The sequence below is a fragment of the Notolepis coatsorum genome (assembly GCF_963971535.1).
Source record: "Notolepis coatsorum genome assembly, chromosome: 7".
Classification (NCBI taxonomy): Eukaryota; Metazoa; Chordata; class Actinopteri; order Aulopiformes; family Paralepididae; genus Notolepis; species Notolepis coatsorum.
In genome coordinates, this window is record NC_140171.1 from 178786336 (window position 1) to 178858424 (window position 72089).

At 48.2% G+C, this 72089-nt stretch overlaps 2 protein-coding genes across 2 annotated transcripts in view; both read right to left on the bottom strand.

Annotated features, from left to right (window-relative positions):
- Nucleotides 1-39568: 39568 nt before the first annotated feature.
- On the bottom strand, nucleotides 39569-51632 carry r3hdm4 (R3H domain containing 4). The gene is made up of 8 exons (XM_084318683.1): nucleotides 51527-51632; nucleotides 48906-49063; nucleotides 48209-48330; nucleotides 46867-46981; nucleotides 43657-43742; nucleotides 41548-41633; nucleotides 40633-40688; nucleotides 39569-40507 (listed from the first exon to the last, which is right to left on the bottom strand). Exons 1-8 carry the CDS (start codon nucleotides 51568-51570, stop codon nucleotides 40404-40406), a joined length of 771 nt encoding a protein of 256 aa, XP_084174809.1. The 5' UTR covers nucleotides 51571-51632; the 3' UTR covers nucleotides 39569-40403.
- A 12907-nt stretch (nucleotides 51633-64539) lies between these two features.
- Nucleotides 64540-72089, bottom strand: part of abca7 (ATP-binding cassette, sub-family A (ABC1), member 7) — a gene marked incomplete at its 3' end in the record, with an annotated part of 264520 nt that continues 256970 nt past the window's right edge. Inside the window, 2 exon segments of the mRNA XM_084318477.1 lie at nucleotides 64540-64606; nucleotides 64823-64912. Of these exon segments, the coding sequence (XP_084174603.1) occupies nucleotides 64540-64606; nucleotides 64823-64912 (157 nt within the window).

Consider the following 72089-nt stretch of genomic DNA (forward strand, 5'->3'; position numbering starts at 1 on the left):
GAGTGAGTGTGTGAGTGAGTGGTGTGAGTGTGTGGTGTGGTGGTGAGTGTGTGAGTGAGTGAGTGAGTGAGTGGTGTGTGAGTGTGTGAGTGAGTGTGTGTGAGTGAGTGAGTGTGTGAGTGAGTGTGTGAGTGTGTGTGTGGTGAGTGTGTGTGTGTGTGTGTGTGTTGAGTGACGAGTGATGAGAGAAAGTGAGAGAGAATTAGAGTGGACCATCTGTTTCATGGCATTTGATTTTGTCACAGTAGGATGTTAATATTACAATTAGTTTCATAATGTAGAAATAGAAAGATAAGATAAATTACTATCTCAGTTCGAATAGCGAGTAGAGAGAAAGATCGGGGAGTAGCTCTGGCAATGTGCTAGTCTGTCAGTAGGGAAGCTAACGGGAAGCTAACGATCTGGCCACGTTAGTTATGTATTATTGAGTTAGAGATGATAAATAGGGAGCTAACGGGAAGCTAACGCTCTGCGCCACGTGCACTGTCTGTCAGTGGAAGTAAAAGGAGCTAAGGGAGCTAACGTTGCGCACGTGCACTTAGTCAGTGGGAAGCTAAGGAGCTAAGGAGCTAAGCTCTGCGCCCACGTGCACTCGTCTGTCAGTGGGAAGCTAACAGGGAGCTAACGGGAAGAACGCTCTGCGCCCACGTGCACTCGTCTGTCAGTGGAAGCTAACAGGGAAGCTAACGGGAAGCTAACGCTCTGCGCCCGCCACGTGCACTCGTCTGTCAGTGGAGTACAAGCTAACAGGGAGCTAACGGGAAGCTAACGCTCTGCGCCCACGTGCACTCGTCTGTCAGTGGGAAGCTAACAGGGAGCTAACGGGAAGCTAACGCTCTGCGCCCACGTGCACTCGTCTGTCAGTGGGAAGCTAACGGAGAAAGCTAACGCCACGTGCACTCGTCTGTCAGTGGAAGCTAACAGGGAGCTAACGGGAAGCTAACGCTCTGCGCCCACAGTGCACTCGTCTGTCAGTGGGAAGCTAACAGGGAGCTAACGGGAAGCTAACGCTCTGCGCCCACGTGCACTCGTCTGTCAGTGGGAAGCTAACAGGGAGCTAACGGGAAGCTAACGCTCTGCGCCCACGTGCACTCGTCTGTCAGTGGGAAGCTAACAGGAAGCTAAAATGGGCAAAAAGGAATCCTAAAAAGGGAAAGTAGGATTAAGAGTCGGCTACAGCACGATCAATGACGAGTTACATGTGTCTGCTTAAACCTTTCACTACCGCACAACCAAATGGTTAACCCTTTCACTACCAAATGGTTAACCCTTTCACTACCGCACTACCAAAATGGTTAACCCTTTCACTACCGCACTACCAAATGGTTAACCCTTTCACTACAGCACTACCAAATGGTTAACCCTTTCACTGTGACAATACAGAAGGTTAACCCTTTCACTGCCACACGACAAAGGGTTAAGAAGATGAAATAACTGAAAAATGTCAAACAGAACCGAACCGTCCCTTCAGATCACTGTTTCCTGAGTTGTTGTGTTGTAGGAGTGTCACACATCCCACTGAATGGACTTATGTTTATCTCCTGATTACCGTGTATTGACTAATATACAGTAAACCTGAAGTTCCCTCTCTCTCTCCTCCCTCTGTGTGTGTGTCTCCCCCCTCTCTCTCTCCCTCTGTGTGTGTGTGTGTGTCTCCCCTCTCTCTCTCTCCCTCTGTGTGTGTGTCTCCCCCCTCTCTCTCTCTCCCTCTGTGTGTGTGTGTGTGTCTCCCCTCTCTCTCTCTCCCTCTGTGTGTGTGTCTCCCCCCTCTCTCCTCCCTCTGTGTGTGTGTGTCTCCCCTCTCTCTCTCTCTCTCCCTCTGTGTGTCTCCCCCCTCTCTCTCTCCCTCTGTGTGTGTGTCTCCCCTCTCTCTCTCCCTCTGTGTGTGTGTGTCTCCCCCCTCTCTCTCCCTCTGTGTGTGTGTCTCCCCTCTCTCTCTCCCTCTGTGTGTGTGTGTGTCTCCCCTCTCTCTCTCTCCCTCTGTGTGTGTGTCTCCCCCCCTCTCTCTCCCTATGTGTGTGTGTCTCCCCTCTCTCTCTCCCTCTGTGTGTGTGTGTGTCTCCCCTCTCTCTCTCTCCCTCTGTGTGTGTGTCTCCCCCCTCTCTCTCTCTCTCCCTCTGTGTGTGTGTGTCTCCCCTCTCTCTCTCTCTCTCCCTCTGTGTGTGTGTCTCCCCCCTCTCTCTCTCTCTCCCTCTGTGTGTGTGTGTCTCCCCTCTCTCTCTCTCTCTCCCTCTGTGTGTGTGTCTCCCCCCCCTCTCTCTCCCTCTGTGTGTGTGTGTCTCTCCTCTCTCTCTCTCCCTCTCTGTGTGTGTCTCCCCCCTCTCTCTCCCTCTGTGTGTGTGTGTCTCCCCTCTCTCTCTCTCTCCCTCTGTGTGTGTCTCCCCTCTCTCTCTCTCTCTCCCTCTGTGTGTGTGTCTCCCCCCTCTCTCTCTCTCCCTCTGTGTGTGTGTGTCTCCCCTCTCTCTCTCTCCCTCTGTGTGTGTGTCTCCCCCCTCTCTCTCTCCCTCTGTGTGTGTGTCTCCCCCCTCTCTCTCTCCCTCTGTGTGTGTGTGTGTGTGTGTCTCCCTCTCTCTCTCTCCCTCTGTGTGTGTGTGTCTCCCCTCTCTCTCTCTCCCTCTGTGTGTGTGTGTGTGTCTCCCCCCTCTCTCTGTCTCTCCCTCCCTCTGTGTGTGTGTGTCTCCCCCCTCTCTCTCTCTCCCTCTGTGTGTGTGTCTCCCCTCTCTCTCTCCCTCTGTGTGTGTGTGTCTCCCCTCTCTCTCTGCCTCTGTGTGTGTCTCCCCTCTCTCTCTCTCCCTCTCTGTGTGTGTCTCCCCTCTCTCTATCTCCCTCTCTGTGTGTGTCTCCTCTCTCTCTCTCCCTCTGTGTGTGTGTGTCTCCTCTCTCTCTCTGCCTCTGTGTGTGTCTCCCCTCTCTCTCTCTCCCTCTCTGTGTGTGTCTCCTCTCTCTCTCTCCCTCTGTGTGTGTGTGTCTCCTCTCTCTCTCTCCCTCTGTGTGTGTCTCCTCTCTCTCTCTGCCTCTGTGTGTGTGTCTCCCCCCTCTCTCTCTCTCTCCCTCTGTGTGTGTGTCTCCCCTCTCTCTCTCTCTCCCCCTGTGTGTGTGTGTCTCTCTCTCTCTCCCTCTGTGTGTGTGTGTCTCCCCCCTCTCTCTGTCTCTCCCCTCTCTGTGTGTGTGTCTCCCCTCTCTCTCTCTCCCTCTGTGTGTGTCTCCCCCCTCTCTCTGTCTCTCCCTCTCTGTGTGTGTGTGTCTCCCCCCTCTCTCTGTCTCTCCCTCTCTCTGTGTGTGTGTCTCCCCTCTCTCTCTCTCCCTCTGTGTGTGTCTCCCCCCTCTCTCTCTCTCTCCATCTCTGTGTGTGTGTGTCTCCCCTCTCTCCTCTGTGTGTGTCTCCCCCCTCTCTCTCTCCCTCTGTGTGTGTCTCCCCTCTCTCTGTCTCTCCCTCTCTGTGTGTGTGTGTGTGTGTCTCCCCTCTCTCTCTCTCTCCCTCTGTGTGTGTCTCCCCTCTCTCTGTCTCTCCCTCTCTGTGTGTGTGTGTCTCCCCTCTCTCTCTCTCCCTCTGTGTGTGTCTCCCCTCTCTCTCTCTCTCCCTCTGTGTGTGTGTGTCTCCCCTCTCTCTCTCCCTCTGTGTGTGTCTCCCCTCTCTCTCTCCCTCTGTGTGTGTCTCCCCCCCTCTCTCTGTCTCTCCCTCTGTGTGTGTGTGTCTCCCCCCCCCCTCTCTCTCTCTCTCTCTCTCTCTCTCTCTCTCTCTCTCTCTCTCTCTCTCTCTCTCTCTCTCTCTCTCTCTCTCTCTCTCTCTCTCTCTCAATTTCAATTCAATTAAATTCAAATGGCTTTATTGGCATGACGTACTTCTACATGTTGCCAAAGCAATATTAAACATAAACATGGATTACAAACAGATATAAGTACATACAAAATATCATCGTAAAATAAAACATCAAGTATTACGGCGTAAACATGTCAGGTGACTGTCACTCACTGTCCCTCAGTCTATGGCAGGCAGCAACATAGGCTGCTGCTAGCTCACAGCTTGTTGAGTCCTCCCCTAGTAGGACTGGTAGTTTTTCTGTATCTGGTAGTGCAAGAAAACCTTTTGTTATTAGTTCAATTTTTTTTAAATGCGTTTCTCTAATATATTTATATTTTTCACATTTGGTGAGGAAGTGCAACTCAGTTTCAGGCTCACTGAGGATGCAATGACTGCATAGCCTTTGCTCTGCAGGGAGCCAGGTTTTTCCTGTGCCTCCCCTTTTCAACAGTGAGGCTGTGCTCACTCAGTCTGTATTTTGTCAAGGTTCTTTTTAGTTGTTGATCAGTCACCATGCTCAAGTAATCTGCTATGGTGTACTGTCGATTTAGAGCCAGATAGCACTGCATTTTGCTCTGTGCTTTTGTTTGTGTTTTCCAATAGGTGATGTAGTTTTGTTTTAGCTGTGTAGTAATTTGAATGATTCTGATTGGTGACGTGTTCTGTTCCTGAGGTGTGTTAAGAGAGCAGGTTTGTGGACTCAGCCTCAGGACCAGCTGGGTAAGGGGGTTCCTGATGCTCCTCAGCTCTTGGCACTGCAGGGCTTGATAATGGTACGAGAGGGGGTCACTTCGTTTTAGGTGTGTCCAAAAGTTAATTGCTCTTTTTTGTATTTTTAGTATTAGTGGGTAACGGCCTAATTCTGCCCTGCATGCATTGTTTGTAGTTTTCCTCTGGACATGTAGGATAATCTTACAGAACTCTGCATGCAGGGTCTCAATGGGGTGTTTGTCCCATTGGGTAAAGTCTTGTTTTGTAAGTGGACCCCACACCTCACTGCCATAGAGTGCAATTGGTTCAATAACACATTCAATTAATTTTAACCAGATTCGAATTGGTATTTCTGTTTGGATATTTCTTTTTATGGCATAGAAAGCCCGGCGTGCTTTCCCTCTCAGCTCATTGACTGCTTCCTTAAAATGTCCAGTTGAACTTAGTTTTAGGCCTAAATAGGTGTAATGTGTGCAGTACTCTACATGTTTTGTACCAATTGAGAACTTTGGTAGGACGTCCTGAGATCTGGATCTTTTTTGGAATATCATTATTTTGGTCTTTTTGGGGTTTACTGCCAGGGCCCAGGTCTGACAGTAATGCTCTAGCAGGTCCAGGCTCTGCTGTAGGCCGTCTGCTGTGGGAGACAACACAACCAGGTCATCTGCAAAGAGCAGGCATTTCACTTCCCGATTGTGGAGACTTACACTGGGGGCAGAGGACTTTTCTAGTATATTAGCCAATTCATTAATATAGATATTGAAGAGTGCCGGGCTGAGGTTGCAGCCCTGACGAACGCCTCGCCCTTGGGTAAAGAATTCTGTTCTTTTTTTGCCAATTTTTACGCTGCACATATTACCAGAGTACATTGATTTCATTGATCTCTCTCTCTCTCTCTGTGTGTGTGTGTGTCTCCTCTCTCTCTCTGTGTGTGTGTGTGTCTCCCCCCTCTCTCTGTCTCTCCCTCTGTGTGTGTGTCTCCCCCCTCTCTCTCTCTCTCTCTCTCTCTGTGTGTGTGTGTGTGTCTCCCCCCTCTCTCTGTCTCTCCCTCTGTGTGTGTGTCTCCCCCCTCTCTCTCTCTCTCTCTTTCTCTCTCTCTGTGTGTGTGTGTGTGTCTCCCCCCTCTCTCTGTCTCTCCCTCTGTGTGTGTGTCTCCCCCCTCTCTCTCTCTCTCTCTCTCTCTCTCCCTCTGTGTGTGTGTGTCTCCCCTCTCTCTCTCCCTCCCTCTGTGTGTGTGTCTCCCCCCCTCTCTGTCTCTCCCTCTGTGTGTGTGTGTCTCCCCTCTCTCTCTCCCTCCCTCTGTGTGTGTGTGTCTCCCCCCTCTCTGTCTCTCCCTCTCTGTGTGTGTGTCTCCCCTCTCGCTCTCTCCCTCTGTGTGTGTGTGTGTCTCCCCTCTCGCTCTCTCCCTCTGTGTGTGTGTCTCCCCCCTCTCTGTCTCTCCCTCTGTGTGTGTGTGTCTCCCCTCTCTCTGTCTCTCCCTCTGTGTGTGTGTGTCTCCCCTCTCTCTCTCCCTCTGTGTGTGTGTGTCTCCCCTCTCTCTCTCTCTCTCTCCCTCTGTGTGTGTGTCTCCCCTCTCTCTGTCTCTCCCTCTGTGTGTGTGTGTCTCCCCTCTCTCTCTCCCTCTGTGTGTGTGTGTCTCCCCTCTCTCTCTGTCTCTCCCTCTCTGTGTGTGTGTCTCCCCCCTCTCTCTCTGTCTCTCCCTCTGTGTGTGTGTCTCCCCTCTCTCTCTCTCTCTCTCTCTCTCTCTCTCCTCTCTCTCTCTCTCTCTCTCTCTCTCTCTCCCTCCTCTATGTGTGTGTGTGCCTCCCCCCTCTCTCTCTCCCTCCCTCCCTCTATGTGTGTGTGCGCCTCGCCTCTCTCCCCCTCCTCCCTCTACCTGGTGAAGAGAGCATCTAGAAAGCTGCAGTTATGGACTGTGTAGCCTCTCTACTACATTATTATATTTCTATCATTATTATATTTCTATATTGGACTTTGTGCTAATGGGCCACTGCAGGGTCACTCTGGGCATTTGAATTGCAGGGGGAAACCATTATTTACAATAATTATACACCGCTTGTGATTTTGCCATGTGTATTAATAGTTCAGGTTGCCATGGTAATGGTGGTAGCCTACTGGTACAGCACACAGTCATGCTTTTTAGAGGTTGGAAAACACCTATTTGTAGCGTGGTGCTGATTTGGTTGAAGATCATGGTGTGTACTCTTTAAAAAATATATTTTTGTGTGACCACTGCCACAGAGTATGGTGATATTAAGGGCTCCTTCAGGGAAGTCGGTAGGCCATGTTACTAAATGCAGCTCATCTTTGAATGTCCTGTAACCTACTCTTATTCATACTTGTTTTTTTTATCATTCATTTTGCCATTGTAGCTTCACATTGTAGCTTCACGTTAGCTCCATTGTAACTTCACATTGTAGCTTCACGTTAGCTCCATTGTAACTTCACATTGTAGCTTCACGTTAGCTCCATTGTAACTTCACATTGTAGCTTCACGTTAGCTCCATTGTAGCTTCACGTTAGCTCCATTGTAGCTTCACATTGTAGCTTCACGTTAGCTCCATTGTAGCTTCACATTGTAGCTTCACGTTAGCTCCATTGTAGCTTCACGTTAGCTCCATTGTAGCTTCACATTGTAGCTTCACGTTAGCTCCATTGTAGCTTCACATTGTAGCTTCACGTTAGCTCCATTGTAGCTTCACATTGTAGCTTCACGTTAGCTCCATTGTAGCTTCACGTTAGCTCCATTGTAGCTTCACATTGTAGCTTCACGTTAGCTCCATTGTAGCTTCACGTTAGCTCCATTGTAGCTTCACGTTAGCTCCATTGTAGCTTCACATTGTAGCTTCACGTTAGCTCCATTGTAGCTTCACGTTAGCTCCATTGTAGCTTCACATTGTAGCTTCACGTTAGCTCCATTGTAGCTTCACGTTAGCTCCATTGTAGCTTCACGTTAGCTCCATTGTAGCTTCACATTGTAGCTTCACGTTAGCTCCATTGTAGCTTCACATTAGCTCCATTGTAGCTTCACGTTAGCTCCATTGTAGCTTCACATTGTAGCTTCACGTTAGCTCCATTGTAGCTTCACGTTAGCTCCATTGTAGCTTCACATTGTAGCTTCACGTTAGCTCCATTGTAGCTTCACATTGTAGCTTCACGTTAGCTCCATTGTAGCTTCACATTGTAGCTTCACGTTAGCTCCATTGTAGCTTCACGTTAGCTCCATTGTAGCTTCACGTTAGCTCCATTGTAGCTTCACATTGTAGCTTCACGTTAGCTCCATTGTAGCTTCACGTTAGCTCCATTGTAGCTTCACGTTAGCTCCATTGTAGCTTCACGTTAGCTCTTCGCTAACACAACACGGGTGCAGAGTGCAAGCTGCTACAGTGTTGGCTGAGTCCGAGTACCAGCGCTCCAGAGTATCCATCCATTATGCTTCTAAGTGGTGGCATTATAGTCTAGTGAGCTTGTGCCTCAAAGGGGCGGTGGAGGAGGAATATCTAGTGAGCTTGTGCCTCAAAGGGGCTGGGTGGAGGAGGAATATCTAGTGAGCTTGTGCCTCAAAGGGGCTGGGTGGAGGAGGAATATAGTCTAGTGAGCTTGTGCCTCAAAGGGGCTGGTGGAGGAGGAATATCTAGTGAGCTTGTGCCTCAAAGGGGCTGGGTGGAGGAGGAATATCTAGTGAGCTTGTGCCTCAAAGGGGCTGGGTGGAGGAGGAATATCAAAGGGGCTGGGTGGAGGAGGAATATCTAGTGAGCTTGTGCCTCAAAGGGGCGGTGGAGGAGGAATATCTAGTGAGCTTGTGCCTCAAAGGGGCTGGGTGGAGGAGGAATATCAAAGGGGCTGGTGGAGGAGGAATATCAAAGGGGCTGGTGGAGGAGGAATATAAAGGGGCTGGTGGAGGAGGAATATAAAGGGGCTGGTGGAGGAGGAATATAAAGGGGCTGGTGGAGGAGGAATATCAAAGGGGCTGGTGGAGGAGGAATATCAAAGGGGCTGGTGGAGGAGGAATATCAAAGGGGCTGGTGGAGGAGGAATATAAAGGGGCTGGTGGAGGAGGAATATCAAAGGGGCTGGTGGAGGAGGAATATCAAAGGGGCTGGTGGAGGAGGAATATAAAGGGGCTGGTGGAGGAGGAATATCAAAGGGGCTGGTGGAGGAGGAATATCTAGTGAGCTTGTGCCTCAAAGGGGCTGGTGGAGGAGGAATATAAAGGGGCTGGTGGAGGAGGAATATAAAGGGGCTGGTGGAGGAGGAATATAAAGGGGCTGGTGGAGGAGGAATATAAAGGGGCTGGTGGAGGAGGAATATAAAGGGGCTGGTGGAGGAGGAATATCTAGTGAGCTTGTGCCTCAAAGGGGCTGGTGGAGGAGGAATATAAAGGGGCTGGTGGAGGAGGAATATCTAGTGAGCTTGTGCCTCAAAGGGGCTGGTGGAGGAGGAATATAAAGGGGCTGGTGGAGGAGGAATATAAAGGGGGCTGGGTGGAGGAGGAATATCAAAGGGGCTGGTGGAGGAGGAATATAAAGGGGCTGGGTGGAGGAGGAATATCAAAGGGGCTGGTGGAGGAGGAATATCAAAGGGGCTGGGTGGAGGAGGGCTGGGTGGAGGAGGAATATAAAGGGGCTGGTGGTGCCGTTCTGGGTCAGAAAGTCCAGGGCTATTATTATTTTTTGTCCCAGTCCATTCCTGGGAATGGGCCTCAAGCCAGTAAACATAAATGAGTCAGCATAAATAAACACACTTAACAACTGTGAAAGGATTACTCTTTGAAAATAATAAAAGCCAAACTGTCCTCAACCCGTTTGTCTTGTCTGTGTGTCGATCTGACATTCATTCATTCACAAGTAACCAGTTCAATGGCCGAGTCCATGTGCTGCTCAATCAACCAGTTGAGTTTGGCAAACTCATCAAGCTTATTCAAATGTTACACACACTGCTTAAAAATACATTCTGCAAATATCCTAGGGTTGGGATTAGGTGGCCACGATGATAGGAAGACGGGTGATTCGACACGGCGCTCATAAACGCTTTTTAAAAAGACTGCTCTGACGGGGGATTTCATTTTCCACTCGGTGAAATAAACACGACCATGAAGTACAAAGTACATCAACAAATACATACAAGCATGAAATAGCAACAGATAAACTGAAGTACATATACAAACATCAACAAGCAACAGATGAACTGAAGTACATATACAACCATCAACAAGCAACAGATGAACTGAAGTACATATACAACCATCAACAAGCAACAGATGAACTGAAGTACATATACAAACATCAACAAGCAACAGATGAACTGAAGTACATATACAAACATCAACAAGCAACAGATGAACTGAAGTACATAATATACAAACATCAACAAGCAACAGATGAACTGAAGTACATATACAAACATCAACAAGCAACAGATGAACTGAAGTACATAATATACAAACATCAACAAGCAACAGATGAACTGAAGTACATATACAAACATCAACAAGCAACAGATGAACTGAAGTACATATACAAACATCAACAAGCAACAGATAAACTGAAGTACATATACAAACATCAACAAGCAACAGATGAACTGAAGTACATATACAAACATCAACAAGCAACAGATGAACTGAAGTACATAATATACAAACATCAACAAGCAACAGATGAACTGAAGTACATATACAAACATCAACAAGCAACAGATGAACTGAAGTACATATACAAACATCAACAAGCAACAGATGAACTGAAGTACATATACAAACATCAACAAGCAACAGATAAACTGAAGTACATATACAAACATCAACAAGCAACAGATGAACTGAAGTACATATACAAACCTTAACAAGCAACAGGTAAACTGCACGAGGCCATGGCTCAATGTTTGAGCTTGTCTCATTTTCAAACAAGAAACTATGGAGCAAGCTTTTTCTTGCCACAACAGGATGACAGTGTCATGAGATTAAGAATAAACAAAACATACACAAAAGGGTACGTACAGGACATTCAAGACCAAATGCACTGCACTGTTCTGTAGGAAACTATTTGTTTAACCGTTTCAAACCAAAACACTAAAATAAGGGAACAGAAAGAGGAATTTCTCCCCAATTATGTAAAAATTAAAAGAGAGCAAAAGAGAGAAAAAAAAACTCATGGTGACTGATGATGAATATGACCGGAAACTCCGCTACAAAACGAATCACAGGAAAACGCCGGAATACGTTGGTACAACAGGTTCCTCTTCAAAAGTGGTTCTCTCTTTGATGGGAATACAAAAAGGTGTTTCCTTTAGCGAACCCTGGACACATGACAAGCATCGATCCATAAAGTTGAGGGATAACAACCTTCCCAAAGAGGCAAAAAACAGGCTTCATAACAAGGCATGCTATTCATCAGGCCGCGATCATTATGCAAAGACATGGGAGAGGCCTTTAGGAGCTGAACCTGATCGCCTGCCATACGTTTCTAATCCACAGAGAGGGCAAATCACAGAGTAACCCCCACCCCACCCCCACTTCTAAGGGCTCAACGCAGCAGCCACTACCTGTCCATTTCAACTGGGACGTCTAAGCAGAGAGAGAGACACAGACTGAACTACAGTTTGCCAGCACTGTCCAGAGAGCATACCATATGCCACACACTGTCCAAAGAGATTAGCGTAGCAATTTCTAGGCAAGCCACTAAGTTGATTTGGGGGCGGGGGGGGGGGGGGGGGTGGGGGGGGGGGCAGACAGGGACTGAAGAGCTGTCTCAAGCATTGCAATGCCTGATAATCACATTTGTATATCGGAAAAGCCGAATGCTATTTGACCGTCGCAAATTCACCGTCACACCCGTCTAAATAAATCACAAAGTTGAGCGACCAATTTTTATTTTAACATACTTTACACGGCAGATTATTTAAGCCACTTAGTGAACGAACAGAATATGGGTAATTACATGCACTTTCACGTGTGTTAGTATATAAATATATACTTTTCTTTCAGAGGAACTATGATACAACTTGTGCACAAGAAGTATCATGGTGGTTACATCATCTCACACGACCACGGCTGTGTCTCTGTCACGACTCACTCCCTGCTTCCTGCTTCCTGCTCCACACCTCTGTGTCTCTGTCACGACTCACTCCCTGCTTCCTGCTCCACACCTCTGTGTCTCTGTCACGACTCACTCACCTGCTTCCTGCTTCCTGCTCCACACCTCTGTGTCTCTGTCACGACTCACTCCCTGCTTCCTGCTTCCTGCTCCACACCTCTGTGTCTCTGTCACGACTCACTCCCTGCTTCCTGCTCCACACCTCTGTGTCTCTGTCACGACTCACTCCCTGCTTCCTGCTCCACACCTCTGTGTCTCTGTCACGACTCACTCCCTGCTTCCTGCTCCACACCTCTGTGTCTCTGTCACGACTCACTCCCTGCTTCCTGCTTCCTGCTCCACACCTCTGTGTCTCTGTCACGACTCACTCCCTGCTTCCTGCTCCACACCTCTGTGTCTCTGTCACGACTCACTCCCTGCTTCCTGCTCCACACCTCTGTGTCTCTGTCACGACTCACTCCCTGCTTCCTGCTCCACACCTCTGTGTCTCTGTCACGACTCACTCCCTGCTTCCTGCTCCACACCTCTGTGTCTCTGTCACGACTCACTCCCTGCTTCCTGCTCCACACCTCTGTGTCTCTGTCACGACTCACTCCCTGCTTCCTGCTCCACACCTCTGTGTCTCTGTCACGACTCACTCCCTGCTTCCTGCTCCACACCTCTGTGTCTCTGTCACGACTCACTCCCTGCTTCCTGCTTCCTGCTCCACACCTCTGTGTCTCTGTCACGACTCACTCCCTGCTTCCTGCTCCACACCTCTGTGTCTCTGTCACGACTCACTCCCTGCTTCCTGCTTCCTGCTCCACACCTCTGTGTCTCTGTCACGACTCACTCCCTGCTTCCTGCTTCCTGCTCCACACCTCTGTGTCTCTGTCACGACTCACTCCCTGCTTCCTGCTCCACACCTCTGTGTCTCTGTCACGACTCACTCCCTGCTTCCTGCTTCCTGCTCCACACCTCTGTGTCTCTGTCACGACTCACTCCCTGCTTCCTGCTCCACACCTCTGTGTCTCTGTCACGACTCACTCCCTGCTTCCTGCTCCACACCTCTGTGTCTCTGTCACGACTCACTCCCTGCTTCCTGCTCCACACCTCTGTGTCTCTGTCACGACTCACTCCCTGCTTCCTGCTCCACACCTCTGTGTCTCTGTCACGACTCACTCCCTGCTTCCTGCTCCACACCTCTGTGTCTCTGTCACGACTCACTCCCTGCTTCCTGCTCCACACCTCTGTGTCTCTGTCACGACTCACTCCCTGCTTCCTGCTTCCTGCTCCACACCTCTGTGTCTCTGTCACGACTCACTCCCTGCTTCCTGCTTCCTGCTCCACACCTCTGTGTCTCTGTCACGACTCACTCCCTGCTTCCTGCTCCACACCTCTGTGTCTCTGTCACGACTCACTCCCTGCTTCCTGCTCCACACCTCTGTGTCTCTGTCACGACTCACTCCCTGCTTCCTGCTTCCTGCTCCACACCTCTGTGTCTCTGTCACGACTCACTCCCTGCTTCCTGCTCCACACCTCTGTGTCTCTGTCACGACTCACTCCCTGCTTCCTGCTTCCTGCTCCACACCTCTGTGTCTCTGTCACGACTCACTCCCTGCTTCCTGCTCCACACCTCTGTGTCTCTGTCACGACTCACTCCCTGCTTCCTGCTCCACACCTCTGTGTCTCTGTCACGACTCACTCCCTGCTTCCTGCTTCCTGCTCCACACCTCTGTGTCTCTGTCACGACTCACTCCCTGCTTCCTGCTTCCTGCTCCACACCTCTGTGTCTCTGTCACGACTCACTCCCTGCTTCCTGCTCCACACCTCTGTGTCTCTGTCACGACTCACTCCCTGCTTCCTGCTTCCTGCTCCACACCTCTGTGTCTCTGTCACGACTCACTCCCTGCTTCCTGCTCCACACCTCTGTGTCTCTGTCACGACTCACTCCCTGCTTCCTGCTCCACACCTCTGTGTCTCTGTCACGACTCACTCCCTGCTTCCTGCTCCACACCTCTGTGTCTCTGTCACGACTCACTCCCTGCTTCCTGCTTCCTGCTCCACACCTCTGTGTCTCTGTCACGACTCACTCCCTGCTTCCTGCTTCCTGCTCCACACCTCTGTGTCTCTGTCACGACTCACTCCCTGCTTCCTGCTTCCTGCTCCACACCTCTGTGTCTCTGTCACGACTCACTCCCTGCTTCCTGCTTCCTGCTCCACACCTCTGTGTCTCTGTCACGACTCACTCCCTGCTTCCTGCTCCACACCTCTGTGTCTCTGTCACGACTCACTCCCTGCTTCCTGCTTCCTGCTCCACACCTCTGTGTCTCTGTCACGACTCACTCCCTGCTTCCTGCTCCACACCTCTGTGTCTCTGTCACGACTCACTCCCTGCTTCCTGCTTCCTGCTCCACACCTCTGTGTCTCTGTCACGACTCACTCCCTGCTTCCTGCTCCACACCTCTGTGTCTCTGTCACGACTCACTCCCTGCTTCCTGCTCCACACCTCTGTGTCTCTGTCACGACTCACTCCCTGCTTCCTGCTTCCTGCTCCACACCTCTGTGTCTCTGTCACGACTCACTCCCTGCTTCCTGCTCCACACCTCTGTGTCTCTGTCACGACTCACTCCCTGCTTCCTGCTCCACACCTCTGTGTCTCTGTCACGACTCACTTCCTGCTTCCTGCTCCACACCTCTGTGTCTCTGTCACGACTCACTCCCTGCTTCCTGCTCCACACCTCTGTGTCTCTGTCACGACTCACTCCCTGCTTCCTGCTCCACACCTCTGTGTCTCTGTCACGACTCACTCCCTGCTTCCTGCTTCCTGCTCCACACCTCTGTGTCTCTGTCACGACTCACTCCCTGCTTCCTGCTCCACACCTCTGTGTCTCTGTCACGACTCACTTCCTGCTTCCTGCTCCACACCTCTGTGTCTCTGTCACGACTCACTTCCTGCTTCCTGCTCCACACCTCTGTGTCTCTGTCACGACTCACTCCCTGCTTCCTGCTTCCTGCTCCACACCTCTGTGTCTCTGTCACGACTCACTCCCTGCTTCCTGCTCCACACGTCACACCGCCCCCCCCCCCCCCCCCCCCCCCCCCCCCCCCCTCTGTGCATCAGTTCCTCTTCGATGTGTGACACTGCACTGCACCCTCTCGTCGACTGAACCAAATCCTGAAGCTAAAATGACAGAGCGTTTCGTGAGGCTATTATGTGCTGCTGCTTCTATCTGAATGTTGTTTTTATTGGATTCTATTATATGTTGTACCCACTGTATTGCACATCGTCGCGGGCAAGACCCCCCGCATTTCATTGTATATTGTATGCCGTGACAAATAAAACTCTTGACTTGACTTGACACTGAACCAAGTCTGGTTCAATGCAGATATATGTGGCCTTGATGGCACTCACAGATACTTAGAGGTCTAATACACACCATGCAGCGCTCTGTGTCTCTCACAGATACTTAGAGGTCTAATACACACCATGCAGCGCTCTGTGTCTCTCACAGATACTTAGAGGTCTAATACACACCATGCAGCGCTCTGTGTCTCTCACAGATACTTAGAGGTCTAATACACACCATGCAGCGCTCTGTGTCTCTCACAGATACTTAGAGGTCTAATACACACCATGCAGCGCTCTGTGTCTCTACAGATACTTAGAGGTCTAATACACACCATGCAGCGCTCTGTGTCTCTACAGATACTTAGAGGTCTAATACACACCATGCAGCGCTCTGTGTCTCTACAGATACTTAGAGGTCTAATACACACCATGCAGCGCTCTGTGTCTCTCACAGATACTTAGAGGTCTAATACACACCATGCAGCGCTCTGTGTCTCTACAGATACTTAGAGGTCTAATACACACCATGCAGCGCTCTGTGTCTCTACAGATACTTAGAGGTCTAATACACACCATGCAGCGCTCTGTGTCTCTACAGATACTTAGAGGTCTAATACACACCATGCAGCGCTCTGTGTCTCTACAGATACTTAGAGGTCTAATACACACCATGCAGCGCTCTGTGTCTCTCACAGATACTTAGAGGTCTAATACACACCATGCAGCGCTCTGTGTCTCTCACAGATACTTAGAGGTCTAATACACACCATGCAGCGCTCTGTGTCTCTACAGATACTTAGAGGTCTAATACACACCATGCAGCGCTCTGTGTCTCTACAGATACTTAGAGGTCTAATACACACCATGCAGCGCTCTGTGTCTCTACAGATACTTAGAGGTCTAATACACACCATGCAGCGCTCTGTGTCTCTACAGATACTTAGAGGTCTAATACACACCATGCAGCGCTCTGTGTCTCTCACAGATACTTAGAGGTCTAATACACACCATGCAGCGCTCTGTGTCTCTCACAGATACTTAGAGGTCTAATACACACCATGCAGCGCTCTGTGTCTCTCACAGATACTTAGAGGTCTAATACACACCATGCAGCGCTCTGTGTCTCTCACAGATACTTAGAGGTCTAATACACACCATGCAGCGCTCTGTGTCTCTACAGATACTTAGAGGTCTAATACACACCATGCAGCGCTCTGTGTCTCTCACAGATACTTAGAGGTCTAATACACACCATGCAGCGCTCTGTGTCTCTACAGATACTTAGAGGTCTAATACACACCATGCAGCGCTCTGTGTCTCTCACAGATACTTAGAGGTCTAATACACACCATGCAGCGCTCTGTGTCTCTACAGATACTTAGAGGTCTAATACACACCATGCAGCGCTCTGTGTCTCTACAGATACTTAGAGGTCTAATACACACCATGCAGCGCTCTGTGTCTCTACAGATACTTAGAGGTCTAATACACACCATGCAGCGCTCTGTGTCTCTACAGATACTTAGAGGTCTAATACACACCATGCAGCGCTCTGTGTCTCTACAGATACTTAGAGGTCTAATACACACCATGCAGCGCTCTGTGTCTCTACAGATACTTAGAGGTCTAATACACACCATGCAGCGCTCTGTGTCTCTACAGATACTTAGAGGTCTAATACACACCATGCAGCGCTCTGTGTCTCTCACAGATACTTAGAGGTCTAATACACACCATGCAGCGCTCTGTGTCTCTCACAGATACTTAGAGGTCTAATACACACCATGCAGCGCTCTGTGTCTCTACAGATACTTAGAGGTCTAATACACACCATGCAGCGCTCTGTGTCTCTACAGATACTTAGAGGTCTAATACACACCATGCAGCGCTCTGTGTCTCTACAGATACTTAGAGGTCTAATACACACCATGCAGCGCTCTGTGTCTCTCACAGATACTTAGAGGTCTAATACACACCATGCAGCGCTCTGTGTCTCTACAGATACTTAGAGGTCTAATACACACCATGCAGCGCTCTGTGTCTCTACAGATACTTAGAGGTCTAATACACACCATGCAGCGCTCTGTGTCTCTACAGATACTTAGAGGTCTAATACACACCATGCAGCGCTCTGTGTCTCTCACAGATACTTAGAGGTCTAATACACACCATGCAGCGCTCTGTGTCTCTCACAGATACTTAGAGGTCTAATACACACCATGCAGCGCTCTGTGTCTCTCAATGTGGAACATCAATGTGGAACATCACTGTGGAACATCAATGTGGCTGGGGCCAGTGAGGAACATCAATGTGGAACATCAATGTGGAACATCAATGTGGAACATCACTGTGGAACATCACTGTGGCCGGGGCCAATGAGGGGAGAGAGTATCCGCTTGTTGCAAATCACATTTATCCAAAAACCCATCTATATCTCACGTCAAATGCTTCCAGTCACTGCCTTGTTTTGTTTTCGACTCCTTATTGACAGTTTGGCTGAGAAACTAAATGAATGAAGAAGAATGAATGAGGAAGGCATATGTCTAGATACTAGGCCTACACTGTAGGCTACAGTAACATTATTCTAGACATGATCTACTAACACTGAGAGCAACACATTAAATTATGTTACATGGCCATTTGACAATAGTCTCTATACTACAGAAACGGCCGGCTCAAATTGAAACCACTCACTATCATAATCAACATCAATACATGCTATTATAATTTAATAATAAAAAGAAAAAAATCTATTTCAATGTAATTAAGGACAAATATAGATAGACAGGGAAATAACTACAGTACTTGATTCAGCCTAATTATTGACAATATAGCAACAACTTGAAAGTCCAAATACACATAGTATTTATTACTTTTTACTGTTTTTATTTTTTTACATAAATAAATCAAGAGATGTCTACGATCAGCCTACAAACAGGCTTAGCTAAAGCAATATCGCTGAGAGTTATGGATGTAGACGACCTGTCTGCTGTTCTCTCCCATCACATCACAGGCCCCGCTGATAAACAGCTATTATGGGATATAATAACCCCCAGTGCAGTTATTAATGTGAAGGCAAACATCCAGAGAGTGGCTACTGTAGTATTTATCCAACCCGAGCACAATATACAGTAGGAGGCAAATAGACGTGAAGGCGAAAGTAAATAAGGCAGCAGCTGAGAATTACATGATTAATAATACAGTACATCGCATTCAACATTCATTAAATGCCGTTGATCATCGGGACACATGGCAGCAGTGATACTACAGTACAGGGCTGTATGACGACACGACGACACACATTTATTCATCTTCAAATTAAGTTAGGAGCGGAAACGCCACGACGAGAGAAAATAAATAAAAAAAACTAATCTCGATTTTAATTTACAGTGAATAAAATGTCAAGAGTAATAATTGAAAATAAAACTTACCAAATAAGCTTCCGTTTTGTTTTTTGCTCTCTTGAGAACCGGAAGAAACATCCCCGATCCCCCTTTCTGCGTCCGAACGGGTTGTGTTGTTCATCAACAGAAATAATTATAATAATAATAGTAATAAAGTGGTATCCTGTGTGATGATACGGTTCGTGTTCATCAACAGAAATAATAAATACTATCAACAGAAATAATAATACAAATAAAGTGGTATCCTGTGTAACTGTATAATATCAACAGAAATAATAATAATAAAGTGGCAGCATCCGGTGTGGTTGTATAATGTTCTCCACGCGGTCGCGTGCGTCTGGTTCCATGTCAGAGCGGGGCTTGATTGGCAGCTTCAGATGTTACATTGTATCTCCTCTGAGGAGCTCGCGCGCGCTTGTATCTAAAGGCGTGCGCTCGCGCTCACAGTCTGATCATTGGTTGAAACAAACAGCGATCAGATGCAGATTCCTAACCGCTGAATCAGAAGGGGGCGGGGCCAGCCCCCCCACCCCGATAAAAACCAACAGGGCACGATAGCGACTTTAACCCTTTCACTGCCACACAGGACAGCCGGTCAACCCTTTCACTGTCTGCCACACACGACAGCCGGTTAACCCTTTCACTACAGTACTACTACAGTACTACTACAGTACAGCGGGTGGGTGGTGCTATACTACAGTACTACAGTACCACTACAGTACTACTACAGTACTACTACAGTACTACTACAGTGCTACTACAGTGCTACTACAGTACTACTACAGTACTACTACAGTACTACTACAGTACCACTACAGTACTACTACAACTACAGTACTACTACAGTGCTACTACAGTGCTACTACAGTACTACTACAGTACTACTACAGTACTACTACAGTACTACAACAGTACTACTACAGTACTACTACAGTACTACTACAGTACTACAGTACTACTACAGTACTACTACAGTACTACTACAGTACTACTACATTACCACTACAGTACTACTACAGTACTACTACAGTACTACTACAGTACTACTACAGTGCTACTACAGTACTACTACAGTACTACTACATTACCACTACAGTACTACTACAGTACTACTACAGTACTACTACAGTACTACTACAGTACTACAACAGTACTACTACAGTACTACTACAGTACTACTACAGTGCTACTACAGTACTACTACAGTACTACTACATTACTACTACAGTACTACTACAGTACTACTACAGTACTACTACATTACCACTACAGTACCACTACAGTACTACTACAGTACTACTACAGTACTACTACAGTACTACTACATTACCACTACAGTACTACTACAGTACTACTACAGTACTACTACAGTACTACTACATTACCACTACAGTACTACTACAGTACTACTACAGTACTACTACAGTACTACTACAGTACTACTACATTACCACTACAGTACTACTACAGTACTACTACAGTACTACTACATTACCACTACAGTACTACTACAGTACTACTACAGTACTACTACAGTACTACAACAGTACTACTACAGTACTACTACAGTACTACTACAGTACTACTACATTACCACTACAGTACTACTACAGTACTACTACAGTACTACTACATTACCACTACAGTACTACTACAGTACTACTACAGTACTACTACAGTACTACTACAGTACTACTACAGTACTACAACAGTACTACTACAGTACTACTACAGTACCACTACAGTACTACTACAGTACTACTACAGTACTACAGTACTACTACAGTACTACTACAGTACTACTACAGTACTACTACAGTACTACAGTACCACTACAGTACTACTACAGTACTACTACAGTACTACTACAGTACAGCGGGTGGGTGGTGCTAGTACTACAGTACTACTACAGTACTACTACAGTACTACTACAGTACTACTACATTACTACTACAGTACTACTACAGTACTACTACAGTACTACTACAGTACTACTACAGTACTACTACAGTACCACTACAGTACTACTACAGTACTACTACAGTACTACTACAGTACAGCGGGTGGGTGGTGCTAGTACTACAGTACTACTACAGTACCACTACTACAGTACTACTACTACAGTACTACTACAGTACCACTACAGTACTACTACAGTACTACTACAGTACTACTACAGTACTACTACAGTACTACAACAGTACTACTACAGTACTACTACAGTACTACTACAGTACTACAACAGTACTACTACAGTACTACTACAGTACCACTACAGTACTACTACAGTACTACTACAGTACTACTACAGTACTACTACAGTACTACTACAGTACCACTACAGTACTACTACAGTACTACTACAGTACTACTACAGTACAGTGGGTGGGTGGTGCTAGTACTACAGTACTACTACAGTACTACTACAGTACTACTACAGTACTACTACATTACTACTACAGTACTACTACAGTACTACTACAGTACTACTACAGTACTACTACAGTACAGCGGGTGGGTGGTGCTAGTACTACAGTACTACTACAGTACCACTACTACAGTACTACTACTACAGTACTACTACAGTACCACTACAGTACTACTACAGTACTACTACAGTACTACTACATTACTACTACAGTACTACTACAGTACTACTACAGTACTACTACAGTACTACTACAGTACTACAACAGTACTACTACAGTACTACTACAGTACTACAGTACTACTACAGTACTACTACATTACTACTACAGTACTACTACAGTACCACTACAGTACTACTACAGTACTACTACAGTACTACTACAGTACTACTACAGTACTACTACAGTACTACTACAGTACCACTACATTACTACTACAGTACTACTACAGTACCACTACAGTACTACTACAGTACCACTACAGTACTACTACAGTACCACTACAGTACTACTACAGTACCACTACAGTACTACTACAGTACTACTACAGTACCACTACAGTACTACTACAGTACCACTACATTACTACTACAGTACTACTACATTACCACTACAGTACTACTACAGTACTACTACAGTACTACTACAGTACTACAGTACTACTACAGTACTACTACAGTACCACTACAGTACTACTACAGTACTACTACAGTACTACTACAGTACTACTACAGTACTACAGTACTACTACATTACTACTACAGTACCACTACAGTACTACTACAGTACTACTACAGTACTACAGTACTACTACAGTACTACTACAGTACTACAGTACTACTACAGTACTACTACAGTACTACTACAGTACCACTACAGTACTACTACAGTACTACTACTACAGTACTACTACAGTACTACTACAGTACTACTACAGTACTACTACAGTACTACAGTACTACTACAGTACTACTACAGTACCACTACAGTACTACTACAGTACTACTACAGTACTACTACAGTACTACTACAGTACTACTACAGTACGCATGTTTAGCCTGAAGTGACTAAAGCAGGCAGCAGACAGATGAGAGACTAGAGAGGAACCCATGAGCACAGGTTTCAGGTTTTATTTATGATTTAATATAGACAGCGACTTTAAGGTTTGCCTCTGATGATGATTTTTGTAATTATGTAATTTGTAATTATGAACAAAAACAATCCCATAACATAGACATAAATGGCATAATAACGTATAAATATAATAACAAAAAGTTACCCAGCACAAAAATTACTAGCATGAATAAAATTACTAGATTAATTAAACATTTTAAGTAACTTTATATTTGTATCCTACTATGTTTTAGAGCAAATGGAGCACATCCAGTTACTGTAGAACATAGTTATGATCATCTAACACTTTTTTTCTTTTCTTTTTTATGTGGCTTCATTTTAAGATTGTTGGCTTAATGATCTTGCCAATAAATGAACCACAGACTATATAGGGATTAATTCATTGAGGATGGAACAGAGTGAAGTACAATGTCAAATACTTTCACATCAGTAGACGTTTCACTGTTCGCCTCGTACTATTGTGGAATTTATACTTTGATTTAATCAACTGTATTCCACCACCATTGCATAATGATTTTGATATAATTCGATATGATGAACATAAATTCATGTTTATAATCCCCAAGTGATCAAGGGGACCGTGCTTCTTTAAAATGAAAATGTCATGATTTTTAAAATGAAGGAGGTCAAATCCTATATCCAATAAAAATAAAATTATTTGTTTTAATAAAAAACAATGTATTCAGTTGCAAATTATGTCCTTTATTAATTATCCTGGCCAATGTATGGATTTAACATATTGCTGATTAAAAAAAAGGTGCTTTTTGTGTCGAGGATAACTTGGAAAATACAATATCACACAGGAGAGCTGGGGTTTGCTCACTCGTGTCCTGTATTTCTCAAGGTAAGAGCGCCACCTGGTGGGGGAATCATAAAATGACCCATTATTGATTGATTGATTGATTGATTGATTGAAAACTATATAAACAGATTGCAGAATGGGTACAATACAGTACAGCTCAATACACACAAGTGTTAAGGGGATGCAGACCTGAGAAAGACTTTCGTCTTGTTTACATCAGGGTCCCCCATTTTCAATTCATCAAGACATTTATGACATACAGATAGACAGTACTGCTACATCAAGACATTTATGACATACCAGATTTGCAAATACAGTACTGTTTGTGATACTAAAAGGGTCCAGAAAAAGAGTGTATATACATTTGACATAGAAACTGTACATTGGAGGAGGTTGGGTAGGTGGGGTGGGGGGGGGGATGGGGGGGGTGGGGCTGTACATTGGAGGTGGGGGTGGGGCACTGTACATTGGAATACTGACAAAGCCATACTTGGTCTTTACTGTACAACTGGGTTAGGACATTTGTAGGGGCCAGTTTCGAATTGCAGTCTCCCGTAGGTGTTCTTTAAGAGTGTTTTTGAAAGTGGGTAGTGATTCACATTCCTTTACAGCTTTGGGTAGGGCGTTCCACATTGATGTGGCATAATTGCGAAACGTGTTTAGTCCCTTGTTTGAGCCGAATCTGGGTTTAACATGATTTGTGGAGCTCCCTCTGGTGTTGTGATCGTGGTATTCACTGACCTTTGGGAAGTATTTTGACATGTACATGGGTACCTTGGTCGTGTAGTGTATCTTGTAGACCAGGCCCATTGCAAGTTGCTGTACTCTGTCGTCTACTCTAAGCCATCCTAGGTTGGCAAAGTGGGCAGGGGTGAGGTGGGTTCTAGGAGTCAGGTCAAGCAGTAGTCTGACTAGTTTGTTTTGAGATGTTTGTAATTTGGTTTTTAGCGCCTTTGAGGTGCTTTGGTACCATGAGGTGCAAGCATAGTCGTAGTGTCGGAAATTAACGTCAGACTTTAGGCTCATATCATATATAAATATATTAGTTAATTAGGAACATTGATTAAGTTAAAAGTCATTGATAAATAGGATTACAGTACAATCAGTATCATAAACATTTGAGGACACTATGTTTCCCTTTACATTTAGAGGCTTTTTGGCCAAGGTTAGAGGGGCCCCCTTTATCTCCAGAAAGGTGGCTGGTCAGTGCGGGGTGAACGCCTGTGCATTTTCCTGTTACATAACTATGCATCCTCGAGGACCTGGTCCGAGCTGGATCATATGGGAAAGGACACAGGTGTCTCACACTTGATTGGTCAGCCAGCAAAGACACCCTAGGTCGGACAGTATATCAGACCATCTAGAATAGAGGGAAGGAGAGCTCCTTGGCCACTCTGCTATACTGCATTGCTGTCAAAAAGCTTGTCGTGATCCATGGACCACCCGATAATTCATGAACAACCAAATCTTCCCACAGTAGTACCCTTGAATGAGTGCTCCTGCCAGAGTCTTCAGGGTATTCTTGTTTACCAGAGAGGAGATCCGGTACAAGAATCGAGTTCGTTGGTTGACTTTTTTTATTACATTGGATGCCATTTTGTCACAGGAAAGATTAGCCTCTAGGATGGATCCCAGGTAGGTAATTTCATCTTTCCTTGTGACAATATTGTCACCCACTGTAACTGAGAAGCCATCGGTCTTGCTGAGTTTGTTATTTGAACCGAAGAGAATGGACTCTGTTTTGCCCATGTGTAATGATAGTTTGTTGTCGGCGAGCCATATGCAGTTTGCCTAGTTCCGAGCTGAGGGTTTTTTCAACCTGTAACTTGTTCTTGTCAGAGACCAGCAGGGCTGAGTCGTCCGCAAACAGGAACAAGTTGCAGTCACAAGCTGACGACATGTCATTTGCATAAATTAGGAACAGTAGCGGTCCTAGTATGCTTCCTTGTGGAACACCACAGTTCACTGTGAGGGGGGGGGATAGGGTACCGTTTACCTCCACCATCTGTTCTCTCCCCTCCAGGTAGGATTGTATCCAGCTCACTGATAGACTATCAAAACCAATTGCTTTTAGCTTGTCAATCAGAATGGTGTGATTGACAGTGTCGAAGGCCTTTTGTAGGTCCAGCATGAACAGGTGGAGGTAAACGGTACTCTACCCCCCCCCTCACAGTGAGCTGTGGTGTTCCACAAGGAAGCATACTAGGACCGTTACTGTTCCTAATTTATGCAAATGACATGTCGTCAGCTTGTAACTGCCCTGCTGGTCTCTGACAAGAACAAGTTACAGGTTGAAAAAACCCTCAGCTCAGAACTAGGCTAAATCTGCACCTGGCTCGCTGACAACAAACTATCATTACACATGGGCAAAACAGAGTCCATTCTCTTTGGATCAAATAACAAACTCAGCAAGACAGAATGAATGAATGAACAGATTGCAGAATGGGTACAATACAGTACGGCTCAATACACACAATTGTTAAGGGGATGCAGACCAGAAAAAGACGTTTGTCTTGTTTATATCAGGGTCCCCCATTTTCATTTCATATTGACATTTATGACATACTCAACATACATGACATTTATGGCATAGGGACATACAGGTATTTAGTACTGATACATTTGTGACATATACGGTATTCAAATATACAGTACTGTTACCCCTAGATCCTGACAGAGTATATACATATGATGGGGAGGGGACTGGAGGGGGTGGGTGGGTGTGAGAGAAATATACATATACGGCGGGGAGAGAATATATACATGCGGTGGGGAGGAGACTGTCTATTAGGAGGGGGTGGGGGTGGGGCTTCTCAGTTACAGTGGGTGACAATATTGTCACAAGGAAAGATGAAATTACATACCTGGGTTCCATCCTAGAGGCAAATCTTTCCTGTGACAAAATGGCATCCAAGGTAATCAAAAAAGTCAACCAACGAACTAGATACCTTTTTTGTCCTCACTTTTTTCCCGTATTTTTCTCCCATCCCAATTTAGTCGTTATGCCAATTCCCTTCCTGGTCGTTGCGCGCATTTCCCCCCCTACTGTCGGCCTAGGGAGGGTGAAGACTATCACATGTCTCCTCCGATACATGTGGAGTCAGCCAGCCGCTTCTTTTCACCTGACAGCGAGGACTCTCACTGTCAAACAATAATCTTAATGAATCTTTTCAATCTGGCTTTAGAGCCTTACACTCCACCGAAACGGCGGTTACCAAAGTCACAAATGACTTACTGCTCTCTCTTGACTCAAACCTAACTTCTGTGCTCTTATTGCTTGATCTCAGTGTAGCCTTTGACACTGTCGTGTGACTGCTCTAAGTGCACCACCGAGGCCATGGATCAGCTCCTTACCGTCTTCTGTCCGTGGTCTGTCAACATGGTTTGTGGTCTGTCAACGTGGTTTCATTGCTGGGTTAAGTACTTCTATTCTATTCACATAATATGCTTACTTCATATATCTATTCTATTCACATATATGCTTACCACTTGTATCTATTGCTATGTCCGCCCATTACAATCACGCAAGCTGTCTAACGCCTGTCCCGTCTCCCTGTGAGTTGCTGTCCCGGAGTGATGACCGGAGTGTCGGACATCCCGTGATGAAGACCGGGAGGACCCTCTTTGCGCCGCCCCTCTGCCTCAAATAGATCCGCTATCAGCTCTATCTTTAATCTTTCAAAATGTTCAGTTGCTATCGCTATCAGCTCTATCTTTAATTTTTCAAAATGTTCAGTTGCTATTGCATGCACTCATCTGTGTTTCACCACACACATGAGTGCATGCTTACCAACTGTCCGTCTGCAACACTACTATCAACGACATCTAAGAAGGGAGATCCCCCCTTGAATGGCCCTTCTAATGTTTATCTCCTCCACACTGCCTGTGATGCATTTTTTCCTATTGTTAGGTTTTAGTGAGTTTTTCCTTACCTTCACGTGGGGTATGTCTGGGAGTGTTTGCATTCATTCATTTATTTTGCATTTATTTTAAATTTGTTGGACCTTATGGTGTTCTTGTTTTGTTCTTGACTTATTGTTATGTTTCTTCTTGACTTGTTTAACACTTTCAATGCCGGAGCTCGGTGCGAGCTTCAGTGCTTCCTTGCCACCACCATGACAGAGGTCTCATATTTGCAAACGCATAAACTATGTCTTAAATTATGGCTATGTGTCTAATCTGGCCGTCGCTTATCAATGACTTGTTTGCAGTCAACATTGTCGAAACGGATTGTTTTTTTAATCGGTTCATTTCCGTTTTATACCATTTTGAAAAACTCTAGTTTTTTTTAAAGTTTCAGGAAAATATAAAGATTCTGTGATAATCGCCCTTTACTGGAATATTCTGGAATACACAAAAAACGTTGTAATTTTTCGGTCTATTTATGAATAGTTTTCAAATAAACGCTAGATTATCGATAATATATGTGTACTTATGCACACTAGAGAAGCGAGCTGAAAAATCGAATCTCTCATTTCCTGATCGCACACACACACACAGACACAGACACACACACACAGACACACACACACACACACACACACACACACACACATAGGGCACATAGGGCACACGCTGATATCTCTGTGAAAACAGCTCTGATTATCCTAAGACTGGTAAAATAGATTCCTTACCTCAGATCAGATGTTCTCCAAAAAGATTATTCCAATTCCTGATCGCCATTCCAAATATCGATCGCGTTTATTGATCCAACGCTGCATACTGGAAATATGTATTCCACGCTGTTTTGGGGCTCGGAAATGACTTGGATCCTCTCGGGTGGCTTGCGTGAGAAGTAAAATGAGGAAACTGGATTTCCCCCCCCCCCCATGTGTTTTCATGCAATCCATTACAAAGGGGTGCAGTACCACATGGAGACGATAGGGGGCAGTATTTTCCCAATGGAGCTCAGAGAGTTTGCAGCACTAACGTGAGACTAGATTGATGAAATATGAATTCAAATCGCTAATAAAAAAACAAACGACATATCGCGTTGTTGGCAATGAACGGTCGGCATGAACAAACGACATATAGCGTCGTTGGCATTGAAAGTGTTAAAGAAGACGTGTCCGGCCCATGGGACATTAACGTGTGTTGTCGGGCCTTACAAATAAATTTGATTTGAATGTAACGCGTGGGAGGATCACACTACCTCCCCCAGATCCCTTCCCTGCTGAACAGGCGCTCCGACCGACCAGTAGGAGTCACTGTTAACGACCAGGACACACCCCCACCGGCTTCCCACCCGCTAACACTGCCAATTGTGTTAGTAGGGACGACTGACCAAGCCGGAGGTACCGCTGACAGCTGGATTCGATCCCAGAGTCTCTGCGGTGGTAGGCGAGTGCTTAGTCCACTGCGCTACCCAGCCGCCCCAACGAACTAGATTCTTGTACCGGATCTCCTCTGGTAAACGATAATACCCTGAAGACTCTGGCATAATACCCTGAAGACTCACCCCAACCCAACCCCCCCCCCCCCCCCCCAACCACCTCCAATGTAGTTTCCCCCCCCACCCCACCACCTCTAACCTGTTAATCTGTAGACCGTTTTCGCCTAAAGGTACATGCCTAAGTAAATGGAAGATTGCTCCACTTCTGCAAGGTCAATTTGCATGTTCTTGGTATCTAGGAACATCTAGGGACCTGGGGGTATGTATTTCCAGTGTCTGTTACTAGGCTGAGTAAATTGTAATGAATAAATTAATTATGATTAATTATGATTTATGATTTTGATGATGATGATCAAAAATTAATAAATTTTCTGATAAATGCTCACTGAGCTCATTCACCACCCTATTGAGATCATGTGTACAAAAAATCTAAGCAAATGAACCGCGGGAAGATGATTAAACATAAGGATTTGTAGATACAGTAATTAATGATAATCGACTTTAATTATAAATTCATATTTGACCTTTACCTTATTATGGCCAAATCATACATCTATGGATAGGGAAAATGCTCCTCTTTCCAATGAATCTGGATTTAGTCATTTCTTGCGGTTTTTACGATAATTAGCATTTTCCGATAAATTTGTATTTCCGATAAAACATATAAAACATCAGTAAAAATGAAAATATACACTTTGACTACTGTTTTTGATAGGGTTATGGTCTTTACTCTTGGCTACAAAAAAAAGAATATTTAAAAACATTGACCTCTTAACATCCAAGGGCCCACATGTGGACGATTCTTTGCCGACCTCTAGTGGCTCGGGTATGCATTTCTTTTAATACAATATATATATAGAATTAAAGTCCTATTTGTTGCCTGTCGATTGCCCTTTCAGGTGACAAAATCCGTTCAGCGGTTCTCGAGTTACATGCCGATATGTGAGGTGTGCCCCAAAGTACGCAAAAGTACACATTACCACCCCCGACTCCCGGGGCTCTAGCTCCGTCAATCATTTGGCAATCTCGAAAATCTTTGCACAGGGTTGTAGCCAATGAGTGTGGCTTTCCAATGATACCCCATGATATGATAATTGGGGATCTAATACGGTCTCTATTGATCGATTTATGATAAAGAAAAGCAGGGTCCCCCTATAGGGGGACCTTAAGGCTTAACAGGCTAATGTAGTTTCTTCCTCCTCAAATGTATATACTCTCCTTTTAGACTCTTTTTGTATCATAAACAGTACTGTGTATTTGTAGATCTGGTATGTCATAAATGTCTGGATGTAACAGTACTGTCTACCTGTATGTCATGTATGTCATATATGTTATGATGAATTGAAAATGGGGGACCCTGATGTAAACAAGACGAAAGTCTTTCTCTGGTCTGCATCCGGAGATTGTGTGTATTGAACTGTACTGTATTGTACCCATTCTGCAATCTGTTAATAAAATGTTCAATCAATCAGCCCCACCACCACTGTGTCGTCTGCGAACTTCACTATGGAGTTGGAGCTGAACTTGGCCACACAGTCGTGTGTGTAGAGTGAGTACAGCAGGGGGCTCAGAACACAGCCCTGGGGGGACCCGATGCTCAGGGTGATGGAGTTGGAGGTCTGACCCCCCACCCTGACCGCCTGGGGCCTGTCGGTCAAAAAGTCCAGTATCCAGGCGCTCAGGTTGGGGTTCAGACCCAGCTCAATCAGCTTGTCCACCAGTCTGGTGGGGACTATGGTGTTGAACGCTGAGCTGTAGTCAATGAACAACAGTCTCACATAGCCCCCCTTCTGACGGTCCAGGTGAGAGAGGGTGCTGTGCAGTACCTGGGAGACCGCGTCGTCAGTGGACCTGTTTGTCCTGTATGCAAACTGCAGTGGGTCCATGTTACTAGGGAGGGAGGCACAGATGTAATCCTTCACCAGCCTCTCAAAGCATTTCATGAGCACAGAGGTGAGTGCCACCGGTCTGTAGTCATTAAGGCCTGCTGGGGAGGAGTGTTTTGGTACAGGCATTATAGTGGACACCTAGAAGCAGGCAGGGACCACGAACTCGGCCAAAGTACTGCTGTACTAAAAAGTTAAAGTAAAAACTTTTTATTGCAAGGGATAGACCAGGGGTCTCAAACTCATCGTGGGCCAAGTTTTCATTTTAACTACACATTGCACCAGGTGAGTCAGTTGAAGAGGTGATTAGTGAAATCATCAGCTGGTGTTTAGGCAAGGCTGGAATGAAACCAAGCAGACACAAAATGGAATGTGTTCTGCGATAGACCATGCTGAATTGAAAGAACAGAGGACACTTTCTTTTTTGCATTCAAATGATTTAATGCACTCCATCGAATTTGAAAAAACATGTCAAGGTAAACTAACATCACAGCATCCAGTTGTAAAGTTGGCCAAACTACAGCTAGAGGTCGCTGTTTGACAGCGTTACAGATTTAAAGTAGTATTTGTATTTTGTCAAATGTTTTCAGAGTGACTTCCTGTGAATAACTGCAGAGTAATGTTGCGTCAGAGTTTATCCATTGCGCTACTCTCAAGATTGACGCTTACAACAAAGTTTGGGTTGATTTAACACTCAGACACACACAACCAACACTAGAGACACACACAACCAACACAACCAACACTCAGACACACACAACCAACACTCAGACACACACAACCAACACTAGAGACACACACAACCAACACAACCAACACAACCAACACTCAGACACACACAACCAACACTAGAGACACACACAACCAACACAACCAACACAACCAACACTCAGACACACACAACCAACACTCAGACACACACAACCAACACAACCAACACTCAGACACACACAACCAACACTCAGACACACACAACCAACACTCAGACACACACAACCAACACAACCAACACTCAGACACACACAACCAACACTCAGACACACACAACCAACACTCAGACACACACAACCAACACAACCAACACTCAGACACACACAACCAACACTCAGACACACACAACCAACACTCAGACACACACAACCAACACAACCAACACTCAGACACACACAACCAACACTCAGACACACACAACCAACACTCAGACACACACAACCAACACTAGAGACACACACAACCAACACAACCAACACTCAGACACACACAACCAACACTCAGACACACACAACCAACACTAAGACACACACAACCAACACTCAGACACACACAACCAACACTAGAGACACACACAACCAACACAACCAACACTCAGACACACACAACCAACACTCAGACACACACAACCAACACTCAGACACACACAACCAACACACAGACACACACAACCAACACTCAGAGACACACAACCAACACACAGACACACACAACCAACACTCAGAGACACACAACCAACACTCAGACACACACAACCAACACTCAGAGACACACAACTAACACTCAGACACACACAACCAACACTCAGAGACACACAACCAACACTAAGAGACACACAACCAACACAACCAACACTCAGACACACACAACTAACACTCAGACACACACAACCAACACTCAGAGACACACAACCAACACTAAGAGACACACACAACCAACACAACCAACACTCAGAGACACACAACCAACACTCAGACACACACAACTAACACTCAGAGACACACAACTAACACAACCAACACTCAGACACACACAACCAACACTCAGAGACACACAACCAACACTAAGATACACAACCAACACAACCAACACTCAGACACACACAACCAACACTCAGAGACACACAACCAACACACAGACACACACAACCAACACTCAGAGACACACAACCAACACTCAGACACACACAACCAACACTCAGAGACACACAACTAACACTCAGACACACACAACCAACACTCAGAGACACACAACCAACACTAGAGACACACACAACCAACACAACCAACACTCAGACACACACAACTAACACTCAGAGACACACAACTAACACAACCAACACTCAGACACACACAACCAACACTAAGAGACACACAACCAACACTAAGATACACAACCAACACAACCAACACTCAGACACACAACCAACACTAAGAGATACACAACCAACACAACCAACACTCAGACACACAACCAACACTAAGAGATACACAACCAACACTCAGACACACAACCAACACTCAGACACACAAACACACAACCAACACTCAGACACACAACCAACACTCAGACACACAACCAACACTCAGAGACACAACCAACACTCAGACACACAACCAACACTCAGAGACACAACCAACACTCAGACACACAACCAACACTCAGACACACAAACACACAACCAACACTCAGACACACAACCAACACTCAGACACACAACCAACACTCAGACACACAACCAACACTCAGACACACAACCAACACTCAGACACACAACCAACACTCAGACACACAACCAACACTCACACAAACACACAACCAACACTCAGATACACAACCAACACTCAGACACACAACCAACACTCAGAGACACAACCAACACTCAGACACACAACCAACACTCAGATACACAACCAACACTCAGAGACACAACCAACACTCAGACACACAACCAACACTCAGAGACACAACCAACACTCAGAGACACAACCTGCCCAGAACTCAGCGAGAAGCACAGATGCGGTCAGGTGCGATCAGGGTGCCTTGGTGTCACTCACAATGCAGAACTTCCTATACCTTCAACAGCAAGGTTTGGTTTTTGAAAACTTGGATCTTCATTATATTATTATATATTATTATTTCATTATTCTGTCCCACACTGTGACAGACTTATTTACACAGAAGATGTTTCCGTTAAAGGTTTTGGTTATTAAGTCTACACCCTAGACAAACAGCAATCAATCAGTGTCAATATTAGTATTATCTGTGCAAATATTGAAATTGTCTTACTTAAAATCATACTAACATTCGGGGGCGGCTAAGTGGCGCAGTGGGCAAGGCGCTCGCCACTAACGCAGGATATGCTGGGTTCGAGCCCAGCTCTCGGCGTTGCTACCAGCTTGGCTGGTCGTTAGGGGTGGGAAAGCTGGTGGGTGGGGATTGGACATTGTGGACAGCGACTCCTACAGGTCGGTTGGTGCGCCTGTACAGCAGAATCAGGAAGTAACGGGGGCAGCGTGAGCCTCCCACGCGTTACTCCTCGCCACTGAGCGATCGTGCTGTACAGGTGAAAAGATGCAACAGCTGCCTCCTCGTGTACCGGAGGGGACACGTGATGCAAGGCTTGGTCCTCACTGCAGCCGACCAGTGGGAGGCATAGTCTAGCAACGTTCAAGACAGGGGAGGGGAGAATTGAAGGGAGAATTGGCGAGGCGAAATTTGGATTGGAGAAAAATTTAAAAATAAGGAGAAAAAGTGGATAAAAAAATAATAATCATACTAACATTCAAAATATATATTTGGAAGCTTGCCTCTTCTTTTTTTTTTGTCTTTTTCCCCCCTCCTTTTTCCTCCGATTTTCTCCCATCCCAATGTTAGTCGTTATGCCAATTCCCAATCCCCTTCCTGATCGCTGCGCACTTACCCCCCAGTCAGATCATCTGGGAGAGTGGAGGCTACCACGTGCTTCCTCCGACACACGTCCAGCCAATCAACCGCTTCTTTTCACCTGGCAGCGGACTCTCACTGAGAGGGTGTAACGTGTGGAAGGATCACACTACCCCCCTTAGATCCTATCCGCGCTGAGCAGGCGCCCCGACCGAACTGTAGGAGTCGCTGTTTACAACGACCCGGACCCACCCCTCCAGCTTTCCCACCCTCTAATACAGCCAATTGTATTAGTGTGAACGGCCAGCCAAGCTGGTGACAACGCCGGGAGCTGGATTCGAACAGGCGAATCCAGCGTCTCCGGCGTTGGTGACGAACGCAATCTCCGCTACGCCACCTGACCGCCCGGAAGCTTGCCTCTTCTAAGTATAACATATACAGACTTTCAATATTGACAGAATAATTAAGTGTTCCAAGGTCAAAAGTTCAAACGTATCACCTGATGATGTAGTGAATTGTGCAGGTCGGCAGCCCTGACCGCGTCTCTGCCTCCACTCCTTTAGCCCTGACCCTGACCTCTGACCTCTGCCTCCACTCCTTTAGCCCTGACCCTGACCCTGCCTCCACTCCTTTAGCCCTGACCCTGACCCTGCCTCCACTCCTTTAGCCCTGACCCTGACCCTGCCTCCACTCCTTTAGCCCTGACCCTGACCACGTCTCTGCCTCCACTCCTTTAGCCCTGACCCTGACCACGTCTCTGCCTCCACTCCTTTAGCCCTGACCCTGACCCTGCCTCCACTCCTTTAGCCCTGACCCTGACCACGTCTCTGCCTCCACTCCTTTAGCCCTGACCCTGACCACGTCTCTGCCTCCACTCCTTTAGCCCTGACCCTGACCTCTGCCTCCACTCCTTTAGCCCTGACCCTGACCACGTCTCTGCCTCCACTCCTTTAGCCCTGACCCTGACCCTGTCTCTGCCTCCACTCCTTTAGCCCTGACCCTGACCGCGTCTCTGCCTCCACTCCTTTAGCCCTGACCCTGTCTCTGCCTCCACTCCTTTAGCCCTGACCCTGACCACGTCTCTGCCTCCACTCCTTTAGCCCTGACCCTGACCCTGACTCCACTCCTTTAGCCCTGACCCTGACCACGTCTCTGCCTCCACTCCTTTAGCCCTGACCCTGCCTCCACTCCTTTAGCCCTGACCACGTCTCTGCCTCCACTCCTTTAGCCCTGACCCTGACCACGTCTCTGCCTCCACTCCTTTAGCCCTGACCCTGCCTCCACTCCTTTAGCCCTGACCACGTCTCTGCCTCCACTCCTTTAGCCCTGACCCTGACCTCTGACCCTGACCACGTCTCTGCCTCCACTCCTTTAGCCCTGACCCTGACCGCGTCTCCACTCCTTTAGCCCTGACCCTGACCGCGTCTCCACTCCTTTAGCCCTGACCCTGACCGCGTCTCCACTCCTTTAGCCCTGACCCTGACCGCGTCTCTGCCTCCACTCCTTTAGCCCTGACCCTGACCCTGCCTCCACTCCTTTAGCCCTGACCCTGACCCTGCCTCCACTCCTTTAGCCCTGACCCTGACCACGTCTCTGCCTCCACTCCTTTAGCCCTGACCCTGACCGCGTCTCTGCCTCCACTCCTTTAGCCCTGACCCTGACCCTGACCCTGCCTCCACTCCTTTAGCCCTGACCCTGACCGCGTCTCTGCCTCCACTCCTTTAGCCCTGACCCTGACCACGTCTCTGCCTCCACTCCTTTAGCCCTGACCCTGACCACGTCTCTGCCTCCACTCCTTTAGCCCTGACCCTGACCTCTGACCTCTGCCTCCACTCCTTTAGCCCTGACCCTGACCCTGCCTCCACTCCTTTAGCCCTGACCCTGACCCTGACCCTGCCTCCACTCCTTTAGCCCTGACCCTGACCACGTCTCTGCCTCCACTCCTTTAGCCCTGACCCTGACCGCGTCTCTGCCTCCACTCCTTTAGCCCTGACCCTGACCACGTCTCTGCCTCCACTCCTTTAGCCCTGACCCTGACCTCTGACCTCTGCCTCCACTCCTTTAGCCCTGACCCTGACCACGTCTCTGCCTCCACTCCTTTAGCCCTGACCCTGACCCTGCCTCCACTCCTTTAGCCCTGACCCTGACCACGTCTCTGCCTCCACTCCTTTAGCCCTGACCCTGACCCTGCCTCCACTCCTTTAGCCCTGACCCTGACCACGTCTCTGCCTCCACTCCTTTAGCCCTGACCCTGACCCTGCCTCCACTCCTTTAGCCCTGACCCTGACCCTGACCCTGCCTCCACTCCTTTAGCCCTGACCCTGCCTCCACTCCTTTAGCCCTGACCCTGACCCTGCCTCCACTCCTTTAGCCCTGACCCTGACCCTGCCTCCACTCCTTTAGCCCTGACCCTGACCCTGCCTCCACTCCTTTAGCCCTGACCCTGACCCTGCCTCCACTCCTTTAGCCCTGACCCTGACCACGTCTCTGCCTCCACTCCTTTAGCCCTGACCCTGACCCTGTCTCTGCCTCCACTCCTTTAGCCCTGACCCTGACCACGTCTCTGCCTCCACTCCTTTAGCCCTGACCCTGACCACGTCTCTGCCTCCACTCCTTTAGCCCTGACCCTGACCGCGTCTCTGCCTCCACTCCTTTAGCCCTGACCCTGACCCTGCCTCCACTCCTTTAGCCCTGACCCTGACCCTGCCTCCACTCCTTTAGCCCTGACCCTGACCACGTCTCTGCCTCCACTCCTTTAGCCCTGACCCTGACCGCGTCTCTGCCTCCACTCCTTTAGCCCTGACCCTGACCCTGACCCTGCCTCCACTCCTTTAGCCCTGACCCTGACCCTGCCTCCACTCCTTTAGCCCTGACCCTGACCCTGCCTCCACTCCTTTAGCCCTGACCCTGACCCTGCCTCCACTCCTTTAGCCCTGACCCTGACCACGTCTCTGCCTCCACTCCTTTAGCCCTGACCCTGACCCTGACCCTGCCTCCACTCCTTTAGCCCTGACCCTGACCACGTCTCTGCCTCCACTCCTTTAGCCCTGACCCTGACCGCGCCTCTGCCTCCACTCCTTTAGCCCTGACCCTGACCGCGCCTCTGCCTCCACTCCTTTAGCCCTGACCCTGACCACGTCTCTGCCTCCACTCCTTTAGCCCTGACCCTGACCCTGCCTCCACTCCTTTAGCCCTGACCCTGACCACGTCTCTGCCTCCACTCCTTTAGCCCTGACCCTGACCTCTGACCTCTGCCTCCACTCCTTTAGCCCTGACCCTGACCGCGCCTCTGCCTCCACTCCTTTAGCCCTGACCCTGACCACGTCTCTGCCTCCACTCCTTTAGCCCTGACCCTGACCCCTGACCTCTGCCTCCACTCCTTTAGCCCTGACCCTGACCGCGTCTCTGCCTCCACTCCTTCTGCAGTTGTGTTGTGATAGCAACAGATACAGATCGCACTCTCAAATCATTCAATATGCAAAAACGTCTCCGTCGTCAGTCTGAAGCTCTGAAAGACTAGTATCACAGGTTGTTTACCACGTAAACGTTGGCACACATCAAATGGAGCTCATTATAGATCTATTAGCACAAAGGTGACCAAAAAAGCATTACGCTACGCTAAAGTTGTAAAAAAAGTAGCACCACACCATGAGATGGAGATCATCAGAACATAATGTAACCAAGAAGAAATGCATCAATTACACACAATTACACCATGTGACATCACAAATGACATTCATATAGTGGGAAGTTAATAGCCTGAGATAAACTGAATTTCCACACACAAGCGCACACTTTGGTTGTTGACAAATGCACAGGCAGGTTAAGGTACATCATACCATTTTAGAAGGTACAAAATAAATCACCAAGATAATTAAATAACCTGTTTTCCAAAAGCTAGTCAGTACAAATGTATAAATATACATGCACACATGTAGAAAGATGTTATAAGCATTTATAAGGCATAAGTGCTCGTCTGGGGTCGCTAATGCAAACCGTGAGAAGATAAGTGCCTACAAGTTGAAGCATAGATGCCATCAAATGTCTAAAAACGTGTTTACTTTGCTCTATATTTGACATATTACATGCCAACTGTGTTCATACATACAGTTCATACAGTATCGTAAATTATGTTCATGTGCATCTATGAATGATGATGCACAAATAAATAAATGTGGCTGTGGACAGCTCTCCTACACGTTTATCATGCAAAGTCATACCTGAAGAGTCCAAGTTCATTGCAAATGCTATTTTTCTTTTCTTTTTTTTATACATAAAGAATTACTGAGAATATGATTGTTATTCTCTTTAAGTACACGTAGAAGCTTTTTTCCCCCCCAACATCCTTAACAAAAAGATGACATACATTTACATTATTGACCTGACAAAATGATGAGCAACGGCATCCGTTTATAAGGAGATATTTGCACTACTCATTATTATCATAATATTATGCCACATTAGGCTATTTCTACTGGACATATCTCCAGGTGGTGTCCAGTGTTCTAATCCTTCTGCTGCCCGTGTTCTTGTGGCAGCACCTCATGTATTCATATCAGATCACCGCTCCAGAGTTAGCTCTACTTGTTCTGGTGGCAGCACCTCATGTATTCATATCAGATCACTACTCCAGAGTTAGCTCTACTTGTTCTGGTGGCAGCACCTCATGTATTCATATCAGATCACTGCTCCAGAGTTAGCTCTACTTGTTCTGGTGGCAGCACCTCATGTATTCATATCAGATCACCGCTCCAGAGTTAGCTCTACTTGTTCTGGTGGCAGCACCTCATGTATTCATATCAGATCACTACTCCAGAGTTAGCTCTACTTGTTCTGGTGGCAGCACCTCATGTATTCATATCAGATCACTGCTCCAGAGTTAGCTCTACTTGTTCTGGTGGCAGCACCTCATGTATTCATATCAGATCACTGCTCCAGAGTTAGCTCTACTTGTTCTGGTGGCAGCACCTCATGTATTCATATCAGATCACTGCTCCAGAGTTAGCTCTACTTGTTCTGGTGGCAGCACCTCATGTATTCATATCAGATCACTACTCCAGAGTTAGCTCTACTTGTTCTGGTGGCAGCACCTCATGTATTCATATCAGATCACTACTCCAGAGTTAGCTCTACTTGTTCTGGTGGCAGCACCTCATGTATTCATATCAGATCACCGCTCCAGAGTTAGCTCTACTTGTTCTGGTGGCAGCACCTCATGTATTCATATCAGATCACCGCTCCAGAGTTAGCTCTACTTGTTCTGGTGGCAGCACCTCATGTATTCATATCAGATCACCGCTCCAGAGTTAGCTCTACTTGTTCTGGTGGCAGCACCTCATGTATTCATATCAGATCACTACTCCAGAGTTAGCTCTACTTGTTCTGGTGGCAGCACCTCATGTATTCATATCAGATCACTGCTCCAGAGTTAGCTCTACTTGTTCTGGTGGCAGCACCTCATGTATTCATATCAGATCACTACTCCAGAGTTAGCTCTACTTGTTCTGGTGGCAGCACCTCATGTATTCATATCAGATCACTACTCCAGAGTTAGCTCTACTTGTTCTGGTGGCAGCACCTCATGTATTCATATCAGATCACTGCTCCAGAGTTAGCTCTACTTGTTCTGGTGGCAGCACCTCATGTATTCATATCAGATCACTGCTCCAGAGTTGGCTCTACTTGTTCTGGTGGCAGCACCTCATGTATTCATATCAGATCACCGCTCCAGAGTTAGCTCTACTTGTTCTGGTGGCAGCACCTCATGTATTCATATCAGATCACTGCTCCAGAGTTGGCTCTACTTGTTCTGGTGGCAGCACCTCATGTATTCATATCAGATCACTGCTCCAGAGTTAGCTCTACTTGTTCTGGTGGCAGCACCTCATGTATTCATATCAGATCACTGCTCCAGAGTTGGCTCTACTTGTTCTGGTGGCAGCACCTCATGTATTCATATCAGATCACTGCTCCAGAGTTAGCTCTACTTGTTCTGGTGGCAGCACCTCATGTATTCATATCAGATCACTGCTCCAGAGTTAGCTCTACATATTGGTGGGGCCAGGTAGAAGCATACAGTACACAGACCTTACACACTTTATCTACATCTATACTAGGGCTGTCTTAAATACTCAATCCAAGCTTCGTTCGATGGGCATGGGATTCGAATATGAAAATAAAATTCGAATATATAAAAAAAAAAATTAAAAAGTTACATGATTTTAATTTTTTTGCAAAATCAACTCTGCCTCTCTTTGTTAACTACAACAAGCAATGCTGTTTGTTATTTAAGATGAGGCCGGACTCGGCACTGACAGATTTGTGTTCATTGTGCTGCTTTTATAAAGCCTCAAATGACGGCTTACAATATTTCATGAAAGCAAAGTGTTTAGTTTGTCTAAGATTTAAAAAGGTTTAAACTTTACAGCACTGACAAAGTTGAACAAAGTGCTGTACAAGTCCCACAACATAAAAAAAAAAAAAGAAAGAAAAAGATTTTTTTTTAATTATTTATAATTATTATTATTTATTTTTTTATCTCGAAGCTTCGAATTAAAATCGAATCTCGGCCCCGAAGCTTCGAATTCCAATTTTTCTTTCGAAGGTCAGCCCTAATCTATACTTTATTATACCTTGCACCTGTTAGGGGAGTAGAGGGAGAAGGGTTTAGCGGTGGAAATGGAATGTTCCAGCAGCGTCCTGCCCTCAGCTCAGCTGCTCCAGGTAGGCGGAGAGCAGAGGCCTGGGGGGCAGGAACGCTCTCAGCTCAGCTGCTCCAGGTAGGCGGAGAGCAGAGGCCTGGGGGGCAGGAACGCCTCCTGTTTGTTCAACACCTCTGTTAGGCGGGCGCCGTTACAGTCGGTACCTAAGGGTCATACAAACAAACTGTTATATACAAATATCATGACACACATTGCAGAGGGGGGGCTGCGAGCTCCAATAAAAGTGTACCATAGCTGTGTAATGTACTGCAACTGCATTTCTACTCACTTTGTGAAACAAGGTCCATGTACTGGCAGATGGCGTGAAGCAGTAGCCTCTCAAAGCTGATTCAAAAACACAAGACAATCATGGCGTGACTTCATCATCATCCTCCTCCTCCTCGGGTTCATAATAAATTCAGTGAATCATCTACTAAGCCTTAAGGCCTTGTCCTCACGTACACAGGTATTTTTCTTTATTATTTTTACACTTTCTCTTTTTCCGGTTTTTTCCCCCATCCCAATGTTAGTCGTTATGCCAATTCCCAATCCCCTACCTGGTCGTTGCACACTCTACCCCCTACCGTCGGTCTGGGAGGGCGGAGACTATCACATGCTTCCTCCGACACATGTGTAGCCAGCCCACCGCTTCTTTTCACCTGGCAGCGCGGACTCTCACTGGGGGAGTGTAACGTGTGGAAGGTCACACTACCTCTCCTAGATCCTTCCCTTGCTGTGCAGGCGCCCCGACCGAACTGTAGGAGTCGCTGTTTACAACGACCAGGACCCACCCTCACCGGGTTTTCCCACCCTCTAACACTGCCAATTGTGTCAGCATGGACGGTCGGCCAACCCGGAAGCACCACGGCTGGATTCGATCCCACGGTCTCTGTGGTGGTGGGCAGACGCTTAGACCGCTGCCCCACCCGGCCGCGCCTCTTTCTTTATTTTTTTTAACCATAGGTTTTTCTACACTGTTTGGCCTTTCGTCCATAATGCAAAGAGTATTTTAGGTCACTGAAACCGGACCTTTTTGAAAACTCTTGCCAGGGTGAAGATTTTTTAGAAACTCTATGTCTATTCGTGTGGACGAGTGAAATCAGAGCTTGTGGAAAAGGCTAACATCGTGACTAACTGCCCTGTCCACACGGATACCCCCCTGGTATTAAACATTCAACCACAAACATCTTAGGAGTCAGATTACCTGCTTCCGAGGTTGGTGGAGTAAACAGAGTGAGGCTGAGCAGTGAAGACACTCAGGAGGTCTTCTTCAAGCCTCTCCAGCGTCCCCTGTGAGGAACACCCGTCACAGTGGAATGAGACAAGGTTGGCGACGGCGCTTAACACATCGGGTTAACTCGCCAGCGGTTGAGTGCCAGACCTGAGATTTCTCGGGTTTTGGTCGTTTTTTCTTTTATTCGATTTTTTAAATTCATTACAGGTTCACGGACCTCGGTGTTACCATAGGAAATCATTCTGATATCCCAAAAGTGCAATACCAGCCACATCCTGGTAGGTGGCAGTATCGCCCACCCTTTGAAACTGTGTGTTACATTGTATATGGTCCGGGTGGAGAATTTAGACCAAGCCAAGTGAATCGCTTCATCCGACCACTTTGAAACGCGTTCAGCACACTTGAGGCATATCTTGTGCCACTTCATGTCAGGGACCAATACTGGATCAATACTGGAATCAGACAATTGGAATATTCTTTTTGGGATACCTCCTAGTAAAGGTAAGGACTATATGACATCAATCCTACTTTGATCCAACAATGATTTCACATCGATCGCAACGATCATATGCAACGTACTCCAAAACGTATGACGTTGCTGACGATCAAAGTATCAAAAAACTACTGCCCCCCCCCTTTCATGCATTCATGATGAAACATAATACCTATTATATACCTTTGAATTGGAAATAGTAGCATGTCCAGGCGAGCAACGCAAACGCTTTTAGCAAAATTCACATATTGCTCCATTACACAGTTACCAGTAATTAGCCAGGATCACTCTGAAACTATACAATATTCACCACGGTATAACACGCGAACGTATACATGATTCTATTTTTTATTTTTCACATGTTGAACGATGGATAGTTAACTCTTTCTCTGCCACGCTGGGAACGAGATATGGCTATGTGCTGCCACGCATTAAACCAATGGAGTCCGTCACCTTGTTTGCAGGGCTATAACTATATTCTATATTATAGCTATGGATGCAATACTATGGCCCATTTGACATTGAGTATCTATCATTCAAGATGTGAAAAAGAAATAATTTTTCCATCCATAAATTCCCGTTTTATACCGTGGTGAATATAAGTATAGTTTTAGAGCGGTTTAGGGTCATTCCTGGGAGGCTAGTAATAGCCAGATACGTGTATTATGTTAAATCCATTGGCGTTTTGTCCCTATACACGCTACACTTAAAAATTCAAATGCATATGATCGGTATTATGTTCCATCATGAATGCATGAAAGGGGGGGGGGTCGTTTCTGATTCATTGATTGTCAATAACGGCATTCGTTGAAATGAAAACAAGGCACAATCAAGCTGAAATTGACGTTAAATTACCTGTGGCCGGTGGGATTCCAAAAAGAATATTCCAATTATTTGATTGCCATCTGGTAGATCGTATGTCCATTTGGGCCACGACATCGATCGGGTGAAGCCCTCGGTCCAGGTTACTAGAGAAGTCCGCCCGGAGGAATTTCATCGACGCACAGCCCCATACACACAGACACTCACCAGGGGGGGGGGTCACAGACACTCACCAGGGGGGGGGGGGTCACAGACACTCACCAGGGGGGGGGGGGGGGTCACAGACACTCACCAGGGGGGGGGGTCACAGACACTCACCAGGGGGGGGGGGTCACAGACACTCACCAGGGGGGGGGGGGTCACAGACACTCACCAGGGGGGGGGGGTCACAGACACTCACCAGGGGGGGGGGGGGGGTCACAGACACTCACCAGGGGGGGGGGGGTCACAGACACTCACCAGGGGGGGGGGGTCACAGACACTCACCAGGGGGGGGGGGGGTCACAGACACTCACCAGGGGGGGGGGGGGGGTCACAGACACTCACCAGGGGGGGGGGGGGGGGGTCACAGACACTCACCAGGGGGGGGGGGGGGGGTCACAGACACTCACCAGGGGGGGGGGGTCACAGACACTCACCAGGGGGGGGGGGGGTCACAGACACTCACCAGGGGGGGGGGGGGGGTCACAGACACTCACCAGGGGGGGGGGGGGGGGGGTCACAGACACTCACCAGGGGGGGGGGGGGGGGTCACAGACACTCACCAGGGGGATCTGCTTGCGCTTCAGAGTTGCTCGCAGCCTTCGGTCGATCCTCTGGAAGCCGTCTGCAGCCGTGAAGGCAGGGGTCACTGTGGGGGGGGGCACAAGGGTCACTGTGGGGGGGGGCACAAGGGTCACTGTGGGGGGGGACACAAGGAGGGGTCACTGTGGGGGGGGGGACACAAGGAGGGGTCACTGTGGGGGGGGGACACAAGGAGGGGTCACTGTGGGGGGGGACACAAGGAGGGGTCACTGTGGGGGGGGGACACAAGGAGGGGTCACTGTGGGGGGGGGGGGACACAAGGAGGGGTCACTGTGGGGGGACACACACAAGGAGAGGTCACTGTGGGGGGGGGGGACACAAGGAGGGGTCACTGTGGGGGGGGGGGACACAAGGAGGGGTCACTGTGGGGGGGGGGGACACAAGGAGAGGTCACTGTGGGGGGGGGGGACACAAGGAGGGGTCACTGTGGGGGGGGGACACAAGGAGGGGTCACTGTGGGGGGGGGACACAAGGAGGGGTCACTGTGGGGGGGGGGACACAAGGAGGGGTCACTGTGGGGGGGGGACACAAGGAGGGGTCACTGTGGGGGGGGGGACACAAGGAGGGGTCACTGTGGGGGGGGGACACAAGGAGGGGTCACTGTGGGGGGGGGGGACACAAGGAGGGGTCACTGTGGGGGGGGGACACAAGGAGGGGTCACTGTGGGGGGGGGGGACACAAGGAGGGGTCACTGTGGGGGGGGGACACAAGGAGAGGTCACTGTGGGGGGGGGGCACAAGGAGGGGTCACTGTGGGGGGGGGGACACAAGGAGGGGTCACTGTGGGGGGGGGACACAAGGAGGGGTCACTGTGGGGGGGGGGACACAAGGAGGGGTCACTGTGGGGGGGGGGACACAAGGAGGGGTCACTGTGGGGGGGGGGACACAAGGAGGGGTCACTGTGGGGGGGGGACACAAGGAGGGGTCACTGTGGGGGGGGGGACACAAGGAGGGGTCACTGTGGGGGGGGGGACACAAGGAGGGGTCACTGTGGGGGGGGGGACACAAGGAGGGGTCACTGTGGGGGGGGGGACACAAGGAGGGGTCACTGTGGGGGGGGACACAGGGAGGGGTCACTGTGGGGGGGGGGGACACAAGGAGGGGTCACTGTGGGGGGGGGACACAAGGAGGGGTCACTGTGGGGGGGGGGGACACAGGGAGGGGTCACTGTGGGGGGGGGACACAGGGAGGGGTCACTGTGGGGGGGGGGACACAAGGAGGGGTCACTGTGGGGGGGGGACACAAGGAGGGGTCACTGTGGGGGGGGACACAAGGAGGGGTCACTGTGGGGGGGGGGGACACAAGGAGGGGTCACTGTGGGGGGGGGACACAAGGAGGGGTCACTGTGGGGGGGGGGACACAAGGAGGGGTCACTGTGGGGGGGGGACACAAGGAGGGGTCACTGTGGGGGGGGACACAAGGAGGGGTCACTGTGGGGGGGGGACACAAGGAGGGGTCACTGTGGGGGGGGGACACAAGGAGGGGTCACTGGGGGGGGGGACACAAGGAGGGGTCACTGTGGGGGGGGACACAAGGAGGGGTCACTGTGGGGGGGGGGGACACAAGGAGGGGTCACTGTGGGGGGGGGGGGACACAAGGAGGGGTCACTGTGGGGGGGACACACAAGGAGGGGTCACTGTGGGGGGGGGGACACAAGGAGGGGTCACTGTGGGGGGGGGGACACAAGGAGGGGTCACTGTGGGGGGGGGGCACAAGGAGGGGTCACTGTGGGGGGGGGGACACAAGGAGGGGTCACTGTGGGGGGGGACACACAAGGAGGGGTCACTGTGGGGGGGGGGGGACACAAGGAGGGGTCACTGTGGGGGGGGGACACAAGGAGGGGTCACTGTGGGGGGGGCACAAGGAGGGGTCACTGTGGGGGGGGGGACACAAGGAGGGGTCACTGTGGGGGGGGGGACACAAGGAGGGGTCACTGTGGGGGGGGACACACAAGGAGGGGTCACTGTGGGGGGGGGGGACACAAGGAGGGGTCACTGTGGGGGGGGACACAAGGAGGGGTCACTGTGGGGGGGACACAAGGAGGGGTCACTGTGGGGGGGACACAAGGAGGGGTCACTGTGGGGGGGGGGACACAAGGAGGGGTCACTGTGGGGGGGGGGGACACAAGGAGGGGTCACTGTGGGGGGGGGACACAAGGAGGGGTCACTGTGGGGGGGGGACACAAGGAGGGGTCACTGTGGGGGGGGGGACACAAGGAGGGGTGGGTCACTGTGGGGGGGGGACACAAGGAGGGGTCACTGTGGGGGGGGGACACAAGGAGGGGTCACTGTGGGGGGGGGACACAAGGAGGGGTCACTGTGGGGGGGGGACACAAGGAGGGGTCACTGGGGGGGGGGGACACAAGGAGGGGTCACTGGGGGGGGGGGACACAAGGAGGGGTCACTGGGGGGGGGGGACACAAGGAGGGGTCACTGGGGGGGGGGGACACAAGGAGGGGTCACTGGGGGGGGGGGACACAAGGAGGGGTCACTGGGGGGGGGGGGACACAAGGAGGGGTCACTGGGGGGACACACAAGGCATGTTTTGTGTGGTATGTGCTATGTTTTGTGTGGTATGTGCAAAATCTTGATACGGTGGAAAATATTATCAAGTCATTATAGATCTGTGTTGAGATATCGTTTTATCATTTTACAGCTCGACTGGTTCAGTGTGACCAGCTAGTGTAATGTGTGTGTGTCTCTTTAAGAGACTCCAAGGTACCGACATCTCCCCAGCCAGCCAAAGCAAGGTTATTATTATTACTTCCTGTAACTGGGAACCATTTTTATTTACTTTCATCATCATATCTGTTCTAATGTTACGTCTCGCAAGTGTGTATAAACTATGTTCTGCCCAGACCTCCTGGTCACTTTATGGCCAGACGCTAGTGTGTGAACATGGTGTATCTGTCTGTAAACTGTCCTTTCATTGTGGCCACGGTGAAATAAACTGTTTTCTATTGTTAATAATGACTCAATGATTTATAAAACGACTCATCGTTTTGTCCTTTAATATTCCCCATTACAGTTTCCTCCTGGTGTCCATTTCCAACACTCCTGACCTATTCCCTCTGGTGTGATGCTTGTCGACAGCACTGCGACCTCCCTGTGGGGATAACATAGTGTTTATATGATCTGATGGAGACCAGGTGGACGGAGTGTGGGCTCGTACCGTTCCTCTGGTCTCTGACGAGCCCACTGGAGGTCTTGTTCTTGGCCTCTTCCTCCAACAGGGCCAGCAGCTTCTCCTGCTCCTCACCGGAGCGGTTCATGAAGTCGTTCCATGGCTGGACGGTGAGGGGAAGGACCGAGTTAAAGAGAATAAATAAATAAATAAATAAATAAAATAAAATAAAATAAAATAAAATAAAATAAAATAAAATAAAAATAATAAATGTGTTCAGCAATATTGCAGCACAGTAGGGATATGGACGGTCTATCAAATCTAGGCCTACATGATGCAGAACAAAATAATTTTCAGGCAAATAAGTCTCGAAGTAGAAAGGGAAGTCTTGTTTCTTTGGTTTAGAACCAAGCGTGCAACCAACGCTTAGCGATAAGGATATAACTGAAGAGGTTACGTTTGTGGCCGTTCAAAAAAAAGTCCATTGTTCAAGACGGTACATTTTCAAACGGTAAATGGTGCCTTTATATAACAGCTCTTATCCAAAGCACTTTACAATTTGTTCTTCACATTCACCCACACATTCACACACCAGCAGCGGAGGCAACCGTGCGAGGTGCCAACCTGCTACTCTGGAGCAATTAGGGGTTAAAGTGTCTTGCTCAAAGGACACTTCGACACGCTGCCCGGGAGGAGCGGGATTCAAGTTCAAGTTTCTTTAATAGTTGTCATACAGAAGTACAGAATACTTTTATACAAAATGCTTCTTTCTGTTATGCTCCAGAGACTGTGCAAGACAAGATAAGTATGAAATTAAATTAAATTAAATAGTATAGCATGTAAAAATAGAAGTAAAAATAGAAGTCACGTACGTAGACACAGTGTTCAGTATAGACATATGTACAATGTTCGATGCAGAATAGAGTAACTGAGTTACCGTACAATATACAATATACTATGCAATATACTAATATACAATACTATATAGTGCAAAGCAGAAATGGGATGAGGTACAATTTACAGTAAGGTGTACTGAGGTATGGGTTGTAGTGCAAATCCTTTACCAATAAATATAAAGTGTGTCTAGGTGTTCTAAAGTGTGGAGAGTGGGTGCTGCAGTGTGTTGTTTGTTTAAAGTGAGTGTGTGCGTGTGGATGTGTGTGCTGTGTGCATTTGATGGTTGTTGCATAGTGTTTATTGTTCGTTGAGCAGCCTGATGGCCTGGGGATAGAAGCTTCTTCTGAGTCTTTCTGTGCTCGCCATGAGACTCCGGTATCGCTTGCCTGACCGCAGCAGGATTCAAACCGGGAACCTTCCAATTACCAGACGGCCGCCCTACCTCCCGAGCCACTGGTCTCAGGTTGACTGTGCACAAAGAGTGGAGGCCTACCTCGATGTAGTTGCGGTTGGTACAGGCCTCGGTGAAGATGGAGGGCAGGGCAGGGTTACTGCAGACCTCCAGGTCCTCTCGGGGGCACTCGTCTCTCTCAAGCAGGTTGGCAAGGAAGCGTGCTGTTTGTTTTGTTTCATGAGGAGAGTACAGAGGGGGGGGGGGGGGGGGGTAACAGTGTGTTAAATCACACGGGTAACACCGGATCTGTGGACGTGTGAACGCTAGGGTTGGGTACCGTTCACATTAGAACCCATACCGGTGCCCAACGGTACCTTTTTTCTGTACTTTAGTCTCTAAAAATGTAATCTATCTAATGTTATGGCTACATTCTTTATGACATATTGTTAAAATGTTAGCACTACGTTCTTTGACATATTGTTAAAATGTTAGCGCTACATTCTTTATGACATATTGTTAAAATGTTAGCACTGCGTTCTTTATGACATATTGTTAAAATGTTAGCGCTACGTTCTTTATGACATATTGTTCAAATGTTATGGGTACATTCTTTCTGACATGTTGTTAAAATGTTATGGCTACATTATTTCTGACTTATTGTTAAAATGTTAGCACTACATTCTTTCTGACTTATTGTTCATATGTTAACACTACCTTGAAACGGAACTGGCAAACACTCTGCAGCACTGTAAATCTGCAGCACTGGGACATTTTATTGCAGGTTATGACGGCTTACTGTTCTCTTGTCGGCGAAGGCTCTTCCTGCCCTTGGCTCGGGGGGTGAGGTCGGACTTGCGGATGGCTTGATTGATGAAGAACTGCTTCTTCTTGGAGGGAGACACGCGCTTGGCAGGAGAGTTGGGCAAAGAGGTGCATTGACGCTCCTCTATCAGGCTAGAGGGGGTATAGAGAGCAAGACTTAGTTAGGCCAGAACTAGTTACTAGTTACGCTGCTGGCCAGTATGACTACTCACTCACTCACTCACTCACTCACTCGCACACTCACTCACTCACTCACTCACTCACTCACTCACTCACTCACTCGCACACTCACTCACTCGCACACTTACTCACTCACTCACTCACTCACTCACTCACTCACTCACTCGCACACTCACTCACTCGCACACTTACTCACTCACTCACTCGCACACTTACTCACTCACTCACTCACTCGCACACTTACTCACTCACTCACTCGCACACTTACTCACTCACTCACTCACTCACTCACTCACTCACTCACTCACTCACTCACTCACTCACTCACTCACTCACTCGCACACTCACTCACTCGCACACTCACTCACTCACTCACTCACTCACTCACTCACTCACTCACTCACTCACTCACTCACTCACTCACTCACTCACTCACTCGCACACTCACTCACTCACTCACTCACTCACTCACTCACTCACTCACTCACTCACTCACTCACTCACTCACTCACTCACTCACTCACTCACTCACTCACTCACTCGCACGCTCTGTATGATGGCATGTACAAATCCTGTATATACTACTAGGGCTGACCTTCAAAGCCTTTGGCCGTCGAAGCTTCGGGGCCGAGATTCGATTTTGATTCGAAGCTTCGAGATTAAAAAATACATTTATTATTTACATTTTCATTAATATCTTATGTTGTGGGACTTGTACAGCACTTTGGTCAACTTTGTTGTTTTTAAATGTGCTCTATAAATAAAGTGGATTGGATTAATTAATTAAATGAATAATGAGTCTGGAGCTGCGCTGCCTCCGTTACACAGCCAACAACATTACATTACATAATTATGTTGCAAACAATTACATAAATATTTATATGTAGTTAATAGAGACAAAGGCAGAATTCAACTTAATTTTTTATATGGGTCGGGACACTATAAAAAATACTATAGAGATGTCAGTGCTGTAAAGTTCAAACCTTTTTAAATCATAGACAAACGAAACACTTTGCTTTTATGAAATATTGTAAGCCGTCATTTGAGGCTTTATAAAAGCAGCACAATGAACACAAATCTGTCACAGTGCCGCGTCCGACCTCATCTTAAATAACAAACAGCATTGGTTGTATTTAAGACAGACCTAGTATATACCATTATATATATATATATATATTTATTCTCACAGCATATATAGCTATACGCCTGTATGTACTTACCTACCCGTAGTCCCTTTACATATTTGTAGATACTATATCTGTACTACATACGTTAGGTTAGTTACGCTGGTTAGTATGACTACTACCATACTGTCTTTACATCCGATTAGCACTACACAGTAGTACTAATTTGTGTATTTTGTACCCAGTACAATCACCTGTACATTGTATATTGCTGTTACACTTTACTGCTACATTTGCACTCTGGTTGGATGCCACACTTATTTTAATTGTACTGTATAATGAATGACAATACATTTTAATCTAATCTAATCATGTTGATTCAGGCCTTTAACATGCTTCATGTGCCATATTCAGCTATGCTGTTTCTCCAAGTAGGTGGTATACTGGGCACATGACACATGATTGACAGCACTGAGGCTGCAGAAGTGGGTCAGTGGGTGTTTACATCTAAGCCCCGCCCAACACTGGACACCCTGCTTTGTGATTGGCCAGTGCGTTCTTCTATATGCCATATATAGCTCCTTATCCCTGCAGGATAGCAACATCATATTTAAATCACAAGTATTTAAATCCCAGCACTGGCCAAACAACTAACATATTGCATTAATTAAACTAGCCGTTGCATGCATTTGCATTTAATTAAACACATTTAAACAAGAGGTGCATTTGTTTAAGCATATTTAAACAAATCACCCCCCCCCCCTCTCTAGAAGCACCAACGTCAGAAAACCCAAGTCAACTAGATCTTCTTGTATTTGTTATAGTAGCCCAGGCCTGTCAGTGTGGGTCACCTGTATATATACACGTTATAACCTCCCTGTCATGTTTCTACTGTGATGTCTGCAGGCAGGACACTCATCTGACAGCATCAGTGGAACTGAAGACCAGTGGTTTAGTTAGTTAAAGTTACACCAGTAGTTTGATTGATTGATTGATTGATTGTATTAACAGATTGCAGAATGGGTACAATACAGTACGGCTCAATACACACAATTGTTAAGGGGATGCAGACCAGAGAAAGACTTTCGTCTTGTTTACATCAGGGTCCCCCATTTTCAATTCATCATAACATGGACATAATAATAACATAACAATTGATAACATAAGATGCTGCCCGGCTGTAACGCAGTAATAACGTTAGTTATTATGATCAGGTCACTTCAGTCGATATTAGCTCACACACAGTCAGATCGTGTTGCAGCTCATTTGCTAAGAGTATTTTGTCACTCACATAAAATCCTGTTCTTCTTCATTGTTATCCGTCAAAACAACCATTTTATGTCGTGTTCGGTCTTTTCAAAACACCTTAAAAAAACGCACTTGCGACTATATTAACGAAAGTAAAGCGAGACAGTTCCAGTAGATGATGTAGCTTCCTGCAGCTAGCTGCCTCTGTCTCCGCCCCTCCGCCCCGCGCGAGACCGTGAACGAGGCTCCCGAGCACCGCGCCCCGCGAGGAGGGGAAATCTGCAGTGCCGCAACCCCATACATGGGAGGGGCCTGTACTGTGCGTTGGGGGCCTGTACTGTGTGTTGGGGGCCTGTACTGTGCGTTGGGGGCCTGTACTGTGCGGTGGGGGCCTGTACTGTGCGTTGGGGGCCTGTACCGTGCGTTGGGGGCCTGTACTGTGCGGTGGGGGCCTGTACTGTGCGTTGGGGGCCTGTACTGTGCGGTGGGGGCCTGTACTGTGCGTTGGGGGCCTGTACTGTGCGTTGGGGGCCTGTACTGTGCGTTGGGGGCCTGTACTGTGCGGTGGGGGCCTGTACTGTCTGTACTGTGCGTTGGGGGCCAGTACTGTCTGTACTGTGCGTTGGGGTCCGTCCTGTACTGTGCGTTGGGGGCCTGTACTGTCTGTACTGTGCGTTGGGGGCCAGTACTGTGCGTTGGGGGCCTGTACTGTCTGTACTGTGCGTTGGGGGCCTGTACTGTGTGTACTGTGTGTTGGGGGCCAGTACTGTCTGTACTGTGCGTTGGGGTCCGTCCTGGACTGTGCGTTGGGGGCCTGTACTGTCTGTACTGTGCGTTGGGGGCCAGTACTGTGCGTTGGGGGCCTGTACTGTCTGTACTGTGCGTTGGGGGCCTGTACTGTGCGTTGGGGGCCTGTACTGTGCGGTGGGGGCCTGTACTGTGCGTTGGGGGCCTGTACTGTGTGTTGGGGTCCTGTACTGTCTGTACTGTGCGTTGGGGGCCAGTACTGTGCGTTGGGGGCCTGTACTGTCTGTACTGTGCGTTGGGGGCCTGTACTGTGCGTTGGGGGCCTGTACTGTGCGGTGGGGGCCTGTACTGTGCGTTGGGGGCCTGTACTGTGCGGTGGGGGCCTGTACTGTGCGTTGGGGGCCTGTACTGTGCGGTGGGGGCCTGTACTGTGCGGTGGGGGCCTGTACTGTCTGTACTGTGCGTTGGGGGCCAGTACTGTGCGTTGGGGGCCTGTACTGTGCGGTGGGGGCCTGTACTGTCTGTACTGTGCGTTGGGGGCCAGTACTGTGCGTTGGGGGCCTGTACTGTCTGTACTGTGCGTTGGGGGCCTGTACTGTGCGTTGGGGGCCTGTACTGTGCGTTGGGGGCCTGTACTGTGCGGTGGGGGCCTGTACTGTGCGGTGGGGGCCTGTACTGTCTGTACTGTGCGTTGGGGGCCAGTACTGTGCGTTGGGGGCCTGTACTGTGCGGTGGGGGCCTGTACTGTCTGTACTGTGCGTTGGGGGCCAGTACTGTGCGTTGGGGGCCTGTACTGTCTGTACTGTGCGTTGGGGGCCTGTACTGTGCGTTGGGGGCCTGTACTGTGTGTTGGGGTCCTGTACTGTCTGTACTGTGCGTTGGGGGCCAGTACTGTCTGTACTGTGCGTTGGGGGCCTGTACTGTGCGTTGGGGGCCTGTACTGTGTGTTGGGGTCCTGTACTGTCTGTACTGTGCGTTGGGGGCCTGTACTGTGCGTTGGGGGCCTGTACTGTGCGTTGGGGGCCTGTACTGTGTGTACTGTGCGTTGGGGGCCTGTACTGTCTGTACTGTGCGTTGGGGGCCTGTACTGTGCGTTGGGGGCCTGTACTGTGTGTTGGGGTCCTGTACTGTCTGTACTGTGCGTTGGGGGCCTGTACTGTGCGTTGGGGGCCTGTACTGTGCGTTGGGGGCCTGTACTGTCTGTACTGTGCGTTGGGGGCCTGTACTGTGCGTTGGGGGCCTGTACTGTGTGTTGGGGTCCTGTACTGTCTGTACTGTGCGTTGGGGGCCTGTACTGTGCGTTGGGGTCCTGTACTGTCTGTACTGTGCGTTGGGGGCCTGTACTGTGCGTTGGGGTCCTGTACTGTGCGTTGGGGGCCTGTACTGTCTGTACTGTGCGTTGGGGTCCGTCCTGTACTGTGCGTTGGGGGCCTGTACTGTGCGTTGGGGGCCTGTACTGTGCGTTGGGGGCCTGTACTGTGCGTTGGGGGCCTGTACTGTGCGTTGGGGGCCTGTACTGTGCGGGGTACTACTGCGCATGTTGTCTTCTAGCTCTGGTTTAACATTCATTCTTCTTCGTTGAAAAATAACCAAATATGTCTTTCAGTGAAAATGTAAGTACCTTAGGCCGGGCCGGGGCTTAGCAAAAAAAATTGGACGCGCCGGACAAAAGCACCACATTTTCCCCACGTGTTCCTCATCATCATAGCTTTCGTTTTGGGGTAGGGGCCACGTCATCATGATGGATTTCAAGATGGCCGCCATGTAAAATCAAGGTTCTGCCCATTAATAAATATCTTGGTCCATAGCGCGCTCAATATTTGAGCGAACACAAAGGTATTGGTATCCCTGTAAACTAGAGAAGATAAGCTTTCCATTGGTATCATTCTCATTAAGCCCAACTGTTGGGAAGGGGGTTTTAATAGGCAATGATTCAAAATTATGTTAAATTTTTGCCTAGAAAAAACTGCCATGCTCATTGTAACTGAGGGGTACAATTCCCTGACTGTATTACTAGATATGATACTTACTACCACTACCTTTGTACTTAATATTCGGCCACCCAGTACACGGCATAAATATATTATCATAAACACTCTCACGTAGATGAAACGGATCCAACACAAATGTACGAAGTCGAAACAGGTCTTTATTTCTACACAGCGATGGTGTGTAGAACAAGCACTTAATCACTTAATTACATTTATGAATTGAAATAGTATGCACTTTTATGGCAAAGAGTATTCGTCGGTATATCAATAGAGAATGTCCAATCTCTGAAGGCGCAGGTGGTAAATATACGACCTGGAATAGTTAAGGAATAACAGCAATGATACTTTAATGATTATATACTAGATACACTAGAGGGGGTTAATCCGGTCGCTTGTAAGCCGACAGGAGTAGGAGGGGGGGGGGGGTAGAATCCGGCTGCCTCGTCCGGCCAAGGGTATCCCAGGTGAACCCACTGTAGTGCCGTTCAATGCGCCGGCGATCCTTGGACCACAGATGAAAGCAGGTGGACTCTTTGTGGGCCGGCTCTCTCCGGTCCACGGGGGAGAGACGTGAAGCGACCTCGTCTTGCAGAGCGTCTCCTCACCTTGCGTCCTCTCCAGGGGGGGGGGTTCCAACACACGGCAGTGTCGGGGGTCTTTATCCATGGAATAATCAAAGTATACAAAGCATAATCCGTGCCTGGGAAGGCGGGCTGTCGTCGGTAGAATAATCCGGTATACAGGTCCACTCGCTCGTCGGCTCTGGGGCTCCTCGGGTGCAGCTTCACATGGGGTCAACCACCCTGGGTAAGCAGCCAGTTCTCTGCCCGAAACGATGGGTACTGACTACGGTAGTATTCTCACCGCACGAAGCACTATATATTAACAGACTATTATTAGCTTAATAGACTACGTCCAACTCGACGATATAGTGCCAAATATGACTTCAAATATTAATATACACGATGTCTCAATACCGATGGTAGGCGAACTTGGCCTTACTCCCACACGTGGCGTCGCGGGGAGGCTTTACGTCTGTGACTCTATTGGAGGGTAAGAAACTGGACTGAAAAGAAAGTCCTACTTTAGTAGCGCAGTATATATACGCACTATGAACAAATAGTCCCATTTGTGGTGCGGTAGCCAGATTCCTACGCGGAACTAGGACTTGTTCGTACATGTGGAGCGGTACGTTTGAACTGGGTCTGAGGGGTATGGCAGCCTGGCACCAAGGTCTCGACCAATAGTAGAATGGAGACTATTATGGGATGTTCAGTAGGCTAGAATGGATATTCAATGCATATTGTACAAGGAATATACAAGGGATATCAGGGAATATTAGAGAATATACAAATACAATTAAATATATATATATAAATAAATATATATATTCGGTTTAATCTGGCCCTTCACAACAGCCACCCCCTGAATAGGTCCCAGACCTAATCAGTTAAACAGAGACAGATTAATCGCGTTGTCTATTTACACATAAGGGTTTGCTGTAGGGGTCAGTCAACTTCACAAAGTCATAGGGTTGTAGGGTCATGGTCATCATCGATTGTGTCTGGGAGTCGAGGCAGTTCTATGAGCCTTGCCACGGGACGGGTGTAAGTGCGACCCTGGACGAGCACTTCGGCTGCTCGGACCTTGCCGTCGGCACCGGTGATCACTTTGCTTACGCGGCCGGCCGGCCACATAGCTCTGGGCAGTGATTGATCAATAATCATGACGACTGTTCCTTCTGTCAAATTGTCTCTCTCCTTCACCCACTTCTGGCGGGTCTGTAGAGACGGTAGGTAGTGCAGTAGGAAACTGTTCCAAAACTTTTCGGCTAATACTTGGCTGTACCTCCACATTCGTCGGCCGTTCGCTTCTTCAGGCCGGTACATTGTCTGGGGTAATGCAGGATCTAGCCGCCCCATCAGGAGTGTGTTGGGGGTAACTGGGTCGATATCCGCCACATCACTGGAGACATATCCGAGGGGCTTCGAGTTAAGTACTCCCTCAATCTCCGTGAGGACTGTCATTAGGACTTCTTCCGCCACAGTCTGGGCCCCAAGTACTGCGTACAGGGCTGTCTTTATGGAGCGCACTTCTCGTTCCCAAGTGCCACCGAAGTGGGGTGCGTTTGGGGGGTTGAATTGGAAATCAACCTGTGCTGGAGCGAGGTGGGTCTTAAGTTCTGGGCCCATAGCTTGGAAGCTCTCTCTCAGCTCTCTTTCGCCGCCTTTGAAGTTTGTCCCATGATCGGACAATAGGGTAGACGGTCTTCCTTTCCGTGATGTGAATCTTCGGAAGGCCATAAGGAATGAGTCTGTGCTCATGGTCGGGAGAAGCTCGATGTGTATCGCTCTGGTGGTCATGCATTTGAATACAATACCCCACCGCTTCTCGGTTCCTCTTCCTTTCTTTATGTGCAGCGGGCCAAAGCAGTCCATACCCGTTGAGTGGAATGGCTTGTCACCGATTCGGAGGCGACATGGAGGAAGGTCAGCCATCCTTGGTATGCTGGGCTGCGCGCGCCACTTGCGGCAGTCTAGACATGTTCGCTGGAAGCGTCGTACCGCCTCTCTTCCTTGTAGGATCCAGTAACGACGTCTGATTTCCGCGAAGACTCTTTCTGCTCCTGCGTGATGTACATCCTCATCGTATTTCTTTATAATCAGCTCTGTGACCTTGTGTCGGCTGTTCAATACGATCGGGTATTTAATGTCATCCGGTAGATTGGGGGCTCTGCGTAGGCGACCACCCACTCTGATGAGGGTATGAGCGTCGCTCTCGGGGGCCAGGTGAATTAATCTGCTGTCGGATGGGACGGGCTTTCCTCCCTGTAGACAGGCCAATTCATCGGGGAACGAGTCTCTCTGGGCTCGCTGCAGTAGAAGCAATTCTGCTTCCTCGTAGTTAGCTGCTGACATATCAGCGGGGGACTTGCACTCCGGGTGGTACCGCAGGAATGTTCTTTGTTGTGCACTCTCTATGGACGTGCAATCGTCTATGTTAGGGTCGGTGGAGGCTACGGTGCTCAATCCACAGAACACAGACTTCTTATTTTCCACCTCCTCTGGACTTGCTTCCCTCGGGATAGGCATGGGCCACTGTCCTTCCGGGAGTCTTAGGAATGCGGGGCCGTCACTGTAGACATTGCGACGGGTGAGGTCATCCAGGGGCATCCCCCGGGTGATGACGTCAGCTGGGTTCTGTTTTGTATCAACGTAGCGCCACTCTGTTTCTCCGGTTAACTCTTCGGTTAAGTCTTGAATCTCGGTGACTCTGACTCCCACGAAGACTTTGTACTTGCATGAGTCCGATTTGATCCAGGCGAGTACCGTCGTGGAATCTGACCACAGGATTGTTCTAGACACCGGTATGGTGAGCTCACGTTGGATGAGCGTGGCTAGGTGCGCTCCGGCTAGGGCTGCGCAGAGCTCTAGACGTGGGATAGATTGTTGCTTGCGTGGGGCTATTCTCGAGCGGGCGAGGACAAATGCTGTGTAGATCTCTCCCCCGTGGTCTTGGGCCCGCAAGTAGGCTACTGATCCGTATGCGACCTCTGAGGCGTCACTGAAGACGTGTAAGTCCATTTTACATGTCTCTGGCCTCACCGTGGGTGGGAAGTAGCTTCGGCGCATATTAACGCCTGGGAGTGAGTGGAGCTCCATCTCCCACTCTCTCCAGGTGGATGCAAGGTGTGCGGGAATGGGGTCGTCCCAGCCCTGGTCCTTGTCCCACAATGCTCGTACAATCATTTTTGCCCTGGTGGTGTACGGTAGAATACATCCTAGCGGGTCATATTGTCGGGCGAGTGTTGTGTACACACTCCGTCTGGTGGTCGGCGCCGCCGCCGGCCTTCCCTGCTCCGTAGTCAGGGGCTTGTGTCTGTAGTGAAGCGAATCTGTTTTGAATCGCCACACCAATCCCAGGGTCATCTCCTGGGCTTCTCCCGGGATTGTAGCCATCCAGGTCTCGCTGCTGGCTGCCTTGTCCTCGGAGGAGAGGCTGCGCAGTACTTGCGGATCGCTGCTGGCCCACTGCCTGAGATCAAAGCCGCCTTTGATCAATGAGGCGCGGAGTTTAATCAGGAGAGCCTCGGCTTCTTCCTGGGTTGAAAGGCTTTGTAGACAGTTGTCTACGTAGAAGCTGTTCTTTACGCTGTGTCGGACCTCTTCGTCCGCTGCTGGGTCCTCTGCTACATGTTTCTGTAGTGCAAATGTCGCACAGCAGGGGCTGCACGTCGTTCCGAAGGGGAGGACTTCCCATTGGTAGATGGCTGGGTGCTCATCTCCTGGCTTCTCTCTCCATAGGAACCGTAACAGGGGCTTGTCCGCCTCTACTAATCTCACCTGCAGGAACATTCCTTTAATGTCCCCGCTGATGGCCACCTTTTCCTGGCGGAAGTGGAGTAGAACGCAGAGTAGGGAGGGGCCGAGTGTGGGACCGGGCAGTAACTCTTTATTTAGATTTTGGGATCCGATCTGGTAGCTGCAGTTAAATACTATGTGGTCTTTACCGTTGTGATGGACCTTGTGGTGGGGCACGTACCACGATTCAGTGGTCTGGTCAGCCTCTTTAATGTCCATCTTTGTGACGTGTCCCGCTGTGATGAGCTTCTCAATCTCAGCGCGGTATACACTCTCTTGGGCGGGGTTCTTGGCTAAGCGCCGCTCCGTGTTCAGCAGGTACCGTTCTGTGGCGTCTGTCTTGGCGTGGAAAGTAGGCATTCCTTCTCGCCGCAGGAGTGGCGTGGCGTATCTCAACACGCCGTTGACCGGGACTCTCTTGGTCCCTGTCTCGAGGAGGTGAATGGCGTAAATGTCATCTTTAGAGCGAATGTCTTTCTTTCCGTTCTTAAAGGGCATTTGTTCCAAGGTCCATAGCCGCTCTACGTGTTGCAGGAGTGCGGTTTCTCCCTCTGTGACTCGGGAGTGGAGACATCTAGTGGCTGTACTTCGGTTGAGAGATTTGGCGAGCGGGCCTTGGAGAGTCCATCCCAAACGGGTCTCGACTGCTGCAGGACAGCCTCGGGGTCCGGTATGAACCCGGTCTATCGGGACAATGAGGTCTGCATGGTCGGAGCCTATCAACAGGGTCGGCATAGCATTGTCTATGAGCGGGATCGGTAACTTGCGCAGATGTGCATATTTCTCCATCAGCTTGGCGACGGGGTATGTGTACCGCGACAGTCCTATTTCTTGGCTGGTGAAAGCGTCTGCAATCTGGTACCGTCGCTCAGGCTGGCCGCTTGCTGCGATAGAGAATGAGACATTCTCGCCCTTTATCGTCTTCAAATCTCGTCTTATTGTCCGAATTGTCATTTGGGTTTCGCTTCCCCGCAGCCCTAGCTGGGCCGCAGCGGAGGCGAGCAGCAGGGTCTTCTCTGACCCGTCATCGAGGACGGCGTAAGTGTCCAGGACTTTATTCTGGTAGCTTAGTGTCACACGCACTACTTTTAGGAGTACTCAGGCTCCACTGCTGCTGGCGGGATCGATGTACATGATGCTCGCTTTGCGGCTGGATGGTGCAGGTGAAGGGCGCCGTCTGTTACTGTCGTGAAGTATGTCCAGATGGGCTCCATCGCACTTGGTGCACCTTTTCTTTAAGCGGCATTCGGCTGCCATGTGTGAGCGCGCACAGCGAAAACAGCGCTTGTTGGACTTTATCCATTGACCTGCTTCCTCCGCGTTCAGCTTGGGGAAGGAGTCACATTGCGCTAGCCAGTGTTCTTTCTCACAGTAGGGGCACACTATCTTCCACTTCTCCGTTCTGGAGGGGGTACTGTGGCTCCTGCTGCTCGGTACTGACTCCGATTGGTGCATCACAGTCACCGATCTTCTTCCATCATTTAGTCGTCTGGTTCCTTCTCTGGAGCCAGGGGTGCTCCGTCCGAATGTATCTAGCCGTAGGCTGCTGACTTCTCTCGCCAGGAAGTCTGCTAGATCGAGGAGGTTCGGTTCGGGGCCATTTGGGTCTCTGTGGTCCCTCTGCCGCCTAAAGCGCTCCTGACGAGCGGGCGGCAGCTTCTCCAGGATCCTTTCCACATTTGAGTTGGCGTAAAGTTCATGCCTCCCCTTCTCTCTTTGCGCTCCCAACATCCCTACCAGGGACTGCACTCTGATGGACAGGTCGTCCAGTGCTCGATTGTCTATTGCTGGGGGTAAGCGGTCGATGTGTCGGATCTCCTGGATCACGTAATCCCATATGCGCCCATACCTCTGGTCCAATGCTACCAGCGCTGCTGTGTATGGGGTGGTGGAAGTCGCGTAGGCGAGCGCTATATTATGTGCGCGGGGTACCTTTAAGTGCTTCAGTAGGATGGCGTATTTGTGGCGTTCATCCAATACATCCACCAACATGGTCTCCAGACACATGCGGAGTTCTGTATACTGGGCCCGGTTCTCTTGGGTGAAGTCGGGTACCATAGGCGTGCCAATGTATGACGCTGACTGTGGATACATCGGCGAGCGTTGGGGGAGAGGCCTCCTAGGCGAGTCTCCTCCCGCTCCTTGGTATGGGCTGGTACCGGCAGTGTACCATGGCCCGCTTGTCCAGGTGCTGTTCCTCGGTGCGGGTCGTGCGTCGTGCTCACCCGGGTATAGAGTCGGGGGTCTGTAGCGCAGCTCCGCGGGAGTATAGCCTGGGCTGTACCGGGCCTCCTGGTCCGGTAGAGTACTGTGCTGTCTTCGGGCGTGGTTCTCCTCCTCTTCCTCTTCGTCTTCAGTTAGGTCATCCAGTGCTTGTAGTCTCTGGTTTAGCCTCTCCACAGGATATGCTGCTCCTTCCCGGTTGCTAGGTCTCGCTTGGACCGGTGGGGGGAGGTGGTCTGTGGGGGGTATAGACCTCGTCTGTTGGTCAAGTTCAGGGTTGTTTACTCGGCTAGGGGATGCCGCCCTGGAGGTGTGTCTAGACGAGTTCCTGGAGCCTCTGGCGGAGGGAGAGGGTGTTGTCCGTCTGATCAGCTGTTCTATTAGTTGCGACTGCTGTCTGTCGCGCGCTGCGTCCCGTTGAGCACCGGCTCGTTCTCGGGCCACATTCTCTTCCATCTGAATGCGTCTTATTTCTAGACGTATCTGCTCGTGTTCGCTTCGCTGCTGGATCTGCAGTCGGTCGCGTTCAGCAGCGGCGTTCAGGCTGATGAGGAAGGCCTGCTGTAGGGTCCTCTCTGCCTCGCTGGGAGAAGGCGGTTGTATAGGGGAGCCTTCCCTCGGGGTACTCCTTGCGGAGCCTTGGAGTTCTATCTCCACGGTGCTCTCCCCGTCTTCTTCCGTGCCGAGTTCTCTCTCGGTAGCGTTGTATTCCTCCCGGGACTCATCGGGGACTACTTCTTCAGTACTGGCGGGGTGTGAAGTCATGTCTGGTTCCCACTGGTCCCCACCGTGAACTTGGTCAGTTACATTAGAGCCCGTAGGGGCCTCTATGGTCGGGGTAGTCTGGGCGTTGGGGTTAGACATACTTTTACTTTCTAGTTTTACCGCGTTTACTGTTAGTAGAAGACTAGGTTGTTGACTGACAGCGTAAGCCTCTAAGTACTGAGGGAGCCGTCGTTCGCGCTGCGGGCGTTGGTTAGGAGGATCGTTTCGTGGAGTGTTCATCATAGGCCATTTCAATATTAATAACACTATATTAATATTACACTAATTACCCATCCGGCTCGAAGGACCAATTGTAACTGAGGGGTACAATTCCCTGACTGTATTACTAGATATGATACTTACTACCACTACCTTTGTACTTAATATTCGGCCACCCAGTACACGGCATAAATATATTATCATAAACACTCTCACGTAGATGAAACGGATCCAACACAAATGTACGAAGTCGAAACAGGTCTTTATTTCTACACAGCGATGGTGTGTAGAACAAGCACTTAATCACTTAATTACATTTATGAATTGAAATAGTATGCACTTTTATGGCAAAGAGTATTCGTCGGTATATCAATAGAGAATGTCCAATCTCTGAAGGCGCAGGTGGTAAATATACGACCTGGAATAGTTAAGGAATAACAGCAATGATACTTTAATGATTATATACTAGATACACTAGAGGGGGTTAATCCGGTCGCTTGTAAGCCGACAGGAGTAGGAGGGGGGGGGGGGTAGAATCCGGCTGCCTCGTCCGGCCAAGGGTATCCCAGGTGAACCCACTGTAGTGCCGTTCAATGCGCCGGCGATCCTTGGACCACAGATGAAAGCAGGTGGACTCTTTGTGGGCCGGCTCTCTCCGGTCCACGGGGGAGAGACGTGAAGCGACCTCGTCTTGCAGAGCGTCTCCTCACCTTGCGTCCTCTCCAGGGGGGGGGGTTCCAACACACGGCAGTGTCGGGGGTCTTTATCCATGGAATAATCAAAGTATACAAAGCATAATCCGTGCCTGGGAAGGCGGGCTGTCGTCGGTAGAATAATCCGGTATACAGGTCCACTCGCTCGTCGGCTCTGGGGCTCCTCGGGTGCAGCTTCACATGGGGTCAACCACCCTGGGTAAGCAGCCAGTTCTCTGCCCGAAACGATGGGTACTGACTACGGTAGTATTCTCACCGCACGAAGCACTATATATTAACAGACTATTATTAGCTTAATAGACTACGTCCAACTCGACGATATAGTGCCAAATATGACTATTCAAATATTAATATACACGATGTCTCAATACCGATGGTAGGCGAACTTGGCCTTACTCCCACACGTGGCGTCGCGGGGAGGCTTTACGTCTGTGACTCTATTGGAGGGTAAGAAACTGGACTGAAAAGAAAGTCCTACTTTAGTAGCGCAGTATATATACGCACTATGAACAAATAGTCCCATTTGTGGTGCGGTAGCCAGATTCCTACGCGGAACTAGGACTTGTTCGTACATGTGGAGCGGTACGTTTGAACTGGGTCTGAGGGGTATGGCAGCCTGGCACCAAGGTCTCGACCAATAGTAGAATGGAGACTATTATGGGATGTTCAGTAGGCTAGAATGGATATTCAATGCATATTGTACAAGGAATATACAAGGGATATCAGGGAATATTAGAGAATATACAAATACAATTAAATATATATATATAAATAAATATATATATTCGGTTTAATCTGGCCCTTCACAACACTCATCTTCCAAAAGGTCCCTTGGCCGTTCACATGAATATATCAGAGTGAACATTGGTTTTATAGGTACCCACAAGCCTCTTCTTTCCAGACATACCCACTTTGTCCAACTTGCATGCTATTTGGGGAAATAATCAAGCAGGTTTGTGCATGTGGTACAAATGTGTCGAACATTCTAACAACTGCCAAAAATGTGAATGTTGGGTTAGGGTTTGTTGTTAGAATGTTGAACATAGAAGATCAATTTTGGTGTCAAACTACACATTTTCTGGGTCAATAAATGTGTTAATGCTATGAAGAATGTCACCAGATGAATATTTGTACCATTCTAACAACATATTTACATCATTTTTTACTTGTTTAACAGTCAGACATGCATGAATCGAATAGACATTTTATTAGGATCACTCTATAAGAACAAATTATCTCGTAAAGTTATGGCGGAGGGAGGTGGCACAGAGACATAGGAACTTCAATAAATTACATGTATTATTATTATTATTATTATTATTATTATTATTATTATTATTATTATTATTATTATTATTATTATTATTATTATTATTATTATTATTATTATTATTATTATTATTATTATTATTATTATTATTATTATTATTATTATTATTATTATTATTATTATTATTATTATTATTATTATTATTATTATTATTATTATTATTATTATTATTATTATTATTATTATTATTATTATTATTATTATTATTATTATTATTATTATTATTATTATTATTATTATTATTATTATTATTATTATTATCATAACTCTTTAGCCCGTATAGGCGTATTTAACTGTTATGAAGTGTGGAACTAAGTATATGGTGCAAAGACTATGTGGGAATGATGTTGCGTATGACCAATATGCATAGGTGTGTGCAAGAGTCACACACACAAGAGTGTGTGCAAGAGTCCAGCATGTGTGCATGTGTGTGAGCAAGAGTCCAGCATGTGTGCATGTGTGTGAGCAAGAGTCCAGCATGTGTGCATGTGTGTGAGCAAGAGTCCAGAGGTAGGAAGGCTGGGGTCTGTGAAGCACAAGGGAGTGGTCCAGGGACAGTTGGTTGGAGGCGTCACTGGGGAGCGAGAGGAAACATGAGTAAGTACGAGCTTGTAGCGAATGTGAGGCGAGGCACCACAAAATACAAAACACTGGAAAAGCTTAATAGAATCAAGACTGTACAGTATATATGTGTCTAGGTTCTGGCACTAGACCCATGGCATGCTGGCCTTGATCCTGGTCAGCATCCTCATCAGCGGGCAGGCGGTAGGAAGGCTGGAGTCCAGGAAGCATGAGGGAGAGGTCCAGGGAACGTCTGGGGGAACGTGAGGCTTGAGAGGGGTCACAAGGTGTCTTGACAGGTCCAGGGGAATCACTGAGGAGCAAAAGCAAACACTGGTAAGCGCGGGTTGTAGGTTGTAAGGCAGCACAAAATACAAAACAATAAAAGAAGCTTGATAGAATAGACTAGAGAACTAGACTGTAGCCTACCATATGTGGCCACGGTCTGGCACTGGGAACCATGGCACGCTGGCTTTGATCCTGGTCGGAATCTTCCTCAGCGGGCAGGCGGTAGGAAGGCTGGAGTCCAGGAAGCACGAGAGAGTGGTCCAGGGAATCTCCGGGTGAGTGCACAGAAGCTGTGACATATCTGTCACAATGGCAGCTGCAAAGATCTGTGCATTTCCAATGTGCCTTCTTGCATGAGCACCTTGCACCACAACCACTTCAATTGCACTTCACAAGTTCAGCTTTACATGTTGCAGAAGTGCATCTTGGGTAGGTGGAATGTGTTCCATGGATCTGTTTCTTTGACAGAACAACACTCGCTGTGCTTCATCGACAGGTTTCAATTCACTAGTCTTGTCATAGAGGATGATGGTAAAGCGCTCCAGAAGGTGAAAGTGCTGGGCTTCTATGGTCACAGGAGTAGATGGATTTTCTGCCATGAAGTTGAAGGCCTCTGTGACTTGAGGGTAGGCATTCCAAGCCACCCATGCAGACTTCTTCCCCTTGAAGTTGTGTCACAGCCCGTGTATGAATGGAAGATGGGAAGTGCTGTGGACTTGTCTTCCCCAAGAGCATGGCAGATGGTGTAGGAGCCAAAGCTATATTTAGGTTATTGAGTCATTGAACCGTCTTATTTGTCATAATAGAACATTCTAGAACATTTGTGATGTCACAGTATGATGTCATGATCGAACGTTCTGGAACATTTGTGATGTCATTGTATGATGTCATAACCGAACATTCTAGAACATTTATAGTCCACAATTCTCTAGAAGGAGAAGATGGAGCTGTGGAAAGAGGAAGAACGGCAAATGGAGCTACGAATTCCCAGAACGACCGATATTTGCGATCAGTCGAAGGGCGAGGGGTCGGAGTACAGTGGGGAGGAGAGTGAGAAAGAAGAGAGGGAGGAGGAGGGGTGGGGAAAGTACGTTTGCTGTGGAACGGTGGACGAGCCTTGCCCACCGTGTTGCTGTGTCAAAGGGGATGAGAGGAGAGAAGAACTAGCTGTAAAGAAGAAGAAGAAGGAAGAGGAAGAACGGCAAATGGAGCTACGAATTCCCAGAACGACCGATATTCGCGATCAGTCAAAGGGCGAGGGGTCGGAGTACAGGGGGGAGGAGAGTGAGAAAGAAGAGAGGGAGGAGGAGGGGTGGAAAACGGTGAGGAAGAAGAGGAAGAAGCGGACGGAGAGGAACGACAGCGATGGGGATAGTCAGGGCAAGGGTGAGAGTAGTGGGGAGGAGAGGGGGGGAGAAGGGGGGAAGAGGAAGAAAGTGGGGGACGATAGCTCAAGTGGGCCGGGAGACGAGGGTGCTGGAAAAGATGTGGCAAAAGAGGAAGTGATCCATATAGTGGTCAGGCTTGAGAGGGAGAGGGGTGAGGGGAAGGTAGGTAGGCTCGAGTGGCCCAAACTCATTGCCGCGCAACTAGGAGAGGTAAAGCACGTGAAAGTTTTGTGGGACGGGAATCTGGCCGTAGGGTGTGGTAGTGAGGGGCAGGTGGAGGTGGCTAGGACGATGCTGGGCATTGGGGGGGTGGGTATAAGTAAGGTGGCGAGAGTAGGGGAGAAGAGGGGGGGGGGATGTAAGGGGGTTTTAGCTGGGGTACAGGTCGAGGTTACAGTAGAGCAGCTGGTGAAAGAGCTAATGGAGGACGGGCGTAATGGCATAGTTAAGAGTGCAGAAAGGATGAAGAGGGGAGCAGAGAGGGCAGTGACGGGGACGGTAGTGATTACATTTGAGGGGGTTGTTCCTAGGGTGGTGTTTGTAGGGCGTAGGATGTATAGGGTTAGGGAATTTGTTCATGATCCTCTTAGGTGCTATAGGTGCCAGGAGTTTGGCCATATAGCTATCACGTGTAGGAAGGGGCTGAGGTGCGCTAGGTGTGGCGGGGAACATGAATATGGGAAGTGTAGAGAGGGAGTGAAGCCGAAGTGCTGTAGTTGTGGTGGGGAGCATAGTGTAGCGTTTAGGGGGTGCGAGATGATGATGAAGGAGGTCGCGGATCGGAGAGAGAGAAGGGAGGGTAAGTTGACGTATGCTGGGGCGGTTAGCAGGGCAGGACAGGGTAGCCAAGAAAGGGTGCAGGGGGTTGAAGGAGGGCATTTGGCAGTGAGGGTAGAGCAGGTAGAGAGGGGAAGGGAGGAGAAATTAGGTATTGTGGCCTTCGTGGCAGGGGTAGTTACTGGTATGGCAGAGGCTAAGGGTAAAACAGCGATTGTGAAGATGATTGTTAGGATAGCGGTTCAACATCTGGGATTGGAAGGTCTGGACTGGGAGGTGGTGTATAGCGAATTGGCTGAGGGGGCTGCGAGGGACAAGGCTGCGAGGGCCAAAGCAGCCCAGGATAAGATAGCAGGGGGCAAGGTGGGTCCCGCGGAGGGGGGCTCAGACAGGAAGTAGCAGCAGTAGCTGCACTCCAATGGACAATGTAGGTGATGACGGGGTCCAGTAGAAGAAGAAAAAGAAGGTGAAGAAGGAGAAGAAGGAGAAGAAGAAGAGCCCATAAAAAGAATTGCGGAGGGCAGTAATACGCCTCGATGCGTCTACTCTGCCGGAAATTCAAATAAGAAGAAGAAGAAGATTGAGGCTGGGACACTGTGGGTTGAACAGTACCTTGTGCATTGTGGGAAAACATCCAGATGGGGGGTGTGAATGTGGAGAGACTGAAACTGTTGGGCATGTTTTCCTAGAATGTGAAAGGTATAGGAAAGAGAGGGAAATCTTTTATAAAAGTCTGGTAGAGTTGGGAGTCTCTTCCTTCTCTCTTAAATCTTTCTTTGGCATGGATAATGAGAACCACCAGCTGATCACAGAGGCAGTGCTGACATTTCTGCATGCTTCAGAGCTGTACCAGAGGATATAGCGTTATTGTATTTATTAGTATTGGACAGGCAAGAGGAGCAGAGAAGAAGGAGATAGTGTGTCTTGAAGATGAGAAGAAGAAGAGGGTAAACAATCAAAAGTTGGTTTACCAGAGGCCTAACTATGGCACACCACTAGCGTAGTATAAGAACTGAGGAGGGAAGAAATACGCCTGCGGGAAATTCAAGAAGAAGAAGAAGAAGAAGAAGAAGAAGAAGAAGAAGAAGAAGAAGAAGAAGAAGAAGAAGAAGAAGAAGAAGAAGAAGAAGAAGAGCTCATCAAAAGAACTGCAGAGGGCAGTAATTCTAAAGAAGAAGAAGAAGATCTCATTATGCATCTTGGAACAGGACTGAACAGGACTGAACAGATAGACTAAACAACATAGACTGAAGCCTGCATTTCTCAACCAAGGTGCCAAGCCTACCGTTTTGCTGTGGAAAGAGCCGGCAAGTTGATTTACGGCTTTCCAGTGTGGAGGAATTTTCATGTGTCGAGTCGGCGGTGATTTTGGAGACTGGGAAAATACAGTTTTCTTACCTTGTAGTAGTGACGTGAATATTTAGGAAAGTAGCTTTAGGACCACTTCTGTAAAGAAAGACTTCGCTGTGGAAGAGAAATAAACCATTTGGATATCTTTGTTTTACACTGGAGCGGCTGTGGACATTATTTTTCTTTATCAACGAACGTACTACTCACGAGTAAGCAACTTTAACCAGTAGAGTGGAACGTCGGCCCTCATATTAGTAAGAAAACTCTGTTCCAAGAGGAAAAAGGAATCAACACAAACTACTGGAGCGCTGAAAGAAGGATAACAACAAAATGTCGGAACCTAAGAAGGTTGAGCTGACACAAAGGGTCTATGAGGAAGATGTCCATCCAGGCCATCAATAAGAGGAGAGCTAAGTTAGGTCAACTAACTGGTCACATGAATAAGATGAATCAATTAATGGATGAGGACGACGACGGTAACTTGGAAGGTGTACAAGATTGGTAGAATTCAACAATCTATTTGGAGAGTTCGGTGATCTTAAACTTCGGTCCAGGTGGTACTAAGCAAGACATCAGAAGAGGAGAAGAAGAAAGATCAGGATGAATGGTTCACGCCGAAGGCTGACACATTTTACAACTTCACAGTAAAGGCTGACACATGGATGAAAGAGGTGCATCAGCGTATAGCGGAGTCTAGGAAGCACCAAGATGAGGTCAGGCCTGAAGACAGTGCATCCGGCGTCGTAAAAAGGAAAGGGTCTAGAGCACCATCCACTACATTTTCCAGAACATCATCTGCAAGCGTGCGTCTGAAAGTTGAATTAGAGAGGGCTGAGTTGCTAGCCCAGGCTTCCGCTCTAAAGCAAAAACGACAACTCGATGAACTCTGCTCTTAGCTACCTCATCTTAGCTAAGAGCAGAGAGAGAGGATTTACAGGTCCATGCTGCTTTAGCTGCCGCAGAGGCTAAGTTCAAAGTACTGGAAGAGACTAAGAGTACAAGGGCCAGCGAGCCTCATCCAGAGTGTCCCGTAGGGATGGAATGAACTCTTACATAGAGAAAAAGAAGACCTTCGAATCACAAGCTCACGAGCAGGCTACGCCTACTCCTCAGGCCGTAGCGATAAAAGGAGAACCTGCTTACAGTAGCAGCTCCAGAGCACCTGGCGGTGCTACACAGAAGGAACAAGAGTCTCCGCAACAAGAGTCCACACGAGCCATGGTGGATTTCCTAGTGAAGCAACAAAACCATGCTACTCTGCCCCCTCAACAGATTCCTATATTCAAGGGAGACCCTATGGGGTACAGGCTATTCATCAGTAGGGTTGGGCACCGAAAACCGGTTCTAATAGGAACCGGTTCCTAACTTCCGGTTCTGGAAACGATGCCCAACCCTATTCATCAGGGCCTTTGAACACGGAGTGGAGGACAAGACAGATAGTAACAGAGACCGGCTGTACTTCATGGAGCAGTACACGGATGGACAGCCAAGAGAGCTGATAAGAAGTTGTCTTCACATGGAACCAGAGCGAGGCTATCGCGAGGCAAGGAGGCTCTTGAAAGAACATTTTGGAAATGGATACAAGATCTCAATGGCGTATATACAATGCACTGAACTGGCCTACTATCAAGTCCGAGGACGGAGAGGCGCTCCACTCCTTTGGCCTCTATCTCACTGGATGCCTCAACGCTATGGCTGACGTGGAGTACATGCAGGAGCTTGACAGCATATCAAATGCATTCATGCATGTCTGGCTGTTAAACAAGTAAAAAATGATGTAAATATGTTGTTAGAATGGTACAAATATTCATCTGGTGACATTCTTCATAGCATTAGCACATTTATTGACCCAGAAAATTTGTAGTTTGACACCAAAACTGATCTTCTATGTTCAACATTCTAACAACAAACCCTAACCCAACATTCAAATTTTTGGCAGTTGTTAGAATGTTCGACACATTTGTACCACATGCACAAACCTGCTTGATTATTGCCCCAAATAGCATGCAAGTTGGACAAAGTGGGTATGTCTGGAAAGAAGAGGCTTGTGGGTACCTATAAAACCAATGTTCACTCTGATATATTCATGTGAACGGCCAAGGGACCTTTTGGAAGATGAGCATGGCAGTTTTTTCTAGGCGAAAATTTTACATAATTTTGAATCATTGCCTATTAAAACCTCCTTCCCAACAGTTGGGCTTAATGAAAATGATACCAATGGAAAGCTTAGCTTCTCTAGTTTACAGGGATACCAATACCTTTGTGTTCGCTCAAATATTGAGCGCGCTATGGACCAAGATATTTATTAATGGGCAGAACCTTGATTTTACATGGCGGCCATCTTGAAATCCATCATGATGACGTGGCCCCTACCCCAAAATGAAAGCTATGATGATGAGGAACACGTGGGAAAAATGTGGTGCTTTTGTCCGGCGTGTCCACATCCTTCTCAAATCTGGTGCTAAGCCACCGCACTATTAGGGCCTATTTTCCATCTGTCATTTGCTTTAGTGGTGAGCTAACGTTAGCTAACGCACACTCCGGGATTGCAGCTGGGGGCTAGTTCTGCACTAACCTAACGTTAGCTAATATTACCTGTAAACACTCAACTAACGCTATGTGAATGTGAAGTTGCTATTATTTTGGCCCACGTTTTGACTACTGTCAAAACCCCACAGTCAGAGCTACTGTACCAGATCTGTCTGAACTGTAAAACACCACAGTCAGAGCTACTGTACCAGATCTGTCTGAACTGTAAAACACCACAGTCAGAGCTACTGTACCAGATCTGTCTGAACTGTAAAACACCACAGTCAGAGCTACTGTACCAGATCTGTCTGAACTGTAAAACACCACAGTCAGAGCTACTGTACCAGATCTGTCTGAACTGTAAAACACCAGTCAGAGCTACTGTACCAGATCTGTCTGAACTGTAAAACACCACAGTCAGAGCTACTGTACCAGATCTGTCTGAACTGTAAAACACCACAGTCAGAGCTACTGTACCAGATCTGTCTGAACTGTAAAACACCAGTCAGAGCTACTGTACCAGATCTGTCTGAACTGTAAAACACCACAGTCAGAGCTACTGTACCAGATCTGTCTGAACTGTAAAACACCACAGTCAGAGCTACTGTACCAGATCTGTCTGAACTGTAAAACCCCACAGTCAGAGCTACTGTACCAGATCAGTCTGAACTGTAAAACACCAGTCAGAGCTACTGTACCAGATCTGTCTGAACTGTAAAACACCACAGTCAGAGCTACTGTACCAGATCTGCCTGAACTGTAAAACACCACAGTCAGAGCTACTGTACCAGATCTGCCTGAACTGTAAAACACCACAGTCAGTTGCAGGGAGGAAACTGGAGGAAACCCACAAAGACACAGGGAGAACATGCCAACTCCACACAGAAAGTACCAGCCCTCATTCATCAACGTGACTTACGCACAGATATGTGCTTAACCTGTGCGTACGACCATTTCTAAGCAAAGTGTCAACTTGACTTCGTGCTTATATTTACGCACAGCTCGGAGCATGCGTAGCTGACGCCCAGTGGTAGAACATCGTTACTACGGCATAAGCGCTCCTCAGTTCTGCATTAGTTTCAACGCGGAAATAAGCTTCCGTGCATTACTTCCAACACTGGCGTGTTCAACTTCTGTATGACCCGTAATTCATTATAGTTCATTGTAAAATAGCGACAGTAGTGTAATTATAACGGGCTCATGCGGGAACAAGAGGTTGGCTTGCTTGTTTGGCACGGGGGGCAGAAGCAGAACACCCACCTCCAAACGCCATTAAATATTGTTTCAAATAAAAAGCGACATACTATTATTTTGTGTCATGTTTCCAAATAAGATTGGCCACAACGGAATGCTTTCTACTTCAA

What these genes read in the sequence shown, in the direction of transcription:
- r3hdm4 (XM_084318683.1), bottom strand. Translation starts at nt 51,570, where the DNA reads ATGGTTGTTTTGACGGATAACAATGAAGAAGAACAGGATTTTAT. An exon ending in CCTTCGCCGACAAGAGAACA is followed by an intron (nt 48,331 to 48,905) that starts GTAAGCCGTCAT and finishes CAAAACAAACAG; the next exon opens with CACGCTTCCTTGCCAACCTG. An exon ending in CGTCAGAGACCAGAGGAACG is followed by an intron (nt 43,743 to 46,866) that starts GTACGAGCCCAC and finishes CCCCCCCCACAG; the next exon opens with TGACCCCTGCCTTCACGGCT.